The following is a 56,063-nucleotide window of genomic DNA, read 5'->3' on the forward strand; positions in this document are numbered from 1 at the left end:
CTCCAGGAGGCTCGCAAAGCACCATATCCGCTCCAACGGATCTCCAACTAGCGGCAACTTCGTCCCCGTCCACGTTGATCATCATGAAGATCAATCGCGTTGTTCTTCCGGAGCCCCTGTTCTCCGGCGGCATCATTCTAGACCGCGCAAAGAACAACTGGTTCGAATGGAAAGAGTACATTACTCAGTCGCTGAAGATGTGCTCGCTCTGGGACTATCTAGTCGGCCTCATCCCTGTTCCTGACTCTACGGCCGACCCGGAATCCGCTAAGAACTACACCGGCAATGAGCGGGTGATCATCGCTTTCCTGCGATCAAAGGCGTCACGGGAGGAACAGAACTTTATGAAAGGCTACACCGAGGCGCAGAAAGTCTGGACGGCTCTCTGTTCTCGCCACGAGAAGGAACTGGGGCCGTGTACGCAGTTTGTTCTCCTGCAGCAGCTTTTCGCGTGCCGCTATTCACCCTCGGAGCACTACTCGGTCATTTCCACGCGTATCGCCGAGCTGGTCGATCGCATCTTCAGGATCGGACCTCTAACCCTGGACGTGCTGGTCACGGCCGTCATGCTGAATGCTATGGACGGCCACCTCGAGCATCTGCGGTCTCAAGTTTACACGCATCTCTTATTCGCGACCCCGTCTGCTCCGTACGGCCCCACTCAGATCGTTCAGCGCCTGGACTGGGAGCAGCTGATGGCCGACGCCCCTGCAACTGCTGGTGGCTCCGCGCTCTTCGCAAAGGGAAAACCTGGCCGCTCGGGTCAGAAGGTGTGCACTAATCCGTCCTGTCCGCGCAAAACCGGCCACACCATAGCCGAGTGTTGGTCCTCGGGCGGTGGTATGGAAGGCAAGCGGCGGGATGAAGCCTTAGCGAAGAAGAAGCGTCGTCCTGCGAAGTCCAAGGACAGTGCGGTTGTTGCGTCGAGCGCTATGGTCGATGCCCAGGGACGTCCCCGGTTCATTGTCGACAGGAACACTGGCCGTGCCTACATCCTCGGCGCTGGTCCTGCCTAGTCTGGCACCTCGCATTCCGTCTCCATCTGCGGTCGACACGTCTGATCCTGGGTTCGTTAGGATGACTACGGACGCTACTCCGAGGAGGCTTGTGTCTGTTGCCACGCAGGACTCGGAAGATCTGCTCGAGTACGGACGCATGCTCAGAATGGAACGCAGAGTTCCAATGTCTTATAATCATCAGTTGTTTCGCATAGCTCCGCTGCGATCTTGTTGTGTCTTAGAAGACTAGCAGCACCACCTGTGTCGTGCAGCGTAGCCTGGTGCAAGGCCTGCTGTAGTACGGCATTCGCTGCCCGAGTAAATCATGTTACACGTCCTATGAAGCAGATTTACTAGGCGGCGTCAACGTTCAGAGCGCCTCTAACAATAGCTGCGATGCTGGAACACACAGATTCTTTCCAAAGCAAGCCTCAAAGCTCACTCAAGCTCGGCGCGCGACGCGCGTCGCACGACTGGGGTCCATATGCCACGTGATCGCGTTTGGTCCAAACGCCCGCCGCCCGAGACTGGGCGCTTTTCACTGCTCAGGTCGATTTCAAGTCAGTCAGGAACGAACTGCCAGTTCGTACAGCCTTACACGATGTTTCTCGGGACGAACGATCAATTACGCTTGTCTATCATGTCTTCGTGCAGTAAGGGTCTGAACGATCTGAACCCTTCGGTCAAGCCTTGCCCACCGTGGCTCCAGCTCATAAGGAACCTCTGATTCGGTATCTGGAATCTGCACCATCCGACTCTCCTCCATGCCCCTTAGATACATTCGCCGAAAAGTGACCTCTGATAATGCTGTCACCATCGCGATCGCGACAACAGCTGCTGCGACGAATCTGGCGGGCATCGCAGCTTTTCCTCCAGTAGCTGTCCCTGCGGCCATTCTCTTGAAGATATTCCAAGTCATTCAGGTGCGTCTTCATCAGTCTGCTCATATAGTATCATAATTTCACAGTCTCATCGTGGAATACAGGATGTCAAGGCGAATCAGGAGCAATGCTACGACCTTGCGTTACGATGCCTGTCGTTCCTCGATCTCATCAGGGACCAAGTACTGGATCGCAACAGAGATGTGCCTCCGTCCCTTGTGGATGCGTTGCGAGATTTTGCCCAGTACGTACCCCTCGCGTGAATTCTTACACGATTAATGAGACCTCACTCTGCCTAGGGCACTGGAATCCATTCATTCCTTTCTCATGAGTCAAGCTGAGAGCAACTGGCGGACGCGTTTGGTCCGCAAAGGAAGCGTGGAAGCTGTTTTGGCAGCTCTCAATGCAGAACTCGACGACGCTTTCAACGCATTCCAGGTAGTTCGTAGCGTTGAGTAATGATGCATCTGGCTAATCATTGTTCAATGTCCCGGTAGATTGCTACATTGATCAACATTCACTATGCGATAGGTGACAGACTGGTTGCAGGCGATTCTCATCAGGTCAGCGCCGGGCGACAAGATTCGAGCTTCCCATCCATGGGCGGCGAAGCGCAGACTATTTCAAGCGTCTCTGACACTGGGGTGATTTGCCCATCACCAGCGCTGTCGCATCATGTGAGGAGCTTAGGACGACATATGCAGTGCTTCCTGACATGACGTAGGAATTCGACCACTCTAGTCCATCCTCAAGACATGCTTCTGACGAATCCACGCTGGTCTATGAGCCGCCGGTGGATACAGTCTCATCCTGTGCGAATGGCGAGTTCAACCATCTTGAGGAAGGACTTCGAGAACTCGAGGATCATGGAGTATGTTCTATCCGGACCTGAGGTTGATGTTGCATTGCACTGACAATCGCTCGCAGTTCCGCCGCTACGACCGCTTTGAACTTACCATCAAGGACAGCCCTCGCATCAAAGAGGGCTGGTGGGGCGGGGCACGACACGCTGATGTCGAAGGACGTACGCTCCTTGTCAAAAGTTATGATGAACCCAGATATGCCGCTTCAAAGGTGATCGCACCTTCCCCTTCGCGGCTGAAACGTGTGCTGATCCTTTGGTCAGAAATGGATCCGCGACGTGAGAATTCTTCAGAATGTCTTGTAAGTCTCAAGTTGTGCATTTTCTCCTTCAATGCAGTAGCGTTGACGGCGTGTACCGATAGCCATCCGAATCTCCCACAGATGGTTGGGTTCTCGGGCGGGGAATGTCCGACACCTTTCATCCTGCTTGCGAATGGTGAGCGCGCTCGGATGATCTATTATGGAATGCACAGCTCAGAGCACTGTACAGTTCAGACAAGGCTTCCACAAGCATTGGTCTTGGACAAACTTCAGCATGGAACGCTCGCCGACTGCGTCCTGCTCATCAGTCGTTTTGTGAGTACTGTCAGTAAGGTGATACAACAATTCCCTATTTAATTGCGTCTCACGTTCAGTATCTTGACCACATGGTCCGTCGCATACTAAACAAGGTTTATGGCGACGGTTCCTGACGCAGCTGTAACATGCAAGGATGCAGCCTTATATCTGCAACAACAGCTACATCTGTCCGACTCCAAGATCCAAGACTACGTTGAGGTAAGCACGGGCACCATACAGGCGTGGACAACTGGTTCTCATAGCATGACTGGCACGTAGAACGCGAGCTATCGTATAGACGGTCAACAGACCCTTGTCATGGGCTTACCTCCACCTGAAGTGGATCGCTGGGTGTCGGCGCGAAACTACGATCTGTCCCATTCGGTCAGAAGGGTCTACCTAGATGTACGTCTTACCCCCTTAGTACTGCGGGAGAAGCTAAATCAACGCTTGTAGCTGCTCCCGAGCCGTGGGATGGTGCCCGAGAAGCCTTACGAGATGTCTGAGATCACAAGTACGCTAGGTAGTCGTTCTATTTGACAGTCACTAACCTATCTGGCGACATAGCTACCAATCTATCAATGCAGCGCAAAATCAGTCATCTCACGCACGCTTTGAACGTCATTCTACCGAGTTCGCATTCCGCCCCACGAATTTCGGAGCTACAGGAGTTACTGCAAGCAGACGAGAACAACGCAGAGTCTATGGCGGCGTCACTGCACCTCCGGAAGCTGAAAGGCGTTACGGGGGAGCTTCGTACCAACCCTCCTGTCTGGAGGGAAAAGCTCGTCCCCGCCTACACATACTCGGTGGGCGACCTGGGGTACCTCGAGAGAAAAGGAGACTTCGCATCTTTCAAATTGATTTGCAACGTCATTCAAGAGGGCCACACCTCATTCTCTGTTGTTCAGTCACAGTATGGTACGCAGTTAGAATGGCGTCGCGGCCCACTCGTACACGTTCCACTGGACGCATTCCCATGTCCCGGAAACCGGCAAGGGTAAGTCATCTATTCGAAGTCTAGTCTTCTGCCTCTTCATTCGTTCTCCTTGATAGATGGGCAGTCGTCGTAGAGCCGAACGCGGATTACACTGTCACGGCTGTGCATGAAGAGCAAGTGAATCCTATCGGTCCTGCTGGACAGTACGTCTTGGACTATGGCCAGTATTTTGCCAAGACACACGGAGTCGATCCGGATGACCTGATGCTCAGTAAGGCGGCCTTCTATCATCATTTCAGTCATCCACTGACTGATTTCTACTATCAGTCACCCGCGTAGGCGTAGATCTTCGCTTCAGACTGAAAGGCCCTTTCAAGCCATCTATGCATAACAATTCGTCTTCAGCATTCCCTCAACATGGCTTCGGACAACACTCTCACATGTCGCGTGGGTTCGGTCACGCCGGGGGATTTGCACGCCATCCACACGTCGGTCACCACTTCGGGCAGCCCCCTACTCCGCCAACCATCGTCTACATATCAACCTCCATTAACAAGGCCAGTCCGCCAACTTGGTCGCAAAGCCCGGTGTTCGATCTGCAGGCGGAGCCGTCTCATAACGTAGCGGGCTGTACGATTGGAGCAGAGGCGTGAGTCCTGTCTGCATTATGGCGCCTTTTACACACTCACGTCAAGCAGTCCACTGGGATACTTGAATTACGTGCAATTGCATGAGGAAGATTTTCTAGGCACAGAGGGAGCGACGCCTCCGTCAACAATGAAGGCAAAACGGGAACGGCCCAAGGCATCAAAAATCCCTCCCAGGCCTGCGCGAACTGGAGGTTGGAGTCGGGGTATGCGCCGAAAAGTATCCAAGCCTTCCTCGTCAAAGACATAGGCAACTCGCTGCGCTGGAACCATAATATTCACTTCGTAGGCTTCATACATTATATGATATGCGGCATGCATTGTAGTTCGCACCCAACGTCCTGGATCATGCGTTCCGATTCCAAAATATTAACGATCTTTAGCTACATGCTGACCGAGAATTGACCGTATCATAGGACCACGAGCGTATTCCGAAGTAACGACTTAACTTACTTGCGAGGTCCATCACTACTCGTTACAAGAAGATGCAGTGGTGCGAATGCAGTATCAAAGGGATATTTGCTGTCCGTGCCGTGTGATGAAAGGCGTGGTAGTAGTGAACAGCCGCGATGCAGTCGTAAAAGGTCATAAGGGTCGTGGTATCGTACCGTATAGCGTCTACCCAGAGGTGAATCACTTCGGGGAAGAAGTCTTGCCGTTGGTCTTGGGCTTGCCCGCGGGCGACGGCGGGGTAGAGGGTGCTCCGTTGTTGTGTGCGCCTAGATGAGGGGGACGAATCCCACAGTCCATCGGCGCATTCTCCCCGCACTTGACGTGAGCACTGCACCGTAACAAACCCATAATCAGCTCCGCGCAGTTATACATCTGATACGAACAACGTACCGCAGACCGCAGTCGTCGCACTCGAGGACGGGCTTCCATCCCAGTCTCTTACCACAGATGTCGCACTTCGCGGCCAGCAGAGTACTCGAAAAGATGAACTCGAGCGGGTTCCTACTCCAGAGCGCATCCGCCGGCGTCGGCGACCCACTTCTGCTCCGCGCCTCTGCCGCACCTGTACGCTTCGCGCCAGGTTTCAACAGCGAGAAACGGTGAACAAGAGGCAGGCTGGAACTGCGAATTGTGGAACCGCCCTCCGTGGCGACGGCAGCAGAGATCGACGACGACGACGCTGTGTAGTAGGACTCGATGGACAACAGCGACTCGGCCGGAGTAGGCGCTTCCGCTCCTATGGGCGCAGGGTCCGCCGTGGTCGGTGGGCGGATAGTCATGATAGATGATAGAGAAGGGGCGAAAGACTCGGTGCTAGGCGCATGGGATTTGATGACCGTGGTACTATAGTCCGAATGGGTACTAGATGTACCATCGAGTAATGGTTGTCCGCTATCGCCTCTACCTATACGAGGGTCAATGGTTGCATGCGAATACATTGACGTGAGACGTACCTGCCACTGTATCACCCCACACGCTGTTCAGATCGACATGACTCAACGTCTCGATGGTCTGCGCATACTCTTCGTCACTATCCGCGCTCTCGTCGCTTGAGTGCACCTCTAATGTCGATGACGAGCGTATGTCTTTTCCGACGCCCATCCCAAAGCTCGGTATCCGAGGTGCAGCGCCGGCTCGCCGCTGGCCACCTGTCATGAATTTGACGGTTCCGAGATGCATGTCGTCCGCCTCGGACGGGCGCGAAAGCACCTCAGCCTCGATCTCCCGCAGCTTATCCATAATCATGCGTGTGTTCGGGCGCAGCGCTGGGTCCTGTGCAAGACAGTCAAGCGCGAGCTGAAGAAACGCAGGCGGACAGCCCGGGCTAGCTAAGTGGCGCAATTCGTCCGGGTCGATCTCGAAAAGCGGTGGCGTCCGTCGGAACGTGTTGTCGTCTGCCAGACGTCGCGCAGCGATCTCGCAGAAGATGACGCCCAGGGAGAAAATGTCCGTCGGCAAGTCGAACTCCGTGCCAGTTAGGATCTCCGGCGACATGTACGAGTCAGTGCCACAGAACGTGAGTCGCTTCGATTCTTCTGCGTTGCGAGCAGCGATACGCGCAAAGCCGAAGTCCGTGATCTTGAGACGACCATTTGCAGTCACCAATAAGTTCTCGCCCTTGAGGTCCCGATGGATGCACTTTCGCGCGTGGAGGTAGGCCAATGCGCGTGCTATGTCAGTCGCGAAGGATATACGTAGCCGCCATGGAAACGGTTTGGACTTGTCGTGGATGTAGAGTCGCAGATTACCATTGTCAATGAACTCCGAAATGATGAAGATGCGGCCATCGGGCGCTTGAGAGAGACCGAGGTACAGAACGACATTAGGGTGTCGCGCTTCCCTATGAGTAAGCACGGTTAGCCAAATCCTCTGAGCTGACTGTGCCACAATTTAGAACAGGCCTCAATAATCAGTGTGGAGCGGCTTTGAGCGATGGGTGTATATAGCACGCGTGCATCGGGCGCAGGATGGTAGACGGGAAATTTCCGCCTATACCAAACGTTCACACCAACCCGCTTGCCGGAGTAGCCACACTAGGCTGTAACGGGCGAGCAAGAGTTGCTGTTGTGCGGAGGCATTGGATGCGGTGCGTTCTCGCAAGCTAATAGCGCGCTTCCCGACGTGCACCAAAACGTAAAGAGCCATCGATACACATTGCCAAATTTCAGTCCTGGTGCCCGCCCGAAAGCGAGGACGAAGAGCAGAGGACCCGTGATAGAAAGAGAAAGCGAAGTAAACTCACTTCATTAACCGCCATTCGCGCTCAAAGTACTTCGCGACATCGTAGTCATTAGACGGAAGAACCTCCTTGATCGCGACGTCGATTCCAAGGTAATTTCCTACACGAGACGTTCAGTTGTCTAGCTCATGACCTGACTTCGTCACGCACCTTTGTACACATTCCCGAACGACCCCGAGCCCAACTTCTTCCAGTCGCCCTTGATGTCCTGAGCGATGTTAGACTCGCGTACACAAAGCTAAAACAGAACGTACATCGAAAGGTATAACATCAAACGCATCGGAGTGCATCAAATTGGGAGGCATTGCGGCTGCAGACCACAACGACGAGGCAGGGATGAGCGTCGCCCGAGGCGGTGACGGCGGTGGTGGTGGTAGGAACGCTGAGTGCCACTGCAGCTTGTGGCCTCGGGGCCTCAGGCCCAGGGGCACGCGTGACGCACGCGGGCGACCCGAGGTGTTTCGGTTCGATTCGATTCGGCTCGTGTTGCCAAGTCCTCGACGCCACTGCAGTGAGCCTAACTTGAGGCTTGCTTGAAGCGCGTAGTATTTCAGTCGCGACTTCATCCCGGCGGGCTGCTGCGTGCATATGAGTAACTGAGGACTATGATATAAGGCATATATTCGTGTATGAGCACTTAGTTATACTTATCAGCAAAGCTTACAGCGTATGCCTAGATGCGCGCTACATGATATTTCCAGATTACAACTCAAGCAGTCCCTGCCGGAACCCAGGATCATTCTCCATAAACTTACGCACGCACGTCTCAAAGTGCTTGAGCAGCCTCCCCTTATCGAACCGCTTCCACACCCCGCACCCCTCGCACCACCGCACCGTGCCTTCCAGCTTCCAATGGACATCCTCCAGATGCCTCTGGAAGTCGAGGTTCTTCGACCTCGCGGTGCACTGTCCCAGACGGCACACGATCTCTCCCGTCTCCTTGCTCACAGACTCTTTGTGATGCACCGCTATGAAGTGGTCCCACATCTTCGACGCGCGGTCTCGATAGGTACACCGGTCGCCACGCGGCTCCCCAGGCGGGGCCCAGTTGCAGTTGAGTACAGGGTTCCCACTGGGCTTCGGTCGACCAGCGTTCCTCCGATGCGTAGCCCTTATATGGTGCCAGAGCTCTCCCGCGTAGTCGTTGACAAGGCAGCCTGGCCATAAGCACCTGATTCTGGACAAGCTGTACTTTCTGCCTGACCCGACCGCGAGTTGCCCGACCGACTCTTTGGGAGGCCGATTGTCCAGATAGCGGATGCTGTCTGGGTCGGTCAGCGTAGTCTCGCGGGGCTCTACCTTGACTTGGGGAGCAGGGGCGGGCAGGGGCTTCCACGGCGGAAGTGGCGGAACAGACGGGAGAGGGGAAAGGCGCGGCTTCTTCTGAGGTGGCTGCTCCTGCTCCTGCTGCGGATCGGTCGCGACCTCGCTATTGTACCGCTTGCAGGGCCTGAACTTGAGGCGCGGGCGCCCTTGACGTGCCTCGCCATACGGATTAGCGTTGAACATCGACGCCGTGAGCGGCGCTGAGGGCGAAGGGATGGAAGCCAACACATGCGCCGGCGTTGTGACCACATAGGTAAGAGGCAGCATCTGGGGAGACGGTTCACGCAGCGGCACGTCCATCGCCACAGGCGACGAAGATGGTGTCCTCGACCTCGGTACCGACGAAGCGACCGATGTCTCCCGAGGGGTTCGCGCACCTGACGTGCTGCGTTCCGACAGGGGTGACAACGCATGCTGGGCTCTCGCGGCAGCGTCTGGCTTTGCGTGGGGCACCGACAGTAGCCTAGAGGCCATCTCTGCAGTAGAAGACAGAGTTTCCAGCGCAGATACGGATGCTGATCCAGAACTGAGGGGAGATGCTGGCGTCATACGGGATCTGGCTAGTGATAGACGTTGGGCAGCGAGATCGTGGATCGTGGACAATGCCCGAGCAGAGTCCATGGTGAAGGAGGTGATGGATGCCATGGATCCCAGCCGGGTAGGTGGTGGTTGTAGCGTGTTGTAGGCTACCATCGATGTAGTATCTTCCGTGTCGTGACGCCTATTGATGACACGTTAGTGGACGCCGAAGTACAAAGAAGAGGCACCGTACTGCGATGGGACGACACAACCACCGTGTATGGACACCACTTCAGGATGACGAGATGAAGCAGAATAATGGGATGAAGCAACAGAGTCCCTGGAGCTATCTGGCGCTGGTGAGATGCCGGACCTCACAATAGCGGAGACGGGGTGCGACTGAATGGCCGTGTATCATGATCAGCGTGTGACGCGTCCTCTTCGTCGACCCTAACAAAGCGCCACACTCAGCAACACAACGAATACGCACGCCAGAGGGAATGCGCTACCTTGGACGCTTCCATGGATTGAAGCCCTGACGTCGAGTGTCTCGTGCAGAGGTGTCGGATACCGCGTGTACATGGCATCAAAGGGCATGTACCTCGCTGGAAGACCACTGCCTGGTGTGGCGCCGCGTCTTCGGCTGTACTGGACTCTGAAGTTGGGGGCCGCTCGGGGCTGGTGTTGTAGGCTGACGCACTGTAGTCGTAGACGTGATCTCAGGCTCCACGTAAGGCTCGCCAGCAAGGACACGCACTTATGCCAGTTCTTGTGCCGAAGCGATCGAGAAATGGCCGGGTACAGGTGCATGGTTTCGGACGACTCTACCTGAACCTTTGTCAGCGAAGTGAAGATAGAAAACGCATGAGCGAGAGTCCGCACAGGATGAGATGCGCTCCATGGGCGGTGGTGCACATCAAGCCACCTGCTGAACAGCTACTGTCAACAGCCGCCACGCGTCCGAAGAATAGATGCATACTCGTTTGGGTCCGTGGCGTACCTATGGGACGAGTCATTGGCGACGGAGGGGGCAGGGTGTGAACGGGTGTCGAGGTGGGATGGTGGTTCCCAAAGGCTGAGAAGCGGTGGTCGATACATAGCTTGTCTTTTTGCAAGGAGTGTGGGTATTGTGCTCTACTACGGTAAGGAATGGGGGCTGGAACATGGGAAGGAGGGACGTTAGAGGGTAGCTTGAGAGTAACACAGGCTCAGAGACGACGCGACGCGGGGGGATGCATGCAGAGGACAAGGCAACCGGGACCAGTGCAATTACAACAGCGTGGCCTCGGGCTGAAAGAGGCGCGCGCTGGCCACACTTCTGGGCCACATGTGTGGCCCGTGGCCACAAGCATTCTATCCAAATCGGGCAGACAAAGCGAGCTGATAATCAGCAGCGCTGCCGGCATGATGCGCCGCCCCCATCACACGCCCGAGAACAAGGGACGCACGGGCCTCTTCCAGGGCTGATTGTTCTCCTTCCTAGCAACCTGCTCGCGTCCTCCATTTCTTGCGGGAGCAACAATGAACGACGGTCTAGGCCTCCCCACGCTGGCAACCGGCGCTAGCACAGGCGCCGCTGGTGAGAACGCCAGGAACCCATCACGGACCAGCGAATCAGGCTGTCTTGTGGCCGCCTGTGGCCGCTCGAGGCTTATGCGTTGGCCTTTCAAAGTGGTAACCGGTCAAATAAGGTCAGATGCGGCTGTATGTACGTAGACATATGTGTCTTGTCCAAACGTAATGAGTACGCGACAAGTGGCAATCAGCTAGAAGTAAATACCGCTACGTAGACGCTGAAACGTACGGTGTCGATGAGGTGAACAGTATTCCCTTGTTGTCGAGAACAGAAAGGACGTAAATAGCGTGAAGCTTGAGCTTGAGCTCTTGTGCTGCGACGGCATTGTGTGAATACAGTAGTTTACGGAATAAACATGGGAAATCGTCACAAACTCGGAACGACTCGGACCGCCCACGTCCAAATAAGGAGCGCCCGGGCCGGTCGCAGCGGTGCGCGAACCTCGGGTGTATACACGACGCCTGGGTTGTGCAAAGACTCTTTGAAAGACATCTAAAATCTGAAGTCGACGACGACGACGCTCGCTCTGCGGACAGGGTTGTTCGGAGCATGCTGGAACTAGGTGTGAAGAGCAGATAGCATTGCTACATCGGTCAAAGCAAGCGATAGCAGGACGGATATCTAGTAACAGCGCGACAAATTGCAACGGTACAGTAACACAGCAGTTGGCAAGACAAATGAGAGGTGAGATACAACGCACGATCAAAGATAGCACCTAATAGCATAACAGCAGCACAGAACTTCACCTCCGTGACGACCCTTGCACGAAGTCGGGCCCCGGGCCAGGGACGGGCACACTAGGAGGAGGAGGCGGTCCATATTCCCCGAGATGCTTCACGATACAGCTCAGTTGGTGGGCCCTCCAATTGCTCAACACGTCTCTCCGCACGTATTTCCCGCATATCTCGCACCATGTCATGTAATCTGCATGGCGCCAGTGGATCCCGTATGCGTGTCTGTGGAAAGAACGCCCGGGCTGCATCCTCGCAGTGCAGCTGCCTACTTTGCAGGCGACCTTGCCGTCGTCTGCATGCTCCTGGCCCTCCGTCGCATTTTCCTCGTCGCGTTGCTGATCGCCACTCTTCCGGCCGTCGTGATGACCGCAGTCGTGCACGGCTTGGAAGTGAATTACGACGGCTTCTGCTGTCCCAGAGTAAGCACATCCCTCCCAGCGGCAAGTAGCGACGTCGTGAGGCTCGCTTTTGCCTCTTCTGTCGTGTACAGCCCGGAGATGCTCCCACAATCCGGCTGCACGAAGTCCCAACTGACACTTTGGCCAGGGGCAGGTGAAGACGTCGTCAGGTTTGACCGTGACTTTCGCCTTCGCGCGCCTTCGCTTGGGAGGCGGTGCGTCCACATCCGCGTTCCGCTTCCTCTTCCTGTTGACTGCCTTTACGTCGTCGTCGAGCGTCGTTTGGGAGGTCGACGCGAGCGATGTTTGGGAGGTCGACGCGAGCGACGTTTGGGAAGTCGGCGCGAGCGACGTTTGGGAGGTCGGCGCGAGCGACGCGCAATACGCCTTGCTCGTCAACCGAGGGTCGATCCCCATGCAGGGGAGGGCGACGTCCAAACTGTCCCGCAGTGTTTGCTCTTCTACGGGCACTTTCGGACTAATCCGCCATGGTACGTCGGACGAGCAGAAATGAATATCGATATGAAGACAACAAACGACAGCGACGCTCACCGTTCAGCCTTCAATGACAGGAATACCTCGGAAGGTGGCCGCCAAGAATCGTTCGGCTTGATGCTCCTAGGGAGAGACGTTCAGGACAAAGGCTGCGGCCACAACAACGAACAAACAAACCTCTCGGATGCAGGCAAGGACGCGTGATGGGGAATGTTCAAGGCCGTGGAGTCCCTACAGGAAGCATTTGGTGAGTCGTTCGCGGCTATCATTAATAGGAAAGCTCACTGAAGGACGCCCGCCTCGGCAGTAGATGTCGGCAGCAAGTGCGACACGGGAAGCATCTTGATCTAATCTTTATGTTTGAACAAACGAGGATCGTTGTGACTAGGCCGGGGTGGCGTTAAATGGGCCGAGGGGCAGACAAAAAGAGGAGTAGTATGTTCGGATAGGAGTGGCAGGAGAGTAAGTGGGAGTGGCGAGCGCGCGCGAACTTAAGTATCGGCCCCCGACGCGTCGCGACGCGTCCTGTCACACGCGCGGTCACTCAGCCACGTCGGGGCCCCCCTCGCACGGTCAGATATTCCTACCCAAATCTAGCAAAGCAAAACTTAGCCGCGCCAGGCTTGCTTGCCTCAAATAAAATGACCAAATATTTGCTGACTCGCCGACCTGCGTCGAGGATAACATATATTTGCATGCTCAGCTTTGTCGCGCTTCGTCTCAAGCTCTCTAATGTCTGCAACACAATTCTAATTCTCGAAAATATACAGGAAGTGGCCCCCGAAGATGTTTCACGCGACGGAAGGTCCGTAACTGTCGGCGCATCCTGCGTGTGCAAGAGACATTGTCTGACGTACATGACTCTCCACAGAGAGCAGATGCGCACCGTGATAAAACCAACCAGGACACGCCGCTTCCAGAATGATGTCTAGTCTATCGGACGATAGAGAAACCGTACCTGCCTCCGATACTTCCATCCGCCTGAGCACTTACCACTTGATGAACCGCAGCCAACATGCACACTCGACAGATGCCCAGCGATTCATCTGGTCGTATGCTACATTATGCCAACTTCTACATGCTTTCTATCCAGTGACACCGCGATGGGTCAACTGAAACGATGAACGCGCTAATGCGTTGGGCTCTGTCGACTCTGTCCTCGATCGATGGTAGCTTATATTCCTCACAAGCGCGACGAAGTCGAGCCATTCAGGTATTCGCCCAGTTTATTAGTCGTCAATGATCATGCAGTCAATCCCGTCCACAGATCACCCGTGCCCTTCAACTGTACCAAGATGCGCGGAGGCTTTCTGCACAACCAGGCGACGAGTCTCCGGCATGGGTCCATACCTCGCCTTCTTCTGCCTTTGTTGTGCCTGAGAATGAACCTCGATGTCACTCAATATAAGTGGTCAGTGTTCAGATACCAAGAAGGAGGAAGGGATCCGTTGACGACCCATTGTCTCCCTCGAGCAGGATCCTATATAGCAGAATGCGCGGGTCTAGCTTGTCGAATGAATATCATGTGTCGTATGTCGTCATTGTCTTTAAAGGTGAGTACTTTCGCCATGCCATGGCTAGTGTCTGACTGAAACCTCGCCCGGCCTAATCCTCATTGGATGAGACGGGTACTAATCAGCTTTCAAGTTCGACTGGTCGCTACAGCTGGACACGCTTATGTTCGCTGGAGCCTGGTGGATCTTTGGCCTAAAGTTGCTTCTCGCATGGCTATAGTACTAGTACCTTCTTTCGTTTTATGGAATCAACTGTCCGTGTCGATTTGGTTATCCCATCGTCGTCTGCCCGCTTATGTTCGTGATACATGACAATGATAGTATCAATGACCACATCCTCTTAACTCTGGTTTCCTCTTGCTATAGAACGAGCCACGCCTGTCAAGCCGTGCGCACTTCGCGTCTTGTATGTGACTGAGAGGCTGAACGACCTCAGCTTTCAAATTGAGCCCTCGTACTGCCTCACATCCTGTGTTCTGATCCTATCTCAGTACTCAGACTCGTCTCGTTGCGGTATGTTTCTCGGAATCAGTTGGTCTACATTTAAGTTACACATATAATCAAACAGCGGCGACGTTAGCGCTACAGAGCGATGTACAGAGGCATGAGCAGTACGAGTACGATGCAAGCAGTACGACAACAGAGCAAAGTAAGTAAGCCAAATCAGAAGTCCCAGATATCAGTCGGAGATGGTAGTTGTAGGCATTGGGTAATGGACAAACGGAGACGGTTCCTCTACGTTGGGTTGCAATAGAGCGTCATCCATGTCCGCAAGCAGCCCGCATGGTGCCTTCGCCGTTCATCATTTCGTCTCATCTCCCCGCATGTCTCGCAGCAGTAGTGGAACTGAGGGTCATGCCAATGAGAACCAAAGGCATGCCGCCTAAACTCCTTCCCCCGCAGCACCACCTGGCCGCATCCCTGGACCTCGCAGAACACATGCTCCTTCGCCTTGAGACTGTGCCCGGCGTCGTGCACATTCCTGAAGTGCTGAATTACGGCAGCGGAGGGCCCTGCGACGTTGCACCCCCACCAACCGCAGATGACCTCAGCGGGGGCCGAGTATCCATGCTTCCCGTGGACACTCTTGATGTGTGCCCAGACCTGTGGTGTCGGGCCTGTCTCCGTACAGCCCGGCCACCGACATGCGACGATCTCCTCCTGGGCGGATCACGCTTGGCCTTTGCTACAGGGGCTCCGGAGGACTTAGCAGCACCAGAGCCGCGTTTGCGCTTCCCGAGCGCGGTGCTACTGGCCGGAATCTGTGCTGCGCCCCCTGATGTCGACGCTTCAGCTTGTTGAGCTGAATAGTATTCTGCCGCCATCGAGCCCCTCCACGCGTCCTCGGCATATGCGTCATATTGCGGGTAATAGCTAGGTTCATCGAAAGACGGAAGGTGGCCTTCCAGGCCATTCGTCAAAGCATATAAGGCGAGATCATATCTACCCTCCCAAATCAGACCCTCACAGAGGCGAGGACTTTGAAATTCACGTACGTCTCTTGCAACTCATGATGATCCACGCGTCCCGATCTACTACATGTTGGGTACGACTTGATGCCGAGCTTGACGCGTCGCTCAGAGGCGGGAGCTGACCTTCACGGCCGTCGCTCAGGACAAAATGGGCGAGTTCTAATCTACAAGGAGCGTTAGTACAGTTGCACATCGAGTATAAGCCTCTAGAAGAGCAACGCACGTTTGGCAAGCGTAAGCGACATGTTGAGAGATTATAAGGCAAATGTGAGGGATAGTATGAACGACGACGACGATTGTGGCTAGTGGCAGGCGAGAGAGGATGAACGATGCGTGGAACTCAAATAAGCGCGCTGTGTGTCCCCGAAGTAATGCAGGAAAGGGGAGGAAGAGCAGGAGTGGCAGCGGGGCAGCGGTCAGCGATTGGATTGAAGAAAGAGAGTTAGGTGCGGTAGGAATTTGAGTTGATATAACCACGGCGCGCCAAACGCGCGACAACAATCCCCGCGTCGGCGGAAGTCACCAGTTCGTGTCGTCGGTGCCCGTAACCTATACGCGACTAGAAATGATATATGTTATAGCGACGCACTTAAATTAGTGAATGCGGAAAGCCTATCCAGGTCGGAGGTTGATTGCTCGGCGAGTGGCAACGTTGTATGTAAGGTCTTACAGATTCTAGCCAGGCGGCCACAATCGCTCGTCTGCGGAATCCATTTCTGGCATAAATATGATTGCTTTCACGACTCCGGAGTGATTATACTCACAAGCGAGCGTGAAGATCCTCGACAAGATGTGGCAGTAGTGACACTCTTGGTTCCGAAGCTTCGTACACGTAGGCGGGCTCTGTCCATGCGTGACGTTCACGCTCGCTGGCTTCACCTATCCGTACTGTGCCCCCATAATTGCCCTGTAGAACTCGGTGAGCACAGGCACGCCTCGCACAACCGAACGACTCACTCACCCGCCGTTGCGACGAACAGACACTTCACGAACGACCTACCTGTGCTACACACCTTCCGACAACACGTTACACAACATTGAGACATACAAAGGGCTAGGCTATGCCGGAAGGTGGGTAGTATACAATGCATTCTTAGCAACTAGTAATATACTCTATCTCTATGTAGGATGCCGTGTCACTTCACGTCGACCAATTCACTGCTGCCCCTCAATGTCCCGCCAACCACCACCTACCCGATTCTTGCCATCCCCGTCGTCAGGCTTATACACAGGGTCGGTGCCGGCTATCCCAGGCGCCCCCGCGGCATACCTCAGCGTACGAATCTCCGCGCCCATCTCCAGGGCCCGTCGACCTTCGAGCCACTGCATCGCCTCTGCAACAAGATGCGCGTCAGCACCTCTCTTACCGAACGGACATGCCGACGGAAGTCGTCCGCAAAGGGATATACCAAGTCGTACGCACCTTTATACGTCTTCGGGACGACCTTCCTCGTCAACGGGATGTTGTGGTCCGTGCACCACGTGAACCTGAAGTTGTTCGTCGTCTGCTCCTTGCCAGTCGCGACGTCCACGACGTCCGCTTGGACACCAACATGCTATTCCGTGCGCAAATACAATCAGCCACGTCGGCGGAGACCGCGAAGGTCAATACGTACGATGAGGCCGGGGAACTTCTCGGACTGCGTCGTATGCAGAATGTGGCTCGTCAGGCGGAGGATGGAGCCAATGGGGACAGGCTTCGCGAAGGAGATGCCGTCTAAGGAGACAAAGAGAACGTGGCATCCCGTGAAAAGCTCCGCGTTCGCGAATCCAAGCTGGGTAGCACAAGCTCAGGCACGGTTCAAGTGCCACTCGGGACACAACGACGTACCTCATATGCAAGGCGCATCAAGTATCCTACAATAGTGCTACTAAGCCTCCACCAACGTCAGTGAGGGAACGAGGGGACTCACCACCAAAGATCTTCTGGTGTACACTACGAACGTAACACGTAAGTCACCACGATCACCCCATTCAACGGAGTCTGTAAGAATACTGCTGACTTTCTTTCCTGCGGGAACATCATCATACACTTCTCCAGACGCGTGTCGCCGATCCAGACCCGCTGAAGCCCATCTGGACCCACAAATGGCGCGTCCTCGTCTTTGCCCGAGCCCGTGCCGTAATTGCCATGCTGCAGGAAGAGCGTGTGCAGCTCCTCTGCCTCGGAGGAGCTGGGCGGTACGCGGTCAAGCGAGGCGGAGGTGCGCACGCGCTGACGGTCCTTGTGCGCTGTACGTGATCTGTGAACCTCACGAATGGTTCAAGGATCAGCCGAGACGCACTTTCTCCGAGGGCAAACAACTGCTTATCCTCAGGGGTGCTCAGGTTGAGCGGGTTCACCTGGGCAGCCTTATGTGTCCTCGCATCCCTGCAGACCATAAAGAACCGACCTTACCACCGACAACGTCAATCCAGCCCAGAGTTTCATCGCAGACAGATGGCACCGGCTTACCGATCATGATGGTCTGTTCCCGCCCGTCTTTCTCGAGCGCCTCCATACGGACAGCAACCTCCATTGAGCTGCGTCCCGTGTGGATGACTTGGCCGCTTAGGCGCATGTCCCGCACAGGGTACAGCGGAGCAAGCATGTCCAATCTACGACACCCCAGATGACGACGGAATGCCAGAATCGCGTGAAGGGTGCATACCGGTCAACGCTCGCAGTGACCATATAGAATCCCTGGTCCTTGCTGAGCACCTCCACGGCGGGCCCTAACATGTGCTTGTACGCGATGCCTCCCGCGAGCGAGTCCAAGTGCTCGAGCAGCATGCCCGTCCGGATGCCGCCGCTCGCATTGGTGTACTGCTCGAGCAGCTCCGGCGAACTCGCGAAGGGCAGGAGGAGCTCGCAGTACGACTCGTGCATGTAGCGCGGCACATCGGGGGGGATGCGGTTCGGGCGGGAGGTGTCCGGGTCGGCGGTAGAGGGCGGCATGGACTGGCGCATGAGCGCCTCGGACCACAGGATCCGCGAGCGGATTGGTACGACTCTATTGAAACATCAGGTGAGCACGTCGTCACACGGCTAAAGCGAGCTGACTGATGTGCAGAATCCGCTTTCTTTCCTGAACAGGATGATCAGCAATGCATGACAAGAGTGTAGGATGCACCATATCCGTACGAGACTCTTTTAGCAATCTATCCATCGTCGTGATGTCGTTCGTCTCTTCCTTAGCGCCAAGCTGGCGCTCCTTCGACAACTCGGCATTGCTGTTGCGCAAGACGGACGTCGTCGACAGGGTGCGAGCAGAAGCCGCATTGACGTTAGATCCCTGGGAATGACCAATTTTGCCCGGACGACCTGCCGGCAGCGCAGCAGCGGGCCGCGCGGTGCAGAGGTGGTGTGCAACGCGCACACGGAGTCCTGCGCTCCTGTTCGCGAGCATCGTGGAAGATTGGTTGCAGGACGATTTGGACGATGAAGGCGGCAATCCAGACAGCGAACTCGCCACCGAGCTCTCAGAGGCGGCCTGACTCGGGGAATGCAGGAACATAGCCGGGCCACCTGCCTAACAGGGAAACGGCGCGCCCCGCCGGTGGCCCTTATGCGGAAGCCCGCTCAAGTGGTGCGCTTTGTTTCAGTTCGCCCGCCATTGGCGTATATCCTCGAATGCACACGGCACGCAATTTGTGGGTCCAGGAAGGATGATAGGAGCAGCCTCTTGTCTGGATGCAATAAGCTGGTCATCTGGAGCGACGTGTTCTCCGAGTCGATCGTAGTACCTGTCTAACGAGAAACACTTTGTTCATCTGTACTGGGTTATATTCAACGTATCTTCGAGTAGGTACAAGTGAAAACAGCACAACACCTGTACTCCTGCTTGTTCTGGTACCGACCGGAGGTTCAGAACGGAGTCTGTCGACACTATGCCACGCCACGTGGCGTGCCGTACAGGTCAGGCTTGGATCCCTCGAGGTCCTTCCTCCCATCGCAGCTCCTCCTGACGACCTTCTGGCCGGTTGTTCGTTGCCTCGTCTATGGTCGTCCGATGAGTTTCATTTTGCGCGTGGCAACGATCTGAGGCATTGTAGCAGGGAGACGGACCACCCTCCTCCCCGCTCAATACCCCGTTTGCTGTTCCTGGCATAAAGACGGCATCTCCGAGTCCTTCGAGGCGCGACTTGACTCTGGTGTAACATCTGTCCGTGAGCAGATGGTCCTCTTCGTGACATCTAAGATGAGGAAGCACTAACCTCGCTGTCCGCGTGCAGACTTGGATTGGCATAGATCGCCCAGCAGAGCAACAGACCCGTCCTGTGATGCGTCGAGATACACCACCGAACGGATACAAGACGAGCGCACCGCTCCGTACATAACGAAGCAGACTCAGTGGCTATATGGAATCCAGTGCGTGGACCATGCATACCTGTGCATCCCCCGTTCTGTGCATGGCATACGCACTATACCACCATCCTGGTACACCCAGTGGGCACGAGTTGCCCCCTGCCATACCTGTGCTTCCGAGAATACCTGGAGAGCAGTGCGCTGGGAAGGGTCAGCATGAGTAGCGCTAGATGGTCGATCCGTGCGCATTCACACCTAGTGATTACGGCCCTGCATCCACGGATACGCAACGGCGACCCACAAGACGACAGTCTCTTGAATGCTGGAGGTAGGACTACTCTGCCACATCTCTGGCAGGTACGTGTGTCCAAGACCCTGACTTGACAAGCATCGTGAGGCGCGCCTTGCCTGACGCAGTGTAGAACAGAAGCTTCTGCACGTCTCCGAGTCAGCATCTTCTCTCCATAACGTGGAGAAAACGCTCGAAGACTAGGTCAAAGGAAAGGGCTAGGCTATGAGTAAGGATAGGCAGTCACCAACGAAGGACCCGTACCGCTCCTTCGCCGGCTCGAAAAGTAACGGCATGATCATCGAGACTTGCAGAGTCGTTCTCTTCGCAGCGCATGTTCGTCGGCCTGCGCGCTATGAGCGACTCTCCAAACAGTAATGCGTACGAGGACCGGTGATCGTCTCTGTAAGTGTGTTGCCCTCCGTGCCAAAGTGCTTACCGACCTCGCGTCCACCTTTGTCCGGTAGACTGGGTTCTCTTCACTCGCTGGCAGTAGACTTGTGCGTGGAGGACCTAACAATCTGCTGGGTTCAGAAACAATACAGAGGTGCGAGTAGAAGCACTTACTCTTCAAGTACGGCACCTGGAAGTGAGTTCGTGCTAGCGCCAGACAACGGAGGGTCATGTCGTATAGCGTTGTGCAGGGGCACCCGTACGCGTATCCACGTACCGCAGGGGAATAAGCTCTTCATGTCGTCCACCATTGCAGGATCTCCACGGGAAACGCAGAACAGCCGAGGGGCAAGCAAGGCCTATGGCCGAGGGCTGGCCACATCATGCGTAAGTACTGAAACATCTTCCCCGGGGAAGCATGCCTGAAGCCTCTCCGAAGAGTTGGATCCACGAGGAGCCATCTTGGCACTCTGCGGATGGCGAGAGACTGCTGGGCGTCAAAAGTGAGCCACTCCCGAATATATGTCGAAATATGCGAAAGGGCATACCGCCGGGTGCGTTCGTCTGGCTTATGCATTCAGAATCAGAGCATTCAGGAACCCTACATCCTTTTATGATAACGAGAAGGCTGACTTGAACAGGGATAGTACGAAGCGACTCCGGGAGGATGTCGCAAGAAACAAGCGACACTACTCACTACAATTTTAGTTCGCACGTCGCCAGACCTTCCGTCCATTCAGAGTGTGTCCGCGCTCCCCGCTGTCGTGCCTTAGGCGATTGGGTGCCTTCTTCACTGAAGACGACTCGGATGTCGGTGGCTGGAGGTGTCGCGTCGCGCGAGTCCCGGAACGGGCAGTTTCGTCGCTTCCCATATCGGGGAAGTCCTTGATGCACATCCGGGCAAAGGTGAGCGACTTCCGCTGCTTCTCGGACAATGCAGCTCGAAAAAAATCATTGTAGGACACAGGAATGCACGTCAATGTGGGCCGACTCGAACGGTGAAGCTGGCTTGAGCCGGGAGCTCTGCAGCGGACGGCGAGGACCGAGCGGGTGGAACTCCGGCGGTGGCTGGGATGCACCTTCGCTGGGTCTGAAATCCGTTACTGCTGTTAAATTCGTTCAGTACCCTCCCTGCTTGCTCATCCGGGACTGCCACGTCCATAAACCCCTTTCTTCCACTCCGCCCTCCTCACAGTGTATCACATACCGGCTCTTATAGCCTATCACAGTCCGACGAGGCTCATACCTACCCATTTGCCTGCACATCTCCACCATAACGAGTCGAAAATGGCCTTCTGGAGGGATGGCGGCTATTGGCAGTGGGCCAAAGACGAGGCTTCGATCCCGGAAATGGGGAGAAAGTACTATAGTACATCGTGCCTCCGCAGACAGACAGCATACTTACTCGTTCTTCGTCAGCCTGAGGCCGGTGGACTACACACCCTGCCCTGAAGAACCTTGCGCAGATACCGCGGTGATCTTTGCAACTCACATTCAAGCAGAGCTCGCCAACCAAGTAACGTAAGCGAGTGCGTAGCTCTGTGACATGGATCCCGCTGACGACGTCGTTTGCTCAGCGACTCTGAGGACGATTCGGACACTGAGAGCTCGATCGGCAGCATGTCTCGTACCTCCTCCGTATCGCACACTTTCGAGGTGCCTTCCTCCAAGCGGTACGTACGCTCTTTGCGCTAAGTTTGGTACCTCAATTTCAGGCTCATCCCTTATGCAGCCCGCTCAGAAGCCGTCTGGTACAAAGGCCAAACCGACTCCTGCCCGCCGTCCCATCAAGAAACGTGCACGGGAAGAGTCGGACGACGAGGTCGGAGGAATCTCGCGCCCTGCTAAGGCCTCACGGGGCCGGGGCGCACGGGGCCGGGGTGCACGCGTGGCTCCGACCTCCCGACGAGGCGCAGCTCCTCCCAGCGCCCCACGTACAGCGGCGCCCCGACCGCGAGGACTTCCAGCGCGAAGGGCGGTGGCGAGTCGCCGCTCGTGAGGCACTCAGGTCATCCATATCCTGCCACTCGCGCCTGGATATGAATGCTTCCTTCAAATGTACTGCTTGCCGTTGTCGTTGTCCTATTATGATGTATCTTTCCTACATGCCTGCATCACTACCCAAGTTGTATCGTCATACTAGTCCCAGTCCCCGGAACGTAGCTTAGCACCTGTACACTGCCAGTTCGTCCGAAAATGCAATTATACGAATTTTTCCACGCCTCCACTAATCAGGACGTACGACCCATATCATCCGGTCGAGATTGCGTTGCATTGTGGACGTGAGCGCGGCCCGAGCACGTAGCGGCTTGTGCCACGGAGATAATGTCGACCGCTGTTCCTGACTCTTGAGTTGTCCCATGGCCCAAGTCGCTTTGCATTGATGTTCACGCCGCTCGGGTTCAAGGACGGAAATGATCCAATGAGCTTTGTGTTTGCGGCTGTGTCATATATCAGTATGCTCAGCTAATCACCTCGAGCTCGTATACTTAGTAGCGGATTTTTCGCTCACTCTCGACCAAACGCTAGGGCAACATGCACAGGCTTCGGACGCCATCGTGTCGCCAAGCTCGCAGACGCAAATCTCCATGTGGCGCTGACCGAAGCGGCGACTTGGTGACGTCGATTGCCACTCGAGTACCATTGTACATTGTTCGCCCACAAGAGGACATCACAGTCTTAGGTTGTCCTCCCTACATATATAAACCCCCTGGCTCGCCGTTAGAGTTATTGAGAACGCTCTTCCAACTGCTGCTAACGATGACCCACTTGAGCCTGCCAGTCGCCGCTATTCCGGTATCATTCCTCCTAACCGTCTACTCTCCAGCCATCAATCATTGGCATTGCGAAATGTGCGGTTCTACAAGCACGCCACTCGCAGCGAACCACAACGTTGTCTGACGTTGCAGCAACGGCAGGTGCGGCCATGACCGTCGAAGGTCGCACCGCTAGACCGTTACCCGCTCGATGGTAACGGCACAGAAGCTCGTCCAGCCCCCTTCTCCGACCCTCTGCGAGCTCAAACCCTTTCTACTGCCTCCGGTCATGATAGCCTGAGGTCGTACGTGAGCAGAGTTCTCTTCGTTTCATATTCAATGACAGACCTGACTTAGAAACAGAAAGACGCAAGAGACCCTGCGCTACGCGGTTTTCACGAGCACGGTCGCGACTACGAGTCCTCCGCGAGTGACGTTTGCGGCCCACGTTTGGTTCGATATCCGGAGCTGGACGGCCTGTGCAACGAAGTCAGGCCATCATCGAGGCCGTCGCAAAGCCGCGCGCGAAGCTCACGTCCAGCTTCGACGACTCCGTTCCAAGGAGGACCTGGACCGGGAGCGAAAACGTGCACGAGGCTCTGCAGAGGCTTCAGAGGCTGTCGCTGAACGCTCAATGGGGCGGCGAAGCGGAAGCGTCCGACACTGATGGAGGACTCGTTTTCGTCCAACTTGAGGCCAATATCTTCGTCGCTTTCGTCGGGCCCGGAGTGACGTGAATTGTGAGCGGGGAGGACACGATCGTTTTGAGGCGTGTTTCCAGGTAATAGCAGCGTTGAATAGCTGTCGTGTATTGGCATCGCATCCGGTCGCGTCGACCGGTCGCCGCGGTCGTCATGAAGACATTGCGTTGGGATACTGGTGGAGAGGGCCTTGGCTTACTTGACGCTGTCACTCCTGGGACAGTCATGATCAGCGGGCTGGAATCTCGACTTTTCCTGGCGATCAACGGCTCACCTCGTTCGGCAGACCCCACCCCATACTCCACCTCTTCATGAGTGCTCGGAAGGATAGCCTCACCTACCGTCTCGCCCCGCGGCGCCGTTCCGTCCCGTCGTGCATGAACCCTACGTGGTTTACATTGGCACACAGATTGCTCGCCCGCTCGACCTGGACTCCCCGTGTTAGCACACAGGCTTTCTTTTGTGTCATTTCGAAGGCCGACTGGACTCACGGTGCGTCGTAGTGGCTCGACCACCACAGGGCACGATTTCACATCAGCTGTCCACGGGACTTCGGCCGAGGGGTGCGAGGACCAGCATTTTTGAGGTTCGTAGCAATGCGATTCGCAGGAAATGCATGCGAACACATGCAGGTGCGTTTCTCTGCCCCACGTCTTCCTGCACAGGGCGTCTCATGTCCATTGCGTGTCTGCACAGTCGCAATCACAGCCCCTGCAGGGAAGGCCTAGCGACCTAGTCCTGGGCGCGACGCTTTTCCCTTAGAAGGCAAGCACCGACTTTCTTCTTAGTACCCGGCCGTCCTAACAGACTTTACAGATGCGATTTCGCGCGAAATGTCTTGCGTAGGAGTCGTGAAGGTCGGCTGCCATTTCTGAACGAAGGGTCAGCACGCTTCGTAGACCAAGAACAAGAAGCGACCAAAGTCACGAACTAAGACGGGACGTACGTGACTGAGAAAGTCTCCTCCTTTGCGAAGGCCTGATTTTGTTGCGCAGATGCGAGACCGCCGTGCTTTTGTCTGAACAGGCGAAGGGGAGAATCGCCTACAGTTTCCCGGACAGGCCACGCGAACCCAGTGCGACTCGAGAAGTCCCTCTGCAGAGCTTTCTGAATAGGTCTTCTCGCAATAGCAACAAGCAGCTGGATTTCCCCACGCCGGGGAGCCGACCCTGCATTCCTCTCCTCGCGTAAAGCCGTGCGTTATCCGGGATAGTGAACAAAGAAACCGTCCCAGCCAAAGAGATGCACAGCCGTCCGTCACGACACGTCGTCCCTGTACATGTTGACGGAATCCCAGAGAACCATCCAGGTATCGAGCAAGGGCAGCACTCGGGAAGCGCAAACGCAGTTCCGGCGCTGCAGGGTCCGCCCAGTCGGACAAGCCTACCTCACTCCAGGACGAGAGTTGACCAGGTAGCGCGAAGAGAAGCCCGACGCGACGATTCTAGGTACATATTCAGCGGCGCGCCCATAAGAACCGCAGGTACCCGCGCCCCGCTGACTTGGTTGTCTGTCGTTGGCGAGGGCGCAGTGTAGCAGGGACGTCCGTTGCTATCGTTCAAGACTTCAAGGGAATGCATGACGTTGAGCACACGAAGCGTCATGTGTTCTGCGAGGTCCAGGGATGCGGCCAACAGGTGTTGCGGGGGAAAGAATTCACGCGCATGCCTTCGGTTCCCACTGGCAAGCCCCGAAGCTCCACTAGTACTGCCGCAAGATATGCGGATGGATGAGACGCATAGATCAGCGGCGGAGTCACCAGGCGGGCTGCTTGCGGCTACGGATGCAACACCATAGCAGTCCCGACTCCGAAGAGCCGTCGTCTCCGTTCGTTCGATACTCACTACCTCCAAGAGACGTTGCGGGGGAAGGAGTTCAGGCGGTATACCTCGGGTCTCCCTGAAAAGACCCAGATTTCGACGAATCAGCGACATACGGAGGGCCCAAACGCGCGTCCATGGACTTGTTGTGGCGCCAGATCGAATCTGTGTCCACTGTGACGCACAGCGAGGCACATAGTTAATGCTTCTCCGAACCGACCTGCTCAACCTTCTCAGCTCGATTCGCCGGAGAAGCCAAATTATCAGACGACACGTACCCTTCGGTCGGGAAGGTCAATGGATAGGTTTCTCGATGTAGCAGACATCGCGACAGTTCAATTCGGTCTTTTCTTGCAGGTGTACGTCGCCCTCACGTGTGATCCTCCCAGGACTGACTCCGCCACCTCAGATCACCATTTGCGCCGGGTTTTACTAGAGCACGTATCAGTCGTCGTATCGCTTGCCCCCGCTCCTTGCAAGGCCCTCCGCACCGAGTTCACTCACCTGCGCCGGCTCCTCCAGTGGAAATGGCAAGAGAAGTGTACGCATTGGTGATCCTCCGGATACAACACCCACCTTCCTCTCGCAGTGCGTCCGTTGTGTGCAGTCGCATGCGGTGCTGAGCCCTGCGAGACGTCGGCGTGCTGTTGGCGAAGACGTGTCAGTTACGGCAAGCGCCCGTTACTTAGAGTGGCTTACTTTGCGAGGAAAGCGTTGACTCAACGTCATTACGTAAGTACTCTCCCGAGCAGACTTGAGCGTCGCAAGCGAGTCCTCGCCGGAGCTTTCGTTGCCCGTTCATTCCAGTGACTAATGGATGAATGTTCGAGTGACGAGCCCAGATCGGTAGAGCTCCGAGCTCCGTTGATGCTTGCATCGGCGCAGATGAGATGATGCAGGTCGGATCCTGGAACTTCGGGAGACTCGTCCGCCACGTCATCGATGAGACGCCACCGTTTCCTGGCTAAGGCGTGTCAGGGAGACATGAACACGACACGACGGAACGGAGCCGACCAGTCCAGAGTCATTGGGCTGGCTCGCCGCCGGGCTATCCAGCCATCATGCGTCATCGACGCGACAGTGTCAGATGTTTCTTTGGAAGTCGGTTCATGCACAGTGAATACACCACGACATCGCTAGCCATGCTAGGATGAAAGTGAGATCGCGAACGCTAAGTACGATGACAAGGCGGCCCACCGACTTCAACGTCCGTCAGATCTCGAGGTCGTGCCGATCGCGTGGTCCCGGATCGATCGAGAAATGGGTGCATGGATTGTGTGAACTGGAATGGATACACGTAGGCGCGTACACAGGAGTCGAGATGCGCCAACGCCAGTTCTGTGACGGCAATCGAATGACGCGTAACGAGTGAGTGGGGGGCCCACGACTCGACGATCGGAGTCAGCCCCGCAAGTGGAAAGACGGGGTGCAGGCTGGTGCAGGCGTGTCGCTGGACTCCGGCAGCGGACGTTTTCCGATCCTCGCATATCTGGATAGTCGCAGTCAGTACGGAAGCAACGTGTGAGCCGCGGAAGCAACGCACATTCAACCCATACAATTCATCGATCATCCTTTGTGATTGGCCAATCGTGTGCGCTGCATGTGAGCGTTGGAACGCTGACGCGGAGGTGGACGATATGGATCGAACTGCGGAATCGTCGTTCGAAAGACTTGCGAAAAATCGGCCAGGTCGTCAACAACGTTCAGGCGCGAGGAAGGCTCAACGTACTCCAGCTGTTCTCCATCGTGGTCTGCGGGCTGACACCGATCGACCACCGTCTCGCATATCACAGGCACATCGTTCCGAGCTGGCGTGGTTCAAATGGCTGTCCACAAGCTGACACAATATGAGACCGTGGACGCGCTTGACTCGATCGACCGAAGTATAGGCTGCTCACCCTTCCAGTATGTGTTCTCCTTCAAAGTGTGTCTTGCGTGTCGCACTTGCATTGGGTTTGTCAACATCGTCTGTCGTTCCGACAAGAGGCACAAAGGAGACGCCGCCGGGTACGACGATCGCCGTCGCTAACCGGAAGTGGCTAAACAAGGCAGGCGTTCAGTACCCGTCGGATCTTCCCTGCAATATTCCCAAAGAGGCAGGTGGCAATGCGAACGTTTCGCCGACACTGACTGAGTGGCTGAGATCAGCCACAGCGTACCACCCTTGACATTTGGTTGAGCGTTGACGCATACGGTAGATACAATGTTTATATCCACTTGTCGAGACAGCGCAATTCTCAGCGCAGAGCAGCAGAGACCGAAAGCGAAATACAACACCTTGACGTGACGGGTACCCGGCTTCCCTTCGATCAGATGCATCATGCAAAGCGTTTGAGGCTACGTCCCTCCCCACGACGGTCTCCACGTGGCTGCCAGGTGCACTCAATAACCAGCCCTCGGCGGTCAGGGGCCCTTGTCTGCGTCCGCGCGTATCGCCTTGTTGTCTGAATCTAGGGGCTATATTAGCCTGTGAACAGGAGCCCCACACCTGCTTACCTCCCCCCTTCCCCCTGCTCGCGCACCCACTCCCCGCGACGTTGCCACCTGTCCTGGGACCGTGTCCTGAGATGCCGGAACCAGTGATAGCGGCAACAGGGAGTCGGATTGCTGTCAGTGAAGGCATACCCCAGAGCAGCGGACGCAGAGCTTCACACTAGACTGGAACATCTCGGCGCGCTACTAGCAATCGGTCAGCGAATCACCCTCGTTCATTCGAGCGAGAGCAGGACGACCTACTCGCTGCGTAGGCAGACCCGTGTGCGCGCGTACTGTTGGGCCTACGACTCGAAGAGGTCAATCTGTATCTCTTCTAGCCGCACGCCGGCGACATGCTGGCCTGTCTGAGAGGAAGATCATAAGCGGTACGTACGGCAGTCAATCTGGGATCGTTGCAGCTTACCTTCCCTGAGATGACCTCTGCACTCTGTCCCGCGGATCTACGAAGACCCCTGTGTGCGCAAACGAGTATACAAGTCGAGGCTCAATCTGCGTCTCTGCCGCAGTCACGCGCCGGTGGTCTGCCAGGAGAGACAAGCATAAGCGGTACGCGTCATTTCATCCCAGACCGTGCGTCTCACCTTCTCTTGGACAATGTCCACGGAGAACCCTGAAGCCCTCGCCGCAGATCTAGACTGTTCATGAATGGCTGCTCTTCTCGTACTGCACGGTGCATGAGGATAGCGCGCAGGGCCCCGTCGTATATCGCCGGTGAGCGTTCCTGCCAAAACGTGGGTAGGCGTGGACGTGACACGATGAACGATGCGTACCTGTGTCACATTCGCATTCCCATGGGCTCTCGTCGCAGAAGGGTGCTGATCGTATATCGCGATCAGGCTCATTCTCCCTTGACGCGCCTTGCTCGGTCCGGGGCGTAAAGGAACAACATTCCGCCGAAATGGACTCATCGTACGTCGGCGGTAAGTCTTTCCTACGAACGGCTGAGTTAAGAACGGATGTAACTGGTGTAGTCTGCTCACATTCAGCAGCCAAAGGCCAGCCCGTACTTGTTCGCAGAACAGATCGTTACGGAGACCGGACCCCCGCCTGCCACAATGATCGTCAGAGTCGAGCTTAGTGTGGTCGGGACACTTACCAGGTACTCCGTTTGGGCTGTTGTTGAGCGTGGCATGAAGTGTTCGTGGACGGGGATACATGGGTCGCTGTTACGCTGTTCGAAGTGGCCCGATGCTAGTTGAGTGAAGTGAAGTTTGATGAGTCGAGCCGCATCGCTTACAATTGGGTTGTTTGAGGTCGCGTAACTGTTGTAGGGTCACGTACATTGCTTATAATTTTGACCAAACCGCGCACCTCGTCGTAAAATCTCCCCGTGGAACAGACGTGCTACTTAGCGTATGCGGCGACGGATTCAGTGTGTGAACGGCTGCGAAGTGAGGCGAAGTGAGTACGAAGACGTCGTTCACAGCGGAGGGCGACCGTACTGTGTTCGTCTTGTGGATAGTGTCCTACGTCTTAAGGTAGGTGAGTCGTGCACTTCGCTAACAGGGTGCCTATTCTCACAGTGTGGCACGTCAGTGTCGTAGCACAGTACTCAGAATTGTCGACGCACCCTTTCAAGGCCAGGCCTGTCTATCGTAACGCATTGAGAGGTCACGGTCAGGTCGTTCCCTCTGCGAAGACACACGGTTGGGATCCATGAACAGGGCTAGAGTCCTTATTCTAGCAGCTCTGGCTGTTGAGGAATGGGGGAAGCGGAGGTGAGGGCGCCACAAGGTGAGCAGGTCGTACCCCTTCAATAACGGATGGACTCTCGCTGCTCTTCCGCTGCGAGTTCCGTTGTTGACGGTCCAGGTTGTCGAGTGGCATTGTTGGGAGACTGGAAGTGGGCGGGAAATGAAGGTGGGTGGCGCGCCACTCGCGGTTGTGGCGAGGGAATAGCAGGCGCAGATAGGTGGGATGCCCCTCTTGCGGCGCCGAATACGCGTAGAGGACCTCAGCTGACGCGTACCGAGTCCAGGTCGATAGGAAGCTTGCCGCTTCCGGGAAATCGACAGTGCTATGTGCGGGAGGATGAAGACGACGCGGGAAGTCTGCGTATGTCGAGCGGGCTCGCTTCGCCTTCCTGGACTCGTATGCACCTTCCAGTCGGTTCTATCCGAGGTCGGATGGCTAGGATTTCGATACGGCTGCCGACGTTACAGTGTTGGGTGACTGCAAGTGAGGCAACAGGTGTGGACGCAGTTCGGCGTCCACGCACCCCGCGTGCGTATCGAACGGATCCGTACCGACCTCGGGGACTCATCTACACCTCCGAGTCGGCTCTCCCCGACGAAGGTTGGGCCATACCATGTCACTGCTCTCGACGGCTCGATGTCCAGTGACTGGGAGTGGCATACCCATTTCAGGCGCAATGCAAGGTCCATGCGCACCTGCCAAATTTGGACGCCCTTGTGTTCTCTATCTGGACAATGGTGCGCCGTTTCCCTGGCGACTTTCTGCCGCCCCGTTCTGCGAGCCAATCGCAGTGCCCAGCGCAGTGCAGGGGAATACACCGAAGTGTCTGCCAGTCCCGGCCTTGCGCGGGGAGGGAGCGGGCGTGACAGAGGTCGGCTAAGCGAGGCGCAGACGGGGGCCCCGGACGTTACCACGCTATATCCTGGGACGCCAGTGTTTGGCTTCCGTCGGGTGTTTGTTTGCGCATAAATTCTAACGTCCGCTCCGCCGTCGCTCTCTCTCTCCAACCACCATCCTCCACGCGCTCTTCCCATATCTACGCGCGCCCTACTATACTTTCCTGTCTTCCGCTTCCGTACAACAGTGAACCCTGTCTTACGATACTGCCGATACCATTTCAACGAACTTAAAGATGTCGAACTATATCCACGACCCCTCCCTCTTCGTCGACTACCTTTGCTATTCTGATGAGGGACAGTAAGTCGTGACACCCCGTCTCAATGTCGTTCGACGCTGCTGACAGACCGATCGCCAGATCCCCTCCATCGTCCAAAAGCCCGTACGGCGACAGAACAATTTTTGCAAGCGATATGTCAGAAGAGGCAAAGTGAGGATCTGCTCTTGGTTAGCTTGTGGGCTTACTGATGTTTCTGGGTGTGCAGAGAGATCAATTCGTTCTTCGATTTGGACGCCTGGCCTGGCGAATCATCAGCATCAACGACGGAGCAAAGTACAAAGGAATCAGGTGCCGAAGAACTGGATAATGAGGTACAGACGCGGGAACGGGATGAGGCGGAGCAGGATACATTGCAATACAAACTCGCCCTCCCGTCTGAATGGGCATTTCAGCCCGTGCTTCCTCCCCTCCCCTCCATCCCTGTCATTCCCGTTGAACGGCCAATGCCCATGCCTCAGGAGCGGGCGCATGTTCAAGGGGCCACGTCGCTCTCGTCGCTCCCCTCCGATGTCGCCGCTGGGCCTTCCGCCTCGGTCTACTATCCTACTGTCGGCGTCACGCGCGACAGAGAGGACGAGGACGAGGACGAGGACGAGATCCCCGCGAAGAGGAGGAAGCTCGTGACCATGCCGCCGCCGCAAACCCTGCAGGGCAAGCCGGCAAAACGAAAGCGCCTCGACCTCCCAACGTACGAGTGCACCTGGCGCCACAAGGACGGGCGGACGTGCGGGTGGGAAGGAGTGGCGGAGGACGGGTGGGCACACGTCCGTCACGTCCACGGACTACAAGACCTGGTTCGCCCAGAGCCCGCCCCAACGCCGGTGCAGTGTGGATGGGGTCCCTGCACATTTACCGCATACCCCAGCGAGATCCTGGAGCACTGGACGAATACACACCGGCGTGTGTTGGCGGAGACGCTACCTTCGGGTCGGACCCGCCAAGAGACCAAGGTCCAATGCGAAGCGTGCCCCAACACCGAAACGACCGTACAGTTTCGGAACCTTGCATCACATATGACGTACAAGCACTGGCCAGAGTGCAACATGTGGTGCGATAACTGCAAAGGTCGGTTTCGGCACGACACGTTCAACACAGCGAAACGCGACCACCGCGGCCGCTGCCTGGCGGAATTCATGAAGAAAGATCCTCGCTTCCGCTAGGCATCTTGGGGTCCTGTGCTACGGGACATTGTCGTGTACGCTGTCGATTGATATTGTTGCACTGCTCTCGAGCTGTGTTCCCTGTTGTTACGTCACTCGCTGCTGTATCGCTCTAAATATGTAGTTGTGCTCGCTTTTGTATTGCTCTGACCATGTAGTCGCTTTCGATGTAGCACTGTCTACGATGCTGTGCGATACATCGTACTGTACATTGTTGTTTCCGTCTCTGAATCAAGAGCTATCGAACAGCGAACATTTCTGTCTTCAACTAAGAAACTCGCCAACACTCCGCCTTCCCGTGCGTATGTCTGGCACTGGGCCATCACGTACGAAGCCTGCGCAAGGAATATGCGTTCCATTGTGCTGAAAGACATCATGAGTTAGCCTCCCCTGCAATCAATGACTGAGGGCCTGCGTTGAGCAATCTGAGTCCCTCCAGTGGTGTAGCTTGACTGCTTGATTATGCGACCGTTCTGCGAACGGATTAGACTCTAACCGAAGGGCCGGACCCTACTTTCAGGCCTTAGGATGCGTAGAATTAGACACGTAGTACAGGCGCTTGACGAAGATAAAACGTACATGACCCGAGATGTCGTTGCTCCTACGGCAGTAACATCGGACCCGTCCGTCGTTCGGATATGCGAAGAACACATCCGCGAGCGCCACGATATCATGGCTCTCTAAATGACTCCGGCAGTGCACAGCCTTCCCTAGTAGTTCAGCCCTCCACTCCGAGCCCCACCGGAATCCCACAGGACGCAGCGAGTCGCACTTAAATAAGACCAAGTGTACTACCAGTCAGCGCAAACTAATGTCTCGCAAGTATGTCTAGAACTCACCGTGTTGCGTCAACATGTCGTCCATTGGCTCCACGAAGCCGTCGACGTGGGAGGAGTGATACGTTGGAGGGTCCCCCTGCCACACTACTTGTACCTCCGTCTTGCCGGGCGTCCATTTTGCGAGGGTGCCGACAAGCTCTGCGACACATCGATGTACTGTCGACAATGACGGGTCCGTCGAGCGCCCATGACTCAGGGTGGTTTACTAAATGAAAATCGACTAGCTCGTCACGCCGTCGTTGGATGGAATGTCATCGATTCATCGTGCATCTGTGCGGTACTACGTAACGCGTGTCAGATATGCCAAAACGGCACGATGGAAAGGGATATCTGACCTTGTCTACGAATCACCTTGAGCTATCCCCGCCGCGCTAAGGTCATCCAGCTGCGAGCGACGCGATCGCCTCAGTATCATCGCCTGACACTCGTGTTGTAGAGAATACATCCAGCACAAGATTGCTAGGATATGAGTGAGATTTTGAGCACGAAGTACGATGACAGAGAGACCCACATACCCAGTTAACATCCCTCAGAATCTGAGGCCGTGCCGGTCCCAGGTTCGTTACGGGAACGGTGCCTCATCGGGACCAACGGCGCATAGGGTGGTAGACATGTGAACACGTCTTAACGGTCATGGTCCGCCGACGCAACTTCTGTGACGAAACGACACGCAAAGAGCGCCGGGTGGGGACAAAACGTGGGGCTTCGATGCAATCAAACTCCGGGCGCATCATCCGTCTGGATGAACGGGGTCAACGTGGAAGCAGTCTATGGGCTGCGGAATCAACACAACCATCAACGGATGTGATTCGTGGATGCAGCGCCAATCCTTTGTGACTGGCGGGTCCCAGACGCCGAGAGGTCGTCGCTGCGACGCGTCATGCGAGGACGGAGGGGTTTCGAATGGTGCTGCTCTTCTGCGAAGGGCCAGGCGGCTCGACAGCTCCAATCTCGTTTGGCAGGGCATCACACCGTGGAGGTCTACGTCGTGGCTTCAGTGCAGAGCATGGGGCGATGCAGAGTCCACGGGTATAGTGATCGATGTCGCTGGCGATGAAAGCGTCAGTCGGATCCTTATTCAATCCGAGGCTACATACCCAGCATCCACTCTCTCACCAGCTAAACGCGTGACCGAGCATTATCGTGTGGACTTTTGCTGCAGCACAACGTATATGCTTACGTGTGAGGATGTAGGCCTCGGCCACTGCAGTGCTCACCACGAGCAGTGCCAGAAACAGACGCGGATGGGTGTTTGTCACGTGAACAGCTAGCCAATGAGCGTGCTCGAACGACAGTATTCTGCCTTTTCGGGTGGGGAGCGCGGAGCGCGGCGGGGCGGGGCGTTGTGGCGGGGTGGCTGTGCCGACGGAAGCGCCGAAGGTCGTCGCCAGGTCGTCGGCTCCCAAAATATTCATCCTTCGTTCATCGTAGTCTTTGCCATCAGCACAAGTTTGCCATGGTCTCTTGATTCGGATGCTCGCTCGCCCCGCCTGCCCACAGCCGTGCCTACGTGATTCTGTGCTGAAGGCCCTCGGTTGGGATACAAGAAGTCGTTGCTCGACCACCAGGTCATCGCGGTAGATGTCGATGCAGGGCCTCTGGGAGCGCTGCGATGAAGGGCGGGAATGGCCGTCCGAATGCGTTCCCCAGGGTCTACGGTCCATGTCGGGTAGGAGATGGTGACGTGCTCTCTCGTGGCTACTAGTATCAGTGATTGATTGGGTTTTTTTTTATTACTCGGGCCTAAGAACCACGGCGCGCCCTTGATTGCGATGGTCCTTTCAGCACATCCCTTGGTGTAGATGGGTGTAGTCTCTCTGCGCTTGTTCGGCACCCGCAGCTGTGTCTGACGAGAGCAGTGAGACAACATCGTAAGGCGCGAATATGGTCGGTACCTACCTGATGTCTAGAGCCCGTCCCGAGAAGGGCGCTGTTCGAATCAATCCTGACGCCGGAGTCAGGATTCGGGAGTGAGCTGGACGGGTTTTTGGGGTCGTGGACGTCAAGGCCTTCGTATGACGTGGCAACTAAGGTCCCTCCTCCTGGCAACCTTCGGGCCAGTTGCTCGTTGCCAGCTCTGTATTCGTCCGATGAGTTTCGTTGTGTGGGTGGCAGCGATATGAGGCATTGTAGCAGGGAGACTGATCGTCCTCCTCCCCGCCCAATACCCCGTTTTCTGCTCCTGGCACATATCCGAGTCCTTCGAAACGCGACTTGACCCTGGTGTAACACATGTCCGTGAGCTGCGGATGGTCCTCTTCATGATAGCTAAGACGAGGAAGCACTAACTTCGCTTCTCGCGTGCTGGCACGGGTTGGTCCTGATCATAGCAGCAGACCCGTACTGCGATGCATGTCATACATCATCGAGCAGCTCATGCCAGACGGGCGCACCCCTGCGTAAATCCAGAAGCAGACTCAGTGGCTATTTGAAACCTAGTGAGTGTTCATTCCTACCTGCGCGCCCTCCGGAGTTTCCGAGATTGCCTGGCGAAAGGTGCGGTGGGAAAGGTCAACCTGAGTACCGCTAAATGGTCGACCCGAGCTCATTCGCACCTTTATGCACCTGTGTCCTCGGATACGCAACGTCTACCCGCCAGACGACATTATCTATAGTATCTGACGCACGAATGCTCTGCCACATGCCTGGCAGCCACGCGCATTCGGGATCTTGGCTTGGCAAGCGTTGTGAGCCAAGCTTTGGCTGACGCGGTTCACGCAGAGTGATCCGCACCTCTTTTCAGTATCTCCGGTCCAGAACATGGAGGGGACAGGCTTGAAGAGTAGGTAAAGCGAAAGCGCTAGGTTGTGAGTGTGGATATGTAGTCACTAACGAAGAACCCGTACCGCTTCCTCGCCGACTCCAAACTAACGGCATGACTATCGAGACTTGCAGAGTCGCTCCCTTCACGGCGTATGGTCGTCGGCCTGTGCTATGAGCAACATCTCCAAATCAGCAATGTGTACGAAGATCCTGTGATCGTCTCAGTAAGTGCGTTACTACTCCGCGTCAAAGGTACTTACCGACCTGGCGTCCCGGTGTACGTCTTTGTCTAGTAGGCACGGACCTTTTTACTTGCTGGCAGTAGATCTGTGCGCGGAAGGACCTGGTAATGGAAACTGCGTTGAGAACCGATACAGAGGTGGTGAGTAAGAACACTTGCTTGTCAATTGCGGCACCTGCCTGGGAAGTCGTGGTCCCGTGCTAGCGCCCAGACGACGGCGGGTCGCGTCGTATAGTGGTGTACAGGGGCATATGCACACGTCGTATACACCGTATCATAGGATGTACTAGCTTTTTCAGGTCGTCCAAGCATTGCAGGATATTCACTGGGAAAAGCAGAACGACACGAGTCGAGCGACAAGCAAAGCCTATGGCCGAGAGCTGGCCACATCATGAGTAAGTCTAGAAACATCTTCTCGAGGAGGTAGACACGCCTGAAAGCCTTCTCAGACGAGCTTGGGATCCACGAGGGACCATCTTGGCACTCTGCGAATGGCGAGAGAGTGCTGGGCGCCAAAAGTGAGCCACTCCCGAATATATGTCGAAATATGCGAAAGGGCATACCGGCGGGTGAGTGCGTCTGGCTTATGCATTCAGAACATTCAGGAACCCTACACCTTCCTTAGGATAACGATAGGGCTGACTTGAACGGGGATAGTGCGAAGCGAGTCCGGGAGGATGTCGCAAGAAACAAGCGACACTACTCACTACAATTTTAGTTCGCACGTCGCCAGAGCTTCCGTCGATTCAAGGTGTGTCCGCGCTCCCCGTTTTCGGGCCTTTGGCGATTGGGTGGGTGCCTTCCCCACTCAAGACGACTCGGACGTCGGGGCTGGAGGTGTCGCGTCGCGCGAGTCCCGGAACGGGCAGTTTCGTCGCTTCCCATAACGGGGAAGTCCTTGATGCACATCCGAGCAGAGGGGAGTGATGTCTGCTGCTCTTGGGATAATGCAGCTCGAAAAGATTCATTGTAGGACACAGGAATGCACGTCAATGCGGGCCGACTTGAACGGTGAGGCTAGCTTGAGCCGGGACGCTCTGCGATGGACGGCGAGGGCCGAGCGGGTGGAACTCCGGCGGTGGCTGGGATGCACCTTCGCTGGGTCTGAAATCCGTCACTGCTGTTAAATTCGCCCAGTGCCCTCCCTGCTTCCTCATCCGGGACTGCCACGTCCACAATTTCCTTTCTTCCACTCCGCCTCCTCACAGTGTATCACTTCCCGGCTCTTCTAGTCAATAACAGTCCGACGAGGCTCATACCTACCTATTCGCCTCCACATCTCTACTATCACGAGTCGAAAATGGCTTCTGGAGGGATGGCGGCTACTGGCAGTTTGCGAAAGACGAGGCTTCGATCCCGGAAATGGGGAGAAAGTACTGTCGTACATCGTGCCTCTGCAGACAGACAGCATACTTACTCGTCCTTCGTCAGCCTGAGGCCGGCGGACTACACACCCTGCCCTGAAGAACCTTGCGCAGATACCGCGGTGATCTTTGCAACTCACATTCAAGCAGAGCTCGCCAACCAAGTAACGTAAGCGAGTGCGTAGCTCTGTGACATGGATCCCGCTGACGACGTCGTTTGCTCAGCGACTCTGAGGACGACTCTGACACTGAGAGCTCGATCGGCAGCATGTCTCGTACTTCCTCTGTATCGCACACTTTCGAGGTGCCTTCCTCCAAGCGGTACGTACACTGTTCGCGTTAGGTTTTGCACCTCAGCCTCAGGCTCATCCCGTTATGCAGCCCGCTCGCGAAGCCGTCTGGTACAAAGGCCAAACCGACTCCTGTCCGCCGTCCCATCAAGAAACGTGCACGGGAAGAGTCGGACGACGAGGTCGGAGGAATCTCGCGCCCTGCTAGGGCCTCCGGGGCCGGGGCGCACGGGGCCGGGGTGCACGCGTGGCTCCGACCTCCCGACGAGGCGCAGCTCCTCCCAGCGCCCACGTACAGCGACGCCCCGACCGCGAGGACTTCCAGCGCGAAGGGCGGTGGCGAGTCGCCGCTCGTGAGGCACTCAGGTCATCCATATCTTGCCATTCGCGCCTGGATATGAATGCTTCCTTCAAATGTACTGCTTCCCGTTGTCGTTGTCCTGTTATGATGTATCTTTACTACATGCCTGCATCACTACCCAAGTTGTATCGTCGTACTAGTCCCAGATCCCGGAACGTAGCTTAGCACCTGTACACTGCCAGTTCGTCCGAAAATGCAATTATACGCCTCCACTAATCAGGACGTACGACCCGTATCATCCGGTCGAGAACGGGTTGCGTTGTGGACGTGAGCATGGCCCGAGCACATAGCAGCCTGCTTCACAGGGACAATGTCGGCCGCTGTTCCTGACTCTTGTGTTGTCCCATGGCCCAAGTTGCTTTGCATTGATGTTCACGCCGCTCCCAGTCATGGATGGGAATGATGAAACAGGAACTGTATTTGTTGTGTCATATATAAGTCCGTTCAGCTGACCGTCCCGAGCTCGTATAGCAAACCTCTCGACACAACGCTGGGTCTACATGCGCAGACTTTGGACGTCATCCTTCCACGGAGCTCGCTGGCACAAATCTATATGTAGCGCTGCCTGAAGCGAGCTGAAGCGGCTGCCACTCGAGTAGCTTTGTACATTCACAGTCTTAGGTTTTCCTCCCTGCATATATAAATCCTCTGGTTCGCAGGTAGAGCCATTGAAAAACCTCTTCCGAGTACTGCTAACGATGATCGACTTGAACCTGCCACTCGCCGCTATTCCGGAGTCATTCCTCCTAACCATCCACACTCCAGCCATCGATCATCGACATTGCAAAATCTGCAATCAAGCACGCCACTCGCAGAGAATCACTACTCACAGGTCATGTGCGTCGTTCCAGAGGTTGCCTGACGTTACAGCAACGGTAGGCCCGGCCACGACGGTCGCAGGCGGCACCCCTAGACCGTTCTTCACCTCGATGATAACGGCAGCGAATCTCGTACAGCCCCTCGCGTCCTACCCTCTGCGAGCTCAAACTCTTTCTACCGCCTCCGGTCATCGCCAACGTTACTGCCACCTGTGTACGTCGGGTCGAGTTCGCCGCTCCAAGTCAACAACGGCGAATCTTTTTACGCGCCGGTCAGCGAATCGCGAGTCGAAAGAGAACGTGCATGGATGGGGGACGACGACTTGGATGCCGGCGACCAAGACGGTTGTGTATGTCGCTCGCAGGGACCTCGGATGGTCCGCACACGCACGGCTGCTGAGGTTGTCTGTGGTTGGCGAGGGTGCAGTGTGACAGGGACACTTCAAGAGACTGTACGACGCTGAGCACGGCGTAACGGCGGCTCGTCAGGGTCCCTCTGTGTGCCGTGAGGCCCAGGGATGCGGTCAACAGATGTTTCGAGGCAAGGAAATCAGGCGGCGTACCTTCGGCTCTCACTGGAGCGACCCGTATTTCGACAAACCAGTGATATACAGTGAGCCAACACGCGCCTCCACGGACTTGTTGCGGCGCCAGTCCGAGTCTGTGCCCGTCGTGATGCTCGGTGATGCATAGAGATTACAAGTCTCCGAACCGACCTGCTTCACCCGCTCAGCTCGATTCGCTGGAGAAGTCAAGTCATCAGAAGATGCGTACCGCTCGCTCCGGAAGTTAATGGACGTGTCCGTTCGTGTAGCGGACATTGTTGACAGTTAGCGCGAATCCGTCTCTCTCGACGAACGCCTCCTTTGCAGGTGTACGTCGAGTCGCCCTCGCCTGTGATCCTCCCAGTGCTGACGCCAACATTTCAGATCGCCATCCACGCTGGGATATACTATATAACTTGCCAACCGTTGTACTGCTTGCCCCGCCCACAACAAGACCCTCCGCACCAAACGTATACTCACCTGCCGGCTCTAGTGGAGGTGCATACATTGGTGATCCTCAGGAGGCAACGGCACACCTTCCTCTCGCAGTGCGTCTGTCGTGTGCAGTCGCATGTGGTACTGAGCTCTGCAAGACGTTGGTGTGCTGTCGAGAAAGGCGTGTCAGTTACGGCAAGCACCCGTTACTCAGAGTGGCTTACCTTACGAGGCGCGGAAAGCGTTGACTCAACGACATTACGTAAGTCCTGTCCGAACGGATTTGCGCGAGCCTTCGCCCTCAAGTCGCCCTAGAATATTCACTGGCTTTTCTTGCTAGACTGGATAAATGTTCGGTTGCTTAATCCAAATCGTAGGAACTCCGAACCCGTCCGAGCTCGCTTCGGCATAGATGAGTTGAGATGACGCCGGTCGAATCCGGGAACTTTCGGGGGATTCGTCCGCCACGTCATCGTCGAGACGATATCGAATCCTGACTTATGTGTCAGGGGGCCATGAAAACGATACGACGGAACAAATCTGACCAGTCGATAGACCATTGAGCTGGTGCGCGGCGCTGGAGGCTATCCAGCCATCATCGACGCGACAGAGTGAGATCTCTGCTTGGAAGTCGGTTCATGAATACAGCCTGACAGGCCATCCATGCTAGGATGAAAGTCAGATTGCGAACGCCGAGTACGATGACAAGCTGTGACCCACCGACTTCAATATCCGTCAGATCTCGAGGCCTTGCCGATCGCGTGGTCCCGGATCGATCGAGAAGCGGGTGCATGAACTGTCGTGTGTGAAGTGGATACATGTAGACGCGTCCACGAGTCGAGATGCGCTACCGCCAGTTCTGTGGTGGAAATGGAACAACACGTAGTTGTGGGGCCCACGACTCGACGTGACGATCGGAGCCAGTCCCACAACTGGAAAGACAGGATTCCGGCCCGGCGGACAGCGGACGTTCTCCGATCCTCGCCCATCTGAATTGCCGCAGTCAGTACGGAAGCAACGTGTGAGCCGCGGGAGCAACACACCTTTGAACGGAGACAATTCATCGAGATCCTGCCATGTGATTGGCTGCGTTGCATATGAACGTTGAAACGCTGTGGAGTGAAGGTGGGCGATCGAACTGCACGATCGTCGTTCGCAAAGACCTGCCAAAGATCTGCCGCCAGTCGTCAATGTGAAGAACGTTCAGGACCTCAGGCGCTGGGAAGGCTCAACGTACTCCAGCTGTTCTCCATCGTGATCTGCGGGCTGACACCGATCGACCACCTTCTCGCATGTCATAGGCACATCGTTCCGAGCTGGCATGGTTCAAACGGCTGTCCACAGACTGCCACACACACTATGAGACCGTGGACGCGCTTGACTCGATCGACTGAAGTATAGGCTGCTCACCCTTCTTAGTAGTATGTGTTCTTCTTCAAAGTGTGTCTTGCGCGTCTCATTTGCACTGGGTCTACGGTCAACATCGTCTGTCATCCCGACGGGGAGACACCACCGCCGGGTACGTCGATCGCCGTCGCTAACCGGAGGTTACTAAATAAGGAAGGCGTTCAGTACCCGTCGGATCTTCCCTGCAATATTCCCAAAGAGGCAGGTGGCAGTCCGAACGTTTCGCCGACCCACTTTGAGTCTGACTGAGTGGCCCAGACCAGCCACAGCGTAGTACCCCTTGCGATTCATTGTGCATCGATGTATATGGTAGATACGATGTTTTCATTCTTTCGAGACAGCGTAGGTTTTAGCGTAGCGCAGCAGAGATATAAAAGTGAAATACAACACCTTTACGTCACTGGGGACAAACTGGGTTGTGGCAGCGCCTAACATTGGCCTAACATTGGAAGACCGTGTAGATTAGTAAGCGGCGGACTAAGGCCCCCTAACACTGGACGAAAAGTGGAAATGTCACGCTCTTTGTTCGAGGCCCTCACATTGCAGACTAAACACCGCATGTCAGGTGACACGACATTGGTCGTGTTTGTCGCCATGTTAGGAGGCCGCGCAGAGGTCGATCATTGAGCATGTTAGGACAATGCTCGCGCAATGCGCGACGCCCTTCCAGAAGCCATGTGCGGGCCCAGAACAAAGCGGATATAATTTATGATGTAAGGACAATGTACGTGGGCCGAGCATTATGTATTTGCGGCACCCTAGCAGGTGCTATGTTCGGCCCACTAAAAGGCGTGATGTAAGGCGGCCAAATACGGAAAGCCCAGAATGGATGTTCGGAAGCCTGACATACTGCATGGTTCGTCACTATGTTAGGCGGCCAGAAATTCTCTGTGTCGGTCAAACGCGTTTGCGATTCGCCAAACGATTCGCCCATATTCCATAAACGATTCGCCCGTACTCGCCAAATGATTCGCCCCCTACTCGCCAAATGATTCGCCCTACTCACAAAACAATTCGCTCCACCCACAAAGACAATTCGCCTCCACTCGTGTAAATCGAAGAAGCGACTTGCGTCCATTCACGACATCATTCGCATCCATTCGCATACTGATTCATGCAGATTTGCAACACAAATGGCGGGCGTGTTTGAGTGAAATCACATCAAGGTGGTGTTCGTGCATGTCGGCGCCACCCCCATATGGGAAGATGGCGTATCTTGACTGAACTGTGAGCGCAGTCGCGAGTCAGCGCTCATGAGATGCTGACTAGGGAGCTACGTACATGACCTACCTGCGCTGGAACGGAACACAGTTCGCGCGGAACCGTTCACCCCGCCGTCAGCTTGTCTAGCGAGCGGAGCCTGCCCGAACGACTCCCTGTGCGATACCCAGAATCCTTCCTGATTCTTCAAGATGTCTGCGAGCACTACACCGCCGAGGAACGCCATGCGTTTTCTGCGCAGTGAGTCTTAGATTTCTATGAGGGATTATCAGGACGTTCGACGTTCGGCATAGCCATCATACGCGGGACGTGTGGAGCATACCTTGAGCCGTCGCGCGACGGGTCACCGCCGAGCACTTGTATGAGGTAGAGTTGGTCCATGTCCTTCTCCAGCCAGCTTCACAGGCCATGGTACACGTAGGACACGATACGGCATCCTGGATGGCCTGGAAGAGCATCATTGATACGCCCGGTTGCTCAACGTCTACGAGGTGTGGCCGGAACATGCACTAGATCGCTGCGAATCGCTCTTGATCAGTCAGCCGTTCAGCAGCTGGACGCACTGTGAGCAGACGCACAAACTCTCGTATCGACGTGCACTTACTGCGTCCACGAGGACTGTTGCCTCCGATAGTCTTATGTCGAGGTACATATCGTAGCTGACGGTGAGTCCAATGGCTTCCGACTGGTTTTCTTCAGATTTCACGCACCTGACATAGCACAGCTTCTCCTGGATCTCTCGGACAGTCTTAAAGTCACCCGCTTGTTCGACCGTGTACCTCGCATGAGCCGAACCTTGATCAGATACCGCGTTACGTCCCGGCCAGCCATATTCAGCCAACGTGTGAGATGCAGTAGAGCGAAGCCATCGTGAAATCGTCACCGGTGTCGACGACCACACCAGTAGTGAGACCTGCGTTCAAGCATCAGTGGCTGCACGGCGGCGCAAGCTAGGCATCCGACGTACCTAGCACATACAGCAAGAACCCGGCCTGAAGCCCCCTGAAACCGAAGGCTGTTCTGATCAACGCTCCGTCGCAGCTCCTGCATCGGGTTCGCGTCAACCCCATCCATGTCCATCCCGTCTCCGCTTCCTCCCGCCTCCCCGTCGGCACCCTCGCTCTGCAAGGAGCCAAAGATCGATCCACCAGACATGGTCGACCAGTCGAGCCCGTCGAGCAGCTCCGCGAACACGTAGGTAGACCTCCTCGAGTGCGTGCGCAGGGGCCCGGTCATGACGCCGACCTCGATGTTCGCGCCCGGCGGCGGGAACACGTTGAACTCCGTCATTTGGACAGGCGTAAGCTCGTACTCTCCTGGCTCCCCCCGTAGCATTGGCGTTTGCGCCGCTGAAGCCGTCGTCCAGGGCCTACGGTTGGACACAGTCCAGCCCTCAGAGGTCCGACAAAGGCATGCCGGACTGCATCATGTCCTGTAGCTCACACGTCGATCAGTGAAGGCCACGACGCGTCTGGTGGACGAGAAAAACACGTACCCCATCAGCTCCAAAAGGGTTGAGTTCATGAACCTATAGTCGGGGTCCATGTTCGACGGTCCAGTATCATTCGATACATCCATCGCAGTCTTCTCCCTTCAGCTCCGCAGACGAGGATCCTGAGTCTGCTGCAGATACTACGATGTTCGGAGCATCCGCGGGAGCGGATGTTGAGGCAGACGACGCGTCCACCATGGGTAGCTCGACAGTCTGCGAACTCGAGGCCCAGGGGGGCGAGATGCGCTCGGCCGTGAGCGACACAGGCGCAGGCTACACTTTGCTTGGTACGAGAGGCGGGGGCATGCGTGAATCGTACGCAGGTTGCTTTCCTTTCCCAGCCCGTGGCCGTTTCTCCGTCGGCGGCAACATGACGGACGTCCAGGGAAGGACATCTTCACGTCCTGCGCGTCGTCCTCCCCGGGAAGTCGCCAGCGACAGACAAGGGACTGGGCGTCCAGGTCGGCGACGAGGCGGCCGAGAGTGGTGGAGAGCGCGGGGCGGTAGGGGTGGTTGAGATGCACAAAAGGCGGTTGCGGGAGCTGGGGAGGCGGCCCCGGGACGAAGAGATCCTGCTGAACGTACGGTACGTGACGCGACTTGGCCTTCTTCAGCTCCTCCTTCACTCTCGCCTTCTCAGCCTTCTCCTCTTCCTTGCGTTTCTCCTTGTCCTCCTTCTTCACCGGTTGGAACTTGTACCCAGGGAACACCTGCGGATGCTCTTGTCTCTTGGTATCGGCGATGTGTTCATACTCGTGCTTGACTCATGGATTCCCGGACTTCCAGGTGAGTGCGATGTCGCGCGAATCGTCAGCTTACAGACGCAAAGCAGAGCGAGCAGTGCAGCGCGACGACGTGATGGAGCAAGGTGAGGTCCACGTGAGATTAGACAGATTGAGGTTGAGAAGGAGGACAGGTATGGACGTGTAGTTGCACGCGAACAATGAACGTTTTGAGTTGATCTGCAAGCGTGTCCCCTTGAGCGTTCGCACAAATAATATCGAACAAAGTGCAACTCACAACACTAGCCCAAGCAAGCGACGGCGTATCGTTCGTTTTCATCCAGCCGTTTGTCTTTGTGAAAGAGTTCGTGATCCTCACGTCCGGGGTGAACCCTTTAACCTCCGGCTACGCACCGTTTTGTGAAATTGGCTACCCCGGACGCGAGGTATATCCAGTGCCTGACGGCGCAGACGTTGGCGGAGGTGTAGAGCCAGTCAGAACCGGGGCAGATGCGGCGGCCACGGCCATCTGAAGTTGAGCGGAAGATGCGCACGGGTCGCCACTTCGACTGTCGTTGTCCCCGTCAGCCAGCTGGTCCATATTCAAGGACTGCAGCTGCGTTCAAGCATCAGTGGTGGCAGCACGGCGACACAAGCTAGGCGTCCGACGTGCCTTACGCATACAGCAATCACGTGGCCTGAACAGCGATATGCACGCCCTGATGCCCATACTCCTCGAGGACGCGGAGCTTCTCATCGAAGACGTAGGCCCATTTACGCACCATACTGTGCTCCACGGGCTGCGTGACTTGCAGGTCATTCCGGTTTTCTGTTGCCTCGTCGTCGATCATCATATCTTGACGACCGCCGTGCGAACTCGCTCCTGCGCCCGCAGGATCGGGCGATCGACAATCGACGGGAATTCTACGCGCAATTGCTTTCAGCTGAGGTCTACCGCTCGTGAAAAGATGGACGCACTGTGTTTGGAACCCGCATCACCGATTTTTGACGAGATGCGACCGATGACGGCCTCCCTATGAAGAATCGCCGCACGATTGACGAGGATGAGTGTTCGCAAGGTTTCCTGGCGGTAGATGATCGGGTGGAAGGAACTGTCGTTCGTCGCCTGCGGCAAGGCGCCCTCAAACGCGACTTGTCGTAGAACATCGTCTTCATGCTGTGCTGATGAGGGCGATTGCTGACGCGGTGAATTAGGAAACGTAGACGACGGTGTAGAGACCTTTTCAATCAAATTTCAGTGATCTGGAGTGCTTGCATCGGTGGCACCCCCGACGGCGATACCGACGTTGGCACGGGAGGAGGGGCGTGAGCACTATCACTGGTCTCGGAGGAGAGGCCTTGCGCAACTGTCGGCGTCGAGGATCATCCCGTCGAACGGAACGTCTTCGCCAACAGCGTCCTTGAGCACTTTGGCCGGGGATGTGGTCGTTGAGACAGAGACAACGATCAGTTTCCTTCGCGGAGAGCGAGCTGGTCGCCGATAACCACCTTGACCTTGAAGTCGAGGGCGTGCCATGGGGTCGCCGAGTGCTTGCTTGGCGTCCGAACAGGGATGGTTGGTTCATCTAGGCGAGACTCTTGCGAATCGTAGTCGTGACCGGGCAAGCGACGCGGTGTAGAATGAAGAACATGTTGGGACCAGTTATCCGTGGAGAGCACCGCACCCTCGGTCTCGCCCCGTTTGCAAGCTAACCCCTACGCACATTCTCAGTTAGTTACCGTTGAGAGCGAACTTGTATAGGATTACACGTACAGATCGCAGCGATAATCACCAATCTTCCTGCTCTGGTGAAGAGGTCCACCCGTGAGCACAGCATGATCGAATCGAGACGTCGACGGCGGCAGTCGGCGGGGACGATGTATCAGAATCTGCGAGCAGGAGGATGATACTGACGACATACTCCCGATCCAGGGGTTGTTGCTCGCCATTCGACAGAAGGATAGCGATAAAGCGCCGCACCTAGGAAAGCGTGTTCCATGTGAATGACAAGGGCCTAACACCACATGACGCTGGAAAGTGAGATGGAGAGAATAGCAACGAACTAACAATTACGTTCCTCTGACACAGGCATGCTCCCGCCGAGCAACTCGGGGCGACGATCGGCACTCCTTGCCAGTCAGACCGTTTCGATCCAACCGGAGGGGCGTGAAGGACATGCCCGACGACGATGGCCTCGCGGTCGACCTTTTCTGAATCGCGAAAACCCTCCGCACCCGATGAAACGAGTGATCTTTCCGCCTAGGATACTATGTCGGTGTGTTAGCTCAATATGAACCTGAACAAATAGCTTGCCAGATCGGTGTACCCACACGTAGCCGTTTCGTCCTCGCGTCCAATGCTTTTTCCGCCTCCGCAACGTAACATACCCAGATTGAGTGACCATCTCGTTATGACCTGTAAACAACTCATACGGCGGCAGCGCGACCTGCCTCCACACCTCCATAAACACCCTCTCTTCCCCTTTCTCCCGTTCTCTCGCCGGCGCTGCCCCTTGTCATCCGCCTCATCCTCTAACGACACACACTTCTTCTTGCCCGAATCCGCGTACCCGTTCGCGGATGCTCTAGGGGCGGAGCATAGCGACAGCGCGGAGGACGTACGGGAGACCGATGATCACCGCTCTCAAGGAACGCATTCAGGGCTTCATTCGTGACCGTGATCGCGAACATCGGGTCATGCAGGCACGCCGGCGCGACGTTGTTCGGCGCTTTCGTTCTGTATATCTCCCAGAAGCTCGGTGCCTTGCCCACCGCCCTGCTTGCACCCGCACCAGCACTCGCGGAGGCAGGCGTGACCTTGGCGATCGCGCGCGAGGGCAGAGCAGAGTAGAGTATGGACGTCAGGTTGAGGTGCGCCGCGAGATCCTTCTCGATGGTGCGCTGGATGAACGCCATCGTCTCCTCGTCGAAGGGCGCGTACATGAACGCGGAGATAGCGGGACCGAGGCAGTCGGCGATGCCTGCGAGCGTGAACGACTTGAGTGAGCGACGCGTCGTGGCTCGACTGATGCCCGTACTTCGTGAACGAGAGGACATACCAGTGGTAGATACTGAGGAAGCGCGGGACGAGGACGGGGACGACGATGATTGGCATGGAGGACTGCGAGGCGGGTCAGAGGAGCGCAGTTCAGGGAGGGGATAAACATACGATCAAGTGGGTTCCAGGCCCAGCATAGAGCATTGTACAGGCAGCCCAGCGAGCATCCGGAAGTCCTTCTTCTGCCACGAGATAGGCACGTACTTCGCGCGCCGTGGTTCTCAAAGCGAAACGAACCACGCGTCCGTCACCGCACGGAGTGTGCTTTGTGGTCTCCACCAAGACTCGACAAAGGCTCTTGACCATAGCAGGAGGACGGACGAGTAGACCGCTGAGTAGGCCTCGTGAAAGAAGTTATAGTACGCGCCGGAGACGGAGATGAACATGGAGGATCCCGTGTAGTATGAGAGGTGCCACGGAGTATCATGACCGACCATGACCGACTCGATGCGGTCTCAGCTGCTCGAGCCCGGCGCCGCGCCCAGGCCACCGTCCTTATGGTTGATGTTACATATGCGTGATTCAGAATGAGTCGTAGAGTCGACAGAAGGCAATAATCAGAGGTGAGATCAGCACGGCGGCAAGATTCGCAGTATGGAGGCCGCAGGTCTGTTCCGGGGCTGTCAGTGCGTCCATCATACTAACACGATATCCACTCACCGGTCACGCTGTGTCAGCCGTGCTAATGTACTTTGTGGACATAGTATGAGAACTAGCAGCTGCCAGTCGTTTTCTCCCCGCTCCTGACAGCACGCAAGCCGCCCGTCTTGAGGACATGTAGGAGCTTTGTCTATTAGCGCTCTGCCTGCCTTGCATTCTCGCGCGCGGCGGCATGCGTCTAGATGGCACTCTTGCTGGAGAGGAGCGAAAGGCGAAGATGAGGTCAACTCGGGGTGGTATGGCGACAGAGATTGGTGCTCAGCCCCGAGCAGAGAGAAGGGGTGTGCTGGTCGTCCAAGAGGATCAGAAAGAGTGTGTTAGGTCGGTATCCTTGACCAGCTCGGTAGAACCAGCCTCCTGTGCAGGTAGGGGACAGAATAAGAAAGAGCAGCCTGTGGTCGGGAGGGCGAACAAGTCAGGAAAACTGTATCCTCGCGCTCCACCACAGCAATCGGCAATTCCTTGGCTGACTGTGCGGTTCGATTACTTGAGACCTTCACGGCGATTACAGCTTCCGTCCGTCTCCCAATATGCTTCGACGGCTCCTTGAATCACCGCTACGGTGGTACCCCCTCCAGTCGTCGCGTTCTCCTTTGACCGTCTGACAAATCTCATTCGTTAACCATCCATCTACGAGTCATGTTGGCCGCTTACCTTCGCGCGGTAATGGCCACCCGCGTCCTATGGAGCCCACACTCACGACCTTTGTCCCTTCACCTTGAGATCGCCCATCACGACGGACTGAGGCACATAGAGCCTTATAGAGCTGTCCACTATATATGGTAGATCAGTTAGAGTGACGGAAGCATCTGTCGAATGTCTCACCAGTAGCAACGTACGAGGCCGATGTCGACGGGGATGATCTACTAGTATCGGCGCCGCGGGGGAGGCGCGAGCGCGACTCGCAATGCGCGAAATTAGCTGGATTACCCGAAATGGCAACTGCAGGCGATGTACAGTTCACGACTTTGCCTGCCAGTCCGGGCCCCATACAGTGAGTAGGTGCGTCGACGAACAAGAAGGCCGCCATTCCCTAAGTTTGCGCTTTCAAACGTTCTGACATCCATAATCCCGCACGCCCGCACATCACCTCCGTCGTGGACCTCGCCCATACACTTTCGCCCGCCCACCCAACGCCCACGGCCGTACGCTCATGCGCTCGCCGATCCAACGAGGTGTGAATATCTTCATGATAGCATTTATGTTCGTTGCGATTTACAACGGCTCGCATGACTCCAATTTCGAGATGTGGTGTCATCATAATATTACCTCTGCCAGTGCTCGCAACTCATATGCACATTCAGTGATCGGATAGAGAACAGTTACAAGAGATGGACTTGAAGATCCGTACAGGCAAGGACATATATGCTACGACGATTTCAAAGGAAATAGCCCGCCACAACCCATAACAGGTAGCCAGTCGTGGAACACAGAAGGAGCACGACGCAGGCATTGCAGAACGTGCGCCAGAAGGGCTTGTTGCTCTGTGGGCGAGCATCCTTGTCGTTCTCGCTGAAGCAGCGCCCCGCGAGCGACCAAAAACTCGCGGCAGTGGGCATCTTCGCTTTGTGCAGCACGCCTGCTGCATTATTAACCCAGCATATGGTCAACTCCGGCTGGAGAATTTCTCAGCTCTGTGTTCAAATAGATAGCGATGTTCGTACCTCGTTCAGTGAAACCTTCACGGTGTGCGAAGAGCTATGACCAGCTGGTCGTACACAGTGTGGCGTGTCACCCCGAAAAAGACATCTGTGGCAGCTGTCATTTCACCAGATCGGGGGAGGCAGAAGGGAGCGTCAAACTCACAATGATTATCAGTGAGTGGGATGAAGAAGAGCAACCCGGGCGTCGCGGCACCGCTACGAAGGTGCAGAGCGGTTTCATGGGTGAGGATCTCTTCGTAATCGCTGACATAGTACACCTTGCCCCACTGTCGGCCAAACTTCAGCGATTGATTCATGAGGGAATAGCCCAAGACTTACTTGGTTGCAGATGACGTTCGCGGGAGGCTAAAACAGCACGAACATGCGATAGCACAGTGGCGAGGGGAGAACAAAGCCATGGTGGTCGTCTGTTCCAAGGTCGGTTAGCTACGGCTTCGCCTTATATACTGCATGTGGCGCTAACATGCATCTGTGCATGTGGCGCCACATGCATTGTCCTTCGAGCAGCGGCTCAAGAGCCCAAGACAAACCTACTTCTGCCGAGGGCACCGTTATGGCTCAGAGTAAGCAGAAGGGCGCACCATCAACTACTAACGGATGCCAGAACGCCGACCTACCATACCGCGTGCATGAGGACAGGCAGGCTGAACATTGCTGGTGTCCCCAAGATGTCACTAGTGAGTCCACGAGCACAGAAGTACGCGAAGGAAGAGCACTTGAATGCGATAGTCACTAACAGCAGCGAGGGATGGCACGAAGCTGCCATGCTCTCTTCGCACCTTCAAGCCCTTGCCCTGGTGCCGCGTCGATCATATTCGGTCGATCGATGAACGCCTCCATGGCGTCTGAGTCATCGCCCGGATGGACAATGTTGACTTCGAGACCAGGACAGCCAGACGACGGGCTGGGACCGAAGCCAGGTGTATCAGAGCCTAGTCATCGCTCTCCGATGAGTTGACAGTGCTGAGGGAGGTGACCACGGGGCATCGACGGTAAAAACGGATCGCCGCCATGCAAGCGGAACCCGCCGTAGTCTCGTCACTGGAGTAGCGATCGATTCCAGAATCGCGTGGCCTGAACTCCTTCTGCAGCGGGGAAGCAGGCGCCTTGCGCTTCTGTCTCTCGTGGGGCTGGGCATCGCAGAAGCGATGCTGAAGCTGAATGATGTATCGGGGCCGTTAAAGAAGGAAGGCGTGCTCACCCTCCGACGAGCCGTCTTTCTTGCGGGATTGGAAGACGAGACGGTGACGAGGCTACGCGCTCATGCCACTACACGCAGAAGGCATCCCAGTTGAGCCGCCGTAGCTGTGGTGCACGCCTGTGAACACTCCGTCGCTGGGGGGTTTCTTTCATAACGCGATGTTCATACTGGGCGGGGACTTGTGACAGCGCCTGTCTTCGACGATTTCTTTCCACGCCTGGGATCGGACTCAAGACCCGCTCGTAGAGCTGGTAGACGCGCGCCGAAGACGAGGAACAGTACCGGAGCTCGCGCTGTGTGGCCCGCTAACGGGGGAACAGCTGGCGCCTGTGGGCTACATCATTATCGCAGTGGCCTGAGCTGAGAAAGCACATAACTAATTTTCAAAACCTACGACAACTGCGCCCTGCGCCGACTCTAGCAGTTCAACGGGCGGGAATGCGCACGTCGCTTCGTGACGTGCCCGCCCGGAAACGGCCTCTGCGACCTCTTCATTGCTCATCTGCCCCGTCTTCGTGAACATTTCGAGCGCAGGCGACTTGACCTTGACCTTGTCTTTAGCACAATGGAGCGGCGTCCGGGACACAGAACCGCCTCGAAAGCGCCCGCTCATTGTCGTCTGCGCACGCACATCAGGATCAGAACCCGAGCCATACCCGCTCTCATGGTTTGAATGAATCGCAGCATTGTCATCGACTCTGCTTGTCATTTTGAGGTGCAAGTCCGTCTCAGTGTTGACTGTGGCGTGCGGAGGTCGAGCGGGCAGCAGGCAGAGGCGCCAAAACGTCGAGGATCCGCCTTCGGCTGTTCTTTGGCTGACGCAACCTGTAACGGGGTGCTGGCTCTGGGCGCATCGGCGTAGCATACTGATGGGGGTGGCTTGCGCCTCGCGACCAGGAGAGACGAGAAGGCGTTGACGTGCTTGGCCGAATCTGCTTGGTGTCCAAGCAGAGAGGGTCGAAGATGGGGAGGCGACCAATGAGATCGAATGCGTTGCCCTCAGCCTCAAAATCATGGCCCTCGACCTCCTTGTAGGAGAAGGCGAACGCACACAAACTACCGGCGGCAATCTCCTCATCGTCACCTGCACCTCGGCCTTCTTGCGCGGGCAAACCTCGACGATTGTGCCGTTCATGCCCTTGGTACCAAACTTAAGATAGCTGGTCGATTCCTCGCGGTAGGTGATCTCGGCCCGCGTGTCAACGGGGTTTGAGCGGCTTGAGATCGAGGAGCTTGGTAGCGCGCGAGAGGTGTCGCTGAGAGCGCCCACATCGCCAGGGTCGATGCCTCTCGAAACGGAAGGTACGGGTCTTCTGTGATGTCGCTGAGACCGCGACGGTGTTTACGGCGGGAACAGTTAGAAAGTGTCGGTGATGGCGAGACTCTTGCAAGTCGTAGTCGTGACCGGACGAGCGACGCGGTGTAGAATGAAGAGCACGTTGGGACCAGTTATCCGTGGAGAGCACCGCACCCTCGGTCTCGCCCCGTTTGCAAGCTAACCCCTACGCACACTCTCAGTTAGTTACCGTTGAGAGCGAACTTGTATAGGATTACACGTACAGCACGCAGCGACAATCACTAATCTTCCTGCTCTGGTGAAGAGGTTCGCCCGTGAGGGCAGCATGATCGAATCGAGACGTCGACGGCGGCAGTCGGCGGGGACGATGTATCAGAGTCTGCGAGCAGGAGGATGATACTGACGACATACTCCCGATCCAGGGGTTGTTGCTCGCCATTCGACAGAAGGATAGCGACAAGCGCTGCACCCTCTATGACTAGGAAAGCTTGTTCCACATGAATGACAAGGATCTAACGCCATATGAGACTTGCGGATGCAAAGGCAAGGGATACGATGAACCTACAGATACGTACGTTATGTTCAGACTTGCTCAAGGCGACGGCGGGCCTCCTAGTCAGACAGCTTGAAGGCGTCCTGGGCGACGATGGTCTCGAGGTCGACCTTTATCCTTGTCGTAGATTCTCTGCACGCGATTGTATGTGCAGTGGCGTGTATACGATTTCGCGTCCTTGACCGGTTCGGTCGATCTACTCCCTGGGCCACTGTGCGATTCGTCTACTCGAGACCTTCCCAGTGCGCCACAGTCATAAGCCACTTCGTTCCGCACGACCCGGCGGTCGTCCACTCACGCACTTTGTTCATCTCCTCGAGCCTGAGATCACCCAACTCGCCCCCTCAAGCCTGGCGGACGCGCGCCGGCACAGTTCGTCAATGTGTCCTCAGAGCTCACACTCACATCAGAATCGGAGAAGGACAAATTTGAACATCTCACCAGTAGTAGCCTTCGAGGTAAGACAATAATAACTCAAAGACGAACATTCAACAGAGCCGAGAGTCAACGAACATAAGCACTGGCGCCGGGCCCGGGGGCATGGCCTCGCAAGGGAATACTTACCCAATATGGCAAGAGTAGTCCCAGGCACGTACCTACATCGCAGACGGTTGGGAGTCGTCAAGCCTACTGCACAACCCCCGGTACGTGGGTTGTTGTGTAATATATGTTCGTAATCGATAGAAGAGATTATTTGAAGAGGAGGAGGTCTGCGCAGACATCGACATACATGCTACAAACTTGAATCGACGGCGGCGATCCAGAGCTAATAGCCAGTCATGAACACTTTGAACGCGAACACACAGCCTGTCACCCAACAGAGAAGAAGCACGATACAGGCATGCCAGAAGGCATGCCTTGAAGGCTCAACCGTGGAAGGCTCAACCGTGGAAGGCTCAACTGGGGTGCTGAAGCAGAGCCCTACGAGCGACTGAAACTCCTTGGTATTGCCGAACCTCACTTTGTGTAGCATGCCTGTTCTTTCGTCGGCCCAGCAAATGATCGAATAAGGCTGGATAGTATCTCTTTAGTTACGAATTCAGGTGGAGAGCCGCGTTCCTACCTCTATAGTCACAACCTTCGCGACGCGCGGAAGAGTTATGGCGTTCGGCTGATCGTGCGCTGCGCTGCCTGTTGACACGAGGAAAACATCTGCGGTAATTGTAAATTCACGAGAGTGGCGAAGGTAGAGATGGCTAGACTCACACTCATCACCAGGAAGAAGTTTGACGATCAGAAACCCCGGATAAGGACGCCGCCATCAGGACGAACAGTGGCTTCGTGAATGGGCATTACCCGGTAATCACTGATACAGTAAACCATTGCCCCACTTTTGAGCAAACTTTAGCTGCTGACCCATGAGTGAAGGGCCCAAAACTTACCTCATTGAAGTAGGCATTTGCGGGAGACCTGTTATGATGGTCGTCTGTTCCAAGATCAGTTAGCCACGGCTTCGCTTTATATGTAGCATGTGGCACCCACATGCATCCGTGCATGTGGCGTCCACATGGATGGTCCGTCTCAAGAGCCCAAGACAGAGCCGGCTTCCACCTAGGGCACCGGTGTGGCTTGGAGTGAGTAGAAAGGCGCAACATCGAAGCCCAATGCATGATGGAACGTCGACATGGCTGTCAATACGGCGTGTGTGCGAACACGGGCAGACAGGCTTGAATATCGCTGGCGTCCCCGAGACTGTTGCATCTTGCACAGTGCAAGCCAGAATACCGTGACCCTGACATGCGCAGCGAACAGACCGAGACGGAAGGAAGGGAGAGCCTAGCACGGTAGTTAGTACGTCTACATAGGGGCCTCAGCGACGCTGGATGGAACAAAATAATTACCATAGCCCGATATTCATCACCCGAGATCTACCTCTAACGTAGAGTGTAATACGTTCCTCCTGGATCGGAAAGCAAGCTACACGCCGTCTGACGTCTCGCGGTGTCAGAGGGTGTCAGTTCGGAAGCTTAGATCACAAAGGATAGTCATAACACTATAGCACCTTATGCATAACCATCACGCAGGCGCGATTCCGACCGCCAAGCTCCTGTAAACCTATTACTGAGTTGTGAGTAAGCTACGGGCGGCCTGCCCATGTCGGTGAATACGCACCGGTAGCCAGCCAACTCGCGGGGCAAACGTCAGTAGTGAGTGCAAGAGCAGAGCCGTAGTACGTGAGGGAGGAGCGCTTGAACGCATCCTCACTAACGACAGCGAGGGATGCCACGAGACCCATAATGCTCCCTTCCAACTCCCTTGGACACCTTCAAGTCCTTAGCCCCGTTTCGTCCTACTCCTTCTAGCATCTCCTCGTTCTCCGCGGCGCGTTGAGCGTTTACACATGTACAGCTACGTCGTACTCCCGCTGCACCGCGTCGATCGCCATTCACTGCCGCTTTACCGCAGTCTTGGGGGTCGTAGTCCGCGATAAGATTCGTGCAGCGCTTCGCTGTCGACCCGCTAAACCGTCGTTCAGAATGCAGCGGCGTTAGACCCGCAGTCTATCAGAATGATATCTCGGACATTCGAGGTTACAGCACGGTCTCGGATTGTGGCACTTCCTCAACCGAGCGAATCCCAAAATATTTGAACCAGAATTTCCCTGTGGACAGATCAGCGAGACTTTCGCCGTAACTAGTAGCCCCTCACGGGACTTACCGTATGCCCCATACAGTACTTGTCCCCCAGTAGGCTAGGCTACTAGTTAACAGATTGACTGTGGAACGCGTCCGTACTGTACGTT

At 55.9% G+C, this 56,063-nt stretch overlaps 12 protein-coding genes across 12 annotated transcripts; 4 read left to right on the top strand and 8 right to left on the bottom strand.

Moving 5' to 3' along the window:
• Positions 1-1,762: 1,762 nt before the first annotated feature.
• B0H18DRAFT_890765 (uncharacterized protein) lies at positions 1,763-4,894 on the top strand (the record flags this gene model as incomplete). Its single annotated transcript, XM_048041310.1, has 15 exons — positions 1,763-1,921; positions 1,984-2,123; positions 2,179-2,317; positions 2,377-2,546; positions 2,633-2,750; positions 2,807-2,953; positions 3,006-3,043; positions 3,106-3,179; positions 3,234-3,337; positions 3,455-3,520; positions 3,581-3,706; positions 3,758-3,815; positions 3,869-4,301; positions 4,358-4,512; positions 4,569-4,894. The coding sequence occupies 15 exons, from the start codon at positions 1,763-1,765 to the stop codon at positions 4,892-4,894; spliced, it is 2,253 nt and encodes a 750-aa protein (XP_047885311.1).
• Positions 4,895-5,521: 627 nt separating this feature from the next.
• Positions 5,522-7,885, bottom strand: B0H18DRAFT_1217337 (kinase-like protein; the record flags this gene model as incomplete). The annotated part of the gene is made up of 6 exons (XM_048036689.1): positions 5,522-5,669; positions 5,732-6,245; positions 6,295-7,181; positions 7,584-7,680; positions 7,731-7,788; positions 7,835-7,885. The coding sequence occupies 6 exons, from the start codon at positions 7,883-7,885 to the stop codon at positions 5,522-5,524; spliced, it is 1,755 nt and encodes a 584-aa protein (XP_047885312.1).
• Positions 7,886-8,177: 292 nt separating this feature from the next.
• On the bottom strand, positions 8,178-10,767 carry B0H18DRAFT_1056049 (uncharacterized protein). The gene is made up of 5 exons (XM_048031049.1): positions 10,405-10,767; positions 10,308-10,353; positions 9,966-10,181; positions 9,679-9,824; positions 8,178-9,627 (listed from the first exon to the last, which is right to left on the bottom strand). Exons 1-5 carry the CDS (start codon positions 10,521-10,523, stop codon positions 8,283-8,285), a joined length of 1,872 nt encoding a protein of 623 aa, XP_047885313.1. The 5' UTR covers positions 10,524-10,767; the 3' UTR covers positions 8,178-8,282.
• Positions 10,768-12,031: 1,264 nt separating this feature from the next.
• On the top strand, positions 12,032-12,949 carry B0H18DRAFT_1109422 (uncharacterized protein; the record flags this gene model as incomplete). Its single annotated transcript, XM_048032758.1, has 4 exons — positions 12,032-12,154; positions 12,282-12,624; positions 12,693-12,875; positions 12,936-12,949. 3 exons carry the CDS (start codon positions 12,032-12,034, stop codon positions 12,830-12,832), a joined length of 606 nt encoding a protein of 201 aa, XP_047885314.1. The 3' UTR covers positions 12,833-12,875; positions 12,936-12,949.
• A 3,820-nt stretch (positions 12,950-16,769) lies between these two features.
• On the bottom strand, positions 16,770-18,483 carry B0H18DRAFT_890770 (Thioesterase/thiol ester dehydrase-isomerase; the record flags this gene model as incomplete). Its single annotated transcript, XM_048041311.1, has 9 exons — positions 16,770-16,948; positions 17,038-17,170; positions 17,231-17,389; positions 17,446-17,471; positions 17,528-17,550; positions 17,618-17,846; positions 17,900-18,007; positions 18,070-18,212; positions 18,266-18,483. The coding sequence occupies 9 exons, from the start codon at positions 18,481-18,483 to the stop codon at positions 16,770-16,772; spliced, it is 1,218 nt and encodes a 405-aa protein (XP_047885315.1).
• A 2,976-nt stretch (positions 18,484-21,459) lies between these two features.
• On the bottom strand, positions 21,460-22,777 carry B0H18DRAFT_1056061 (uncharacterized protein). The gene is made up of 6 exons (XM_048031050.1): positions 22,456-22,777; positions 22,340-22,428; positions 22,184-22,275; positions 21,986-22,088; positions 21,545-21,948; positions 21,460-21,490 (listed from the first exon to the last, which is right to left on the bottom strand). The coding sequence occupies exons 1-5, from the start codon at positions 22,599-22,601 to the stop codon at positions 21,704-21,706; spliced, it is 675 nt and encodes a 224-aa protein (XP_047885316.1). The 5' UTR covers positions 22,602-22,777; the 3' UTR covers positions 21,460-21,490; positions 21,545-21,703.
• Positions 22,778-28,276: 5,499 nt separating this feature from the next.
• On the bottom strand, positions 28,277-28,701 carry B0H18DRAFT_1109424 (uncharacterized protein; the record flags this gene model as incomplete). Its single annotated transcript, XM_048032759.1, has 3 exons — positions 28,598-28,701; positions 28,358-28,540; positions 28,277-28,311 (listed from the first exon to the last, which is right to left on the bottom strand). Coding segments are annotated over exons 2-3 (162 nt in total), but the record flags the coding sequence as incomplete, so codon positions are not given.
• Position 28,702: 1 nt separating this feature from the next.
• Positions 28,703-29,685, bottom strand: B0H18DRAFT_274982 (uncharacterized protein). The gene has a single exon (XM_048037379.1). The coding sequence runs from the start codon at positions 29,512-29,514 to the stop codon at positions 28,864-28,866; it is 651 nt and encodes a 216-aa protein (XP_047885318.1). The 5' UTR covers positions 29,515-29,685; the 3' UTR covers positions 28,703-28,863.
• A 1,499-nt stretch (positions 29,686-31,184) lies between these two features.
• B0H18DRAFT_961366 (uncharacterized protein) lies at positions 31,185-32,389 on the top strand (the record flags this gene model as incomplete). Its single annotated transcript, XM_048043046.1, has 3 exons — positions 31,185-31,249; positions 31,308-31,379; positions 31,435-32,389. The coding sequence occupies 3 exons, from the start codon at positions 31,185-31,187 to the stop codon at positions 32,387-32,389; spliced, it is 1,092 nt and encodes a 363-aa protein (XP_047885319.1).
• A 5,143-nt stretch (positions 32,390-37,532) lies between these two features.
• On the top strand, positions 37,533-38,287 carry B0H18DRAFT_1127584 (uncharacterized protein; the record flags this gene model as incomplete). The annotated part of the gene is made up of 4 exons (XM_048035288.1): positions 37,533-37,563; positions 37,747-37,765; positions 37,822-37,917; positions 37,978-38,287. 4 exons carry the CDS (start codon positions 37,533-37,535, stop codon positions 38,285-38,287), a joined length of 456 nt encoding a protein of 151 aa, XP_047885320.1.
• Positions 38,288-43,211: 4,924 nt separating this feature from the next.
• On the bottom strand, positions 43,212-48,089 carry B0H18DRAFT_1127585 (uncharacterized protein; the record flags this gene model as incomplete). The annotated part of the gene is made up of 15 exons (XM_048035289.1): positions 43,212-43,226; positions 43,278-43,332; positions 43,384-43,586; positions 43,652-44,093; positions 44,169-44,257; positions 44,307-44,438; positions 44,567-44,928; positions 44,989-45,127; positions 45,186-45,293; positions 45,352-45,456; positions 45,765-45,811; positions 45,866-46,127; positions 47,510-47,912; positions 47,947-48,008; positions 48,057-48,089. 15 exons carry the CDS (start codon positions 48,087-48,089, stop codon positions 43,212-43,214), a joined length of 2,457 nt encoding a protein of 818 aa, XP_047885321.1.
• Positions 48,090-49,984: 1,895 nt separating this feature from the next.
• B0H18DRAFT_961369 (uncharacterized protein) lies at positions 49,985-50,565 on the bottom strand (the record flags this gene model as incomplete). Its single annotated transcript, XM_048043047.1, has 3 exons — positions 49,985-50,221; positions 50,270-50,313; positions 50,412-50,565. 3 exons carry the CDS (start codon positions 50,563-50,565, stop codon positions 49,985-49,987), a joined length of 435 nt encoding a protein of 144 aa, XP_047885322.1.
• Between the last annotated feature and the right edge of the window lie 5,498 nt (positions 50,566-56,063).

This window comes from Fomitopsis serialis (genome assembly GCF_022376445.1).
Source record: "Fomitopsis serialis strain Sig1Antser10 chromosome Unknown B0H18scaffold_260, whole genome shotgun sequence".
Lineage (NCBI taxonomy): Eukaryota > Fungi > Basidiomycota > Agaricomycetes > Polyporales > Fomitopsidaceae > Fomitopsis > Fomitopsis serialis.

Bases quoted from the DNA above. Each gene is read 5' to 3' on its own strand.
- B0H18DRAFT_274982 (XM_048037379.1), bottom strand. From the start codon at position 29,514: ATGTATCCCCGTCCACGAACACTTCATGCCACGCTCAACAACAGCCCA.
- B0H18DRAFT_1056061 (XM_048031050.1), bottom strand. From the start codon at position 22,601: ATGGATGACCTGAGTGCCTCACGAGCGGCGACTCGCCACCGCCCTTCG. The intron at 22,089-22,183 runs GTCCGAATCGTC...TTGGTTGGCGAG, and splicing joins CTGCCGATCGAGCTCTCAGT to CTCTGCTTGAATGTGAGTTG. The intron at 21,949-21,985 runs GTATGCTGTCTG...GATGTACTATAG, and splicing joins GGCTGACGAAGAACGAGTAA to TACTTTCTCCCCATTTCCGG.
- B0H18DRAFT_1056049 (XM_048031049.1), bottom strand. From the start codon at position 10,523: ATGTATCGACCACCGCTTCTCAGCCTTTGGGAACCACCATCCCACCTC. The intron at 10,354-10,404 runs GTATGCATCTAT...GTAGCTGTTCAG, and splicing joins TACGCCACGGACCCAAACGA to CAGGTGGCTTGATGTGCACC. The intron at 9,825-9,965 runs GTCAGGGCTTCA...ACGGCCATTCAG, and splicing joins CTCTGCACGAGACACTCGAC to TCGCACCCCGTCTCCGCTAT.